We start from the raw sequence: 72089 nt of genomic DNA, 5'->3' as shown, positions 1-72089 counted from the left end.
TGGAGATCCCCATCTATGAGGAGGGAGGCTGCCCACCTCAACACTACAGGATATGGGCTGCATGGAAGTGCACATGAGAGAGGAAGTTGGCACTGGCTGACGGCACTACCATACTTGGGTTGGAGGGGGCGTGGGACTGGCTGTGCTATTTGCAGTCATTGTTGCAATTTCCTGTAATAGACTGTCAGTCTGGGAAATGCTGGTTCACAGGGACATTTGTGTAAACATTTGGTGTATTATCGACAAAACAAAATACTGTCATACAAAATCATTCAAAGTTGTTCTGAACAGGGGGCCCCAAAAGTTGTTAGGATGCCACTGGTGGTGTGACCTGGCCAGAAGAACACCTGAAGAAAGGACTGTCCCGTAGGCAGGGCCAAGACTGACACACCTGCTCTCATCCCACATGTACCTACCTTGTGTTCATCGAGGGAAGAAGTCTGGAAGCAATACAGAACACTGAAATAACACTTTCACCTGAAGATGCTCACCCAAGAAAAGTGTTAAGATTTATTGCAATATTTTACATAAACTGCTGTGACTTGAACATTATACAAAGCGTAGTTACTGTTGTGATGTGCACACAAAAGTGAGTTTTGAGATTTTTACACTATACTAAAAGCACACAATATGGGATTATATCTGTGATGCGCACAAAAATTGACGTCCACACAGAAGACATTTAAATCTGTGATGCAAACACAAAATACACAGCATTGATGTTTTACTTGTACAAAAATAGTCTCTTTTATTGTTTCAAGTGTACATACAAATGACTTGCATCAACCATTTATTGTGGTGCTTTATTGTGCTGTAGTTGTTTTTATTTCATATAGTTGGTGTTGTTTGTGCACATTGTTCCATGTGTAAATGCTAAAATACAGCAGTTAAACAATGACAGGCATAAAAAGTGTAATACATCAACAATTAATATATGCAGTGAAAATATATATATATATATATATATATATATATATATGTAAATACATATATATATATGTGTGTGTATATACATAACATTTTATATATATACCCAGCCAAGCTAGATAATTAAGAATAAAAATGCATCACAATTGGGTTCACATCCATCATCATCCTTGCCAACTTCAAGCTGAGGAACCCTGGACAGCTGAGACAGGAGAACCTTCCCGACTGGATTGTGTCTTGGGCAGTGCGTCCACCCTCAAAATGAGTTCCTTCTGCCTCAGTGCCAAGCTCTCCTACCTTATATACCTTAAGAAACCCAAGAGGAAGGTTCTGGCAACCTTCCCCCTCCCTTTGAGAAAGTTATGTTCCTGCACAGTGCCTTGAGATGCCTGTGTACCCCCTGGGAATGTGTCATGGACTCCTGGGGGCCTGCAGACTATAAGTTGGGAACCGCTGATTAAAGAGACGTCTCAGCTTGGTTGAACAGCAATGCATTAAAATTCATTGGAGACAGAACTTAGATCCTTTTCTGTGCCTCAAGGAAACCTGCACATTCTGTACAGAGAGTCACTGGTAGTGTCAACAATGGTGTGCCAGCTAGGAGTGCAGCTCAACAGTAATCTCTCACTGCACGTTAAAAAAGACCTCTTCAGCCTTGCTGTGAACGCCTCATAAAATATTACTTTTTTGCCCCTACTAGGAAGGGCGTTGGTGGTACAAAGCACCATTTTCAGCAGACTACCACTGTAATGTGTCATATCCTGGCTTCCCTGCTTGCTTACTTGAACAATCGCTGCACATTCAAATGGCAGCCGCTAAACTGGCCCTGAACTAGCCCAGATCTTCCTCTTCAACACAGGCTTCTGCGCCGCTTCACCGCCTCCTTGTTCCTGAGAGAATCCAGAATTCCAAGCTTTATGCATTACCGTCAGAGCTGTGCACAAGAAGGGCCCCTTATTTCTGCTCCCTGTCCAGAACCGTGTGCTCCTCTAAAGCCTATCTTCTTGGTGTCCCTAAATTCAAGAAAGTCAGGCCTGGGGGTTAGGTCTTTTCGGTCAACAACACCCTCCTCTCTTTGAGATCATGTCAGGACTTGGTGCTATTAAGGAAAGCTTTGAAAATCTGACTCTTTCCGGTTTATTCCCTTTTCAGATGGAATTCCTCTGGATCAGGTTTATTTAGGGCACCAGCCCCAGGATGTCACTGTGGTTTTAGTCAAACTTTATAAATGACATTTTCAATTAATTTCAGAGCTTTGATAGAATTATACAAGTTAAATTTGATTTAAAAAAAAAAAAGGGCTCAGACGTGGTGTTCCACAAGTATCAGTCATTCCCCTTGTCCCGTTTAACCTCTAAATGACCACCCTCCCCAAAACACTCAGTTGATTGAAAAATTTGGGTGAACTGCACTGAGGTATGCTGAACATAAGCAAATATTGTTCGCTATAGATGGAGATCCACCGGCCAGGGCAACCAACCTACACAATTGTATGTCCAAAACTACAAATCCAAAATAGTGAAGACTGAAATTCTTGTGCATTATTTTGTTAAATGACAGAAAGGAGGCAGGCTTTCAGCCTCCGAGCCAACAATCTACACAAGTTCATAGAGCCGAAAACCTCGGAATAAAGTTCGACTCATGTTGAACAATGGAAGACCAGGTTTAAGATGGGACGAAGTAAGAAATTGTTTTTTAAATACTTTTTTAAAATTGTTTACAGCTAAAGTACAACAATACAGAAAGGTAACCCATAACTCCTGCCATTCCCCAACATTTGACACACATCGTGAAGGGTTTGTCGGTCCAGTTCCACATAAATGGAAAAAGAAAACAATGTTCTTGTCCCATAACTCTCACTTCATGGTACTGTAGGGTTAACATCATCGGTAACTGCATGTGCCAGGTCCTCCTCCTCAGCAGAAACCTCCCGAGAACCCCACACTTCTGTCCCAAAAACATATTCAGGAGTTTAGCCCAATTGCGTAGGTCCTCCTCCACTTTATCGTCATGTCTGCATTTCTAGGGGCTCACCCTCCTCTGCAATCGCACACTCACACATCTCTCACGTATCCATTCACACTAAGTCCATTTTTCCCCGTCCAAGTAATGGCGACTCTCCTCTTCGCCAGGAGTAGTGAAAGATGCAGAAAATTAAACTTCATTTTTTTCCCTTTACGTTTCTTAATATCTTCTAGCAGGCAAGCAATCGGACTCAGTGTAATTACATTACCAAGAGCCGTAACAACTTGTCTCACCTCCATTTCCCAAAAAGAGGTACCCGAGGGGCAGTTCCAAACAAGGTGCAGGGACAACGCTACAGGTGCCCAGGACCTATGGCAACTGCTAGTCTTACTAGAGTTTAACCTGTGTAGCAGCAGAGGGGTAACATACGTCCTCTGCAAGAAATTAAAGTGGACCAGCTTAAATCTTGCGTTTCAAGACACAGTCCGGACTATAGAACAGGGCATCATCCTGGGGTGCCTCCAACTCCTCCACCCAAGAGACCCTAGCCGAAGATGGGCTATGAGGCCTATCAGCAATGCAGGTGTGATACCAGATGACGGGAGCTTCCCAACTCCAACAATCCCCGTAACAAAGACGCATGGGGGGGCTGCTGGAAACGTAGGTCATATTTCTCTGGTTATGTCTGCTATACATGGTGTAAGTTAGATATTGTCCAGGCTCTTTTACAAAGGTCTTCTGAGCCACTTCAAAGGTAATAATGTTTTGATCAGTGTGCAAGTCCTTTAAGGTTTTGAATACACCTCCCTACTAGGCAGAATGGCCAGCAAGTCTCAGAACTGCAACTCCTGAGCAAAGGGAGCTGTCCCCAGTATTATCTTGACTGCACACTCCCAAAGAGACACAATTTTTTAAATAAGGGAAGCTACTGATGAAGCAGCTCGACCCCCCCCCACCCCTATAACAACAGCTGAGCGAGAGCATCGACATGTCTCATCTGCCAGGAGTGCTTCAACACTGCAGCATCGTCGCTGCCGGGCATTGAGCGCCACTATGACCACCCCCCAAGGAACACAATTGCTCAGTCTCCCATCCCAGAGGCAGATGGGGCAGAATGTCAGGGTCACCAGTCGCCACTGTCCCTAGTCAGAAAAGCAGTGACTTGCCCTGACTGACCCCAAGGGCTGCAAGTTCTCCAAATGTATCCAGGTAGCAGAGAAGCAGAGGCAAGGACTGCTGTTGAGCGGTAAGTAAAAAAAAAAAAAAAAGTATCTTCCACATAGAGATTAGGTGGGTCACATTACCCACTCAGATTCCCCCAGTCCACCATCTTTGTAGTATGCACTTGTAAATGCTTGTTTGTGTTCTTACTGTTGCGTTCTTTGTTCAGAACCTGCCTTCATTGGTGGTTGTCTCGACGTTCTGGAGTTCAGGCGATGACAGAAAGCAGGAAAACCGGAAATTAAGTGGTCTGAATGGCTGCGCATTTTTGAGAATTATCTTACTGCAATAGATGCTGTTGATTTTTCCCCTAATAGGAAGATGGCTCTGCTTTTTAATCATCTTGGAGTTGCAGGCCAAAAAGTTTTTGACAACTTACCGGTGATTTCGTCTCCTGGGGAAGGGGATATGTTGTGGAACTGCTACATTGAAGGGAAAGAACGAATGAGGAAGCATTATTCTGATGACTCTAGTGTTTTACTTGAAAGATTTAATTTCGCCATGTGTAAACAATTGAGTGATGAGACTGTCGAGGAATACGTAGCTAATTTAAGAGTTTTAGCTGCTAAGTGTGAATGTGGTTCTAATGTTGATGTTTACATACGTGATCAATTTGTTTTCTATTGTTTTCATAAACAAATACAAGAAAGACTTTTAGCATGCCGTAATACAACTTTGGAGGAAGTTATTGATTTGGCAAAGGGTATTGAAAGGTTGATAACTACTTCAAAAGTTTTAGCCAATCAAAGCAGTACTTTAGATTGTGTTGTCAATGATGGAGCAGTTTGCTCTGTGAATAGCAACCAAGAGAGAGTGGGTAAGCATACTCGTGGACGGTCAGGAAAATCTTCACGCTTGTGTTTCCGCTGTGGTTCAAAGTTTCATCTTAGAAACGATCCATCTTGGCAATTGGTGTAAAAAAAAAATATATATATATAACGTTTGCAGGAAGATGGGTCATTTTCAAAGCGTATGCCAATCTCTGAGTTTTAACAAAAACTCTTTTAACAAGGTGAAGATCAATAACGTAGATATCAATGAGGAGGTTGTACAATGCTTCAGTCAGTTTTCAAATGTTTTGTTGACAGTTGACTTTCCTGATTCCTCTTGTGGGAAATCCGAGAGTCATCAAGAGGGCTATTTGTGATGTGGTCATTCGCTCCGAAACCATTTCAGTTTTGTCTGATTCAGGGGCACCGATCACCATCTTAGTTGATCACACTTTCTTGTATTTGAGGCAAGACACCATAGTTTTACAGGTTCAGGATATTAGTCCTAAGGCTTATGGGGACCATGACATTGATTTATTAGGCTATTTTTGTTCTGATTTGCAGTGTTTAGTTAGATCCATGTTTACCAAAATTTATGTTGCGGTTAAAGGGCGCAATATTGTGGGTTGGAAAGATTTGGCACACCTTGGTATAATACTTTGACCGGGACATGAAGTTCCTGTGGTATTGGGCGAATTACCTAACTTAATCTTTTCTGATCCTGTTGCAAATTTAATATTGTAAGATAACATCACAGATCGCATGGTCAATTTGTTCCCGGGAGTTTTTAGAGATCAGGTGGGAACTGTTCATGGTTATGAACACTGCATTAAATTGAAGAAAAATAAAAATGCAGTTCCTGTAGTGCACAAGGTTAGACCTGTTCCTCTAAGTGTAAGATCAGATTTGAAGTCTTTGTTACAGAAATTACAATGTGAAGGCATTATTACTCCGACAGACTCTTCAAAGTGGGTTACGGCAGTTGTGATCATGAAGAAAAAAAATGGAGAACTTAGGTTATGTGTGGACTTTAGATCGTTAACCAGGATATCATGGTGGACTGTCATCCTCTTCCTCATATTCAGGAAATGATCACAAATGTGGGTGGTTCAAAAGCGTTATCAACCATAGATCTTCACTCTGCATAGGATCAAGTTCCATTGAGTGAAACAGAAACTGAAGGTGAGCATGAGGATATTTAAAAAAAAAAAAATTGTTTTGCTTATTCTCAAAAACAAGGTTATGATAGTGAAACCTAGTAAATGCAAGTTGATGGTGACGGAAGTGGAATATCTGGGTCATGTTATTTCAGGGGAAGGAATTAAACCTAAATTCACTAATGTGCATGCTGTGAGAAAGGCGTGTGCGCCAACTGATAAGGATGCTTTAAGATCTTTCTTAGGTCTTTGTGAGCATTATGCTAGATTTGTTCCAGGCTATGCTATGGAGGTACAGCCTATGAGATCTCTGCTTAAGTTAGGGGCCCAAATTTGTGTGGGCGGAAAAGTTGAATTTTGGTTTTGGAAGAATTAAGGATCTAGTTATAAATGCTCCAGCTTTACAAGCCTATAATTCTTCAGGAAAACCGTTCATTATGGTGGATGCCAGCTTGAGAGGCATTGGTGCTGTTTTTGGTCAGTGGGTTAATGGTTGTGAGAACACTTTCTTTTGTTTCCAGGATGTTGACTGAAGCTGAAACGCATTATAGTACTGTTGAAAGGGAAGCTTTGGCGTGTATGTGGGCTATTCAGAAGTTCAAAACGTACATTTGGGGCACCAGTTGTGCGTTATATACAGATCACAAACCACTTGTTTATCTGTTGAATGGGAATGGTTTAGGAAAGTGTCAGCACATTTAGTTTGTCTGCTATCCAAGTTGCAAGAATATCATTTAATTACGAAATACATTCAAGGTGGCAAGAATTTTCGTGCCGATTGTTTATCCCGCCTACCTTTGCCTTATGATTCTTCATTGGAATTGGATTCAGACCAAGAGTGTGCAGTAGCTTTGGCGGATGTTTTAGCTGTGTCCAGCAATCATATCCCTGAGCATGAGTGGGTGTCTTCCATGTCTGATGATGTTGTCTAAATTCTTAGAATTTCTGAAAACTAAATGGCCACCTGAAAAGAGCCTGTCTGGTGAGCTTAGAACATTTTGTCAATTGTCTAGTGACCTTTCATGTGAAAATGGAATTTGTTTTAGGGGGGAGGGGGATCTCATTGTTCCACCTCCTAATCTTAGAAACAAAATAATTGGTTTAGCTCACAAAGGTCATTTAGGTATTTCGGCTACTTCTAGGAAACTGAAGTTGTCGTACTGGTGGCCGGGATTGGACAAACAAGTAGCTTATTTTGTAAACAAGTGTCCAGAATGCACTGCCTCGGACAAGCACTGGAAAGCAGTCACTAAACCTTTATACCCGGTTACCTTGCCGGAAAAACCTTGGGAAAAAATAGCATTGGATTTTTCAGGGCCTTTTCAACTTTTACCAAGGCACATGAAGTATCTTTTGGTGGTGGTTGATTATTTTTCTAAGTGGGTTTATTATTCTTTTGCTTCTGATGCGGATTCTGATGTAGTCATCAGATTCTTAAGTAAGTTGTTTAGACTGGAAGGCCCAATTAGTACAGTGGTAACAGACAATGGTACCCATTTTGTGTCTAAGAAGATTTGTCACTTTATGATTTTGCATGATATCAAACATCTCAAAGTGGTTCTACACAGTCCATCTTCTAACGGTTTGGTAGAGAGGGTTAATCGCATTTTCAAAGAAGGTATCCAAACTGCTTTGGCGTCTAATTTTGATGTTACAGAATTTTTGCAAGAAAAAAATTGGGCATATTTAGCTACCCCTCATTCTACTACTGGATTTACTCCTTTTAGGCTACTTAGGGGGAGAGATCCCCAAACCAAACTTGTACCAAGACGGATGTTTGATGTTTTGCATGATAATTGTAAGTCACCTACTTCAGCTGTTGACAGTGCTTTGAGAAGTAGAGTTTTGGACAAACAGCTGAAGCAGAACAATTTTGATCAAAGGACTAATGCCAAACATATTGAATTGTCTGTGAATGATTGGGTTTTAATTAAGAAATCTTTTAGCGTGTGTAAAGGGGAATCAAAGTTTTCTTTTCCGCTAAAGCTTCTGTTTTGCTTGAAGGTAATGGATAGTGGAGCAAGAGCAGTGTTGTTCCTATTAATAGTGAACAACTTAACATTTTTAGAGACATGTATTGTTTGAAGAATTATGACGATTCAGTGCTATCTACGGATGTGAGTAGTTCTTTGCATGCAGGAGCTGATAGTGTTAATCAATCCTCTAGTGATGTGTCAGGTTCTTTGAGGTGTACAGATTCAGGTTCAAGGTGTACAATCTGATGCCAATAACTCAAGTCTTAATATTGACTCAAACCTCACTGAATCGGACACTAAATTAGCAACGACTCGCAGTTCTAGACATGTAAAATTGCCTTCTAAATTCCATGCTTTTGTCCTTGTTTAGAGGTGTTTTTTATTTTTTTATTTTTTATAAAGGAGGGAGGTTATGTGTATGTGTAAACGCTTGTTTGTGTTCTTACCGTTGCGTTCTTTGTTCAGAACCTGCCTTCATTGGTGGTTGTCTTGGCGTTCTGGAGTTCAGACGATGACTGTCATTTTGCCCTTACTTCAGGACACGGACGCTGCTCATGAGTGTGGGTCCTCTTTATCCAAGAATAAACCCAACTTGTTTCATCTTCTTCGAAGTCTGGATTTTTGTTTTTGTTGTCTGCAACCCCCTCTACAATCTTCCAACAAATCAGGATCACTAGTGGCTCAAGTGCTATGGCAAAGTAAAGGCGAGCGAGGGCAGCCCTGCCATGTTCCTCTACCTACCGGCCACAAGTCAGAACACAGCCGACCGACCTACCTTCACCCTCGCCATCGGTGCCATATACAATAAACGCACCCACCATTGATCCTGCACACCAAATCCCATTGCTTCCAGCATGGACAAAAGGTAATGCCAATTGACAGTGTTAAAGGTCTTAGCAATGTCAATGGAGTCCACTGCCCGTTTCTCTCACCTTCCCTCTGCCTCATGCATCACACCCGTTAAACTGCCTAAGATTCACGGTCATATTATGCCCTGGGAAATACTAGTGTAGTGAGTCAAATCAGCTTTATTCAGTTAATTAAAAACCATGCAAGTGACAACACAAAGAGTAGAAAAAAAAAAAAAAAAAGTAATTATATACAGAGCTAAAAACATGCACTTCCAAAATCATTAACATCTTAAGACATCATAAAACATCATAAAAAACAGCACATCTCCCCCCCCTCCCCTCCCACCCATTGCTAACCCAAGGATGGATCTTCTAACCCACCCTCTTGATTATCTTGGGGACCCGCCCTTCTACATCTCACCATGGTCACTAAAAAAAAAACTAGCAACCTGGACCATTTCTTGCACACGGCCCAACATTTGGAGGTAAATCAGGGCTGGTCTCGCCTGTATGAACCCCTTTCCCTTTAACAGGGGGATGATAAACCGTTGAAGAGGGGCCTGGTAATGTTCACACAATAACACAAAATGGAGAGTATCTTGAGCTGACTGCTTATCACACGAACAAGGGCCCTCCCCATCTCCTCCAGATCATAAATCCCCGGGGCCTTAGTACCAACCAATGCAGAATGTTTAGCCTCAATCTGGTCCAGAGAAATCTATGGTGAGGATTCCTAATTTCAAGCAAATAAGGCTTGATGGTGTGACAATTTAGAGCTTGGCTAACTCAATGGCTTCTATGTTGGCCATTAGTGTGAACTGTCTACGTGCCCATTTCCAGTCTTTTTTAGTGCCTGTGCTTGGAGATTCAAACACCTTTTGGGTGGCCCAATTTACAGGGCAATCTTTTTATGTGCTGAAACCAGCATATTCTGCTTCCTTTTTCCAAGGCCAAACAATCCCTGACAATCTTCTGGTTTCGTTTGAGCGCTGGGTTATACCAAATCCTAATCTAGAAAGCCAAGGTGGAATAAAACCACCTGATCTGATAGATACCCCCATCCTCAATTCTTCATGGACAATAAATGACGGTATGGATTATGGTAACGAAAGAAGCTTGCGCAAAAATTGCTTTCCACAATTTGAAGTGCCTTACAAGCTTTATATCCCCAAACCTCACTTCCATAACAAGCAATTGGGATACATTTTGCCTTGAATACTTTCAGAAGGGCCTGCACTGGCCTTGCCACCAACCTTTTAGCGAAGTGCAAGACTGCACCAGTACCTCTAGTCAGGGCAAGCCCTTAGGCTTTCCACAGGGGTACCCAAGATCAACTTACATCAGACAAGACCCCCAGGCAGGAAACATTTGAAACTCTCACAATCTCCTTGGTTTCCCCTCCGCCCCCTCCCCCCAAATGTAATTTTATTCTTGGTTCACCGACCCAAACCCAGTACCATCGTGTAGGATTTAACAAAATGTGTGCTCAAATCCATAAACTCTATGTAGCGACTCAATAACTGCTACAGCCAGACTGCTATCCTAGTCAACAGGACGGTGTCGCCTGCATTGAGGATCAATGGAATAAGCTGGTCCCCCACACGCAGGATGTCCCTACATACAACACTCAGTGCTGAGCCTAGGCCATTAATATAAGGAGTAAATAAAAAGGGGGCTAAAATACAGCCTTACCTCATGCCCCCACTGGACATTGATGACGAAGAACGGCTCTCAGTCTGAATATATATTACTGCAGTACACAAATCCACATGCAGGTCGTACAAAAATGTACTAAACAGGGCTCCATTCCCAAGGTTTCAAAAACGACCACAATTTCGATCTGTTGACTATCGAAAGCGGCTGTTAAGTCCATGAAGGACAATGTCTCACCCTTAACCACAATGTATTTAAAATTATATTGCATTGCTCTGCCCATTCACTTAATCTGGCTAAGATGACTCTCCCAAGCACCTTCACTGTCTAATCAATAAGGGAGATCGGCTTACAGCATTTTGGATCATCCCTTGCCCCTTTCTTTTAGATATAGATATATATATAAATAAAAATAAAAAAAGGCAAACTCAGCCTTACAAATAGCATTAGGAGTTAGAATTTATACCCATAGCGGAGGGTTGGATTTCTATAGATCTGCTGGGACCACATTAGGTCCTGGCGCTGTACTGCTAGACATAAATAGAATGGCTAAAAAGACTTCCTCTTCCCTAATTGTTACGTCTGCATAACCATGCTTTAAAGCCTTGGTATGAATAATCTGGACTGTTTCTGGGGGAGGTCATATATGCTCTTAAAGTAAGTGACCCAGATCTCAGCAGAGATAATAGAAGTGGGAGAGTTTGTCACCCAAGAAAAATATAGGCTAACAACTTTTCAAAATCGAGCGCTATTATTTAACACCTCCCTAAGTTCACTCCAGGCTTTCTCCTTCATTTCCTTTTTACGCTCCTCGATGGTAAGTTTAAAGATTTTCCATCTCTGTGCTACCAAATTTTTATCCTGTGGTTCTTGTTTCAAGACATCTAGCAACAATCTGTGGGCGGCCGAACATTCACTATCAAAACATCTTTCCCCTCCCATTGTGAGGCTTGCTGCTATGTGCTGACAAATTGTAAAACAATCATTGGCAAAGCCAATAGGTCTCACTCTTGTGTGTTTTTTTTTTTTTTTTTTTTTGGTGGTTATCTCTATTGTACTGTAGTTATGTGGATACTGTAGACTTTTTCTTTAGAAGTTCTTCATTTATTGATATTATAATGTTTCTTAAAGGAGTGTTTTTTTGTATAGTTTTAATGCATATAAATGTTTATTTGTACACAGCAAATTTACTGTACCTGAATTTCTTTAAATATTTTTTTTGATGCAACTCAATGTTGCTGTGTTTTGGTCCATTATGGTTTTTGTATTTAGAAGAAAAGTTTTAATCATTTAATAAAAATCACGTGTGCTGAGCGTTTTTCCAGACTGAAAGAAGGGTAATATAGGAGATCTAGGGCAATGTTTCATTCTATGTGGCCTTCAATTTGCATACAACTCCGTAAAGAAATTATGTACATTTAAAAATTCTCAACAGAAAGCGTAGATCGGAGTGAAGTCAGACTAAAGAATTTTGTGGTGCTATTGTATTCTAAGTCTGCCATTGAACGGATGTACCCCCACCATTCTCAATTTTGTGTTGCATTGAATCTATAAAGAGCAGATTAGGAACAGCATCCATTGCATTAAAGTGGTGGCGTACAAAAACATCTGAAAATTAAAAACATCATATATGTTCTTTGCAGTGTGCATATTTATTTTATGTTGGTAACAAAGTGAAGCGCATGGCACCTAGTAAGTTCAACTCGGAAATAACCCATACTATGTATTTGTCACAGATCTTGTAAATACTGCACGTTTAGGACATCAAAGAGACAACAAAGCTTTTGTATTACAAAGTGGCTGGTCCTTCCTTGAGAAAAGATCTTACCTTGTGCTGTAGAGGCTGCAAAAGTCTCACCAGTGAACAGGCTGTAAACAGTGTCAAATGCCCAAGATCACCACGTTTGGGTGACGCTAATACTGAAAAGCTATTTTTTTTAAATACTTTGAAACGTAATCACCATGTGCTTTCTCGTGTTAAACAAAACAAAAAAAATCTTCTCCAAACAGTTTACTAATCAAGGGACAATTCATGCAGTTCATAAAAATACAAAACAAAGCAGAATTAGAAAATGTAGATGTCAACAGTCTGAAACGTCTAAGTTCAAGACAGAACAATTACCAAGATTCCTATGTGAGGTGTGATGCTTTTTTAGTAACTTTTGAACCATTTGAGAAAGAAACACAATGATTTAGTCAAAAAATCTGCAGATTATGTGGGAAATTATTAATTATGTGGCTAAAGCGGCAAATGGCTTTAAGTAGGATGAAAAAACTGGGGCGGGGGAAGGCGATCTCTCAAAGGGGCGTAGCTGATGTAAATAGAGCGTGACTTAAAAGCATGTAAGCTAAAAATCTGTGCATAGCAGTGTGCTGCCCAACTGATATTTTGCTGTTTCTTCCGGTCATCGTATAAATGCTTCAGTTCTACAATGATGAGACTGTGAAAGAACTGTAACGAGTGTCTTTGAAGTGACGTCAAAGGTATGAAGGGTGGTACTGCTGCCAAGTTAAGATTTATTTTTTTCACACCCTGAGGGTGAGGGCAAAAATGGAGAGCCTGAAAGGGACCCATGTCGGCACCTGCTTTTTAGAACTGCCGGTGCTGAGCACCGGCAGGACCCAGCCCACTTATATCACTGCCAGCAAAGCTTTAACTATGCAAAAATCGCTGCAGATGCGTAATCCCATAATTACAGTGGCCTTGAATAAATGCCCCAACGCAAACTTTGAAAAAAGATTTTGTTTTTTAGGCTGACATTCCAACTCCATGCTTAGGTGGTGGAGGCGTGTTTTGTTTCAGTTAGCTTTCAGAGTTTGAAAGAAAAGTTTAAATCAATTTTACAAATCCCACATGGGAGAGTGTTTTTTTTTATGCATCTCATGTAGGAGATCCAGGGCAATACAAAAAATTGCCAACGAAAAAAGAAAACAATACAACAAAAACGATACAAAGTTAGATTCACATTACAAACAGACACATTTTAACCCCTTCGCTGCCAGGCCTTTTCCCCTCCAGGTTCCAGGCCTTTTTTGGGCTATCTGGGGCAATTTGCACTTAGGCCCTCATAACTTTTTGTCCACATAAACTACCCACGTCAAATTTGCGTCTATTTGTTTCCCAACATCCTAGAGATTCTAGAGGTACCCAGAATTTGTGGGTTCCCCTGGAGGAGATCAAGAAATTAGACAAAATACAGAGGAAATTTCATTTAAAAAAAGGAAATGGGGAAAAAAGGGCTGCAGAAGGAGGCTTGTGGTTTTTCCCCTGAAAATGGCATCAACAAAGGGTTTGCAGTGCTAAAATCACCATCTTCACAGCTTTCAGGAACAGGCAGACTTGAATCAGAAAATCACATTTTTCAACACAATTTTGGCATTTTACTGGGACATACCGCCCATTTGTACAATTTTTTGTGCCTTTAGGCTCCTTCCACTTAGTGACAGAAATGGGTGAGAAACCAGTGCTGGATTCCGGATACATTTCTGAAAAGTAGACAAAATTCTGCATTCAGCAAGGGGTCATTTGTGTAGATCCTAAAAAGGTTTTCCTATAGAAAATAACAGCTGAAATAAAAACAAATATTGACATTCACATTTTACTCTAACTTTTTCCTGCGATGCAAGGTTTTTGAAACTAATACACTGTTACGTCTGCTGGACTCTTCTGGTTGCGGGGATATATAGGGCTTGTAGGTTCATCAAGATCCCTAGGTACCCAGAGCCAATAAACGAGTTGCACCTAGCAATGGGTTTTCATTCTATACCGGGTATACAGAAATTCATTTGCTGAAATATAAAGAGTGAAAAATAGGTTTGAAGGAAATCTTTGTATTTTCCAAATGGGCACAAAATAAGGTGTTGAGAAGGAGTGGTTATTTGCACATCTCTGAATTCCGGGCTCCCCATATTTGCATGTGAACTACAGTGCCTTTCTCAAATAGACGTCTTTTACACAGTGTCTTACGTTTGGAAGGAAAAATTGTAGAGAAAGACAAGGGGCAATAACACTTGTTCTTCTATTCTGTGTTCCTCCAAGTCTCGCAATAAAAATGGTACCTCACTTGTGTGGGTAGGCCTAGTGCCTGCGACACATGGACACATGGACACATCACATTTTTACATTGAAATCTCACATGTTTTTTGCAAAGTGCCTGGCTGTGGATTTGGGCCTCTAGCTCAGCTGGCGCGCCTTGGGAAATGTACCAAACCTGTGCATTTTTTTAAGGTAGAGACCTAGGGGAATACAAGATGGGGTAACTTGTGGGGCTCTCACCAGGTTCCTTACTCAGAATCCTTTGCAAACCTCAAAATTTGGAGAAAAAAAAAAAAAAAAAAAAAAAACACTTCCTCCTCACATTTGGTAACAGAAAGTTCTGTAATCTTAGAGGAGCCGCAAATTTCCTTCCACCCAGCGTTCCCCCAAGTCTCCTGATAAAAATGGTACCTCACTTGTGTGGGTAGGCCTAGTGCCCGCGGCGCCAAAACACAACGTGGACACATTTTTCCAAAGAAAGCAGAGCTGTTTGTTCCAAAGTGCCTAGCAGTGGATTTTGGCCTCTAGCTCAGCCGGCACCTAGGGAAACATACCAAACCTGTGCATTTTGGAAAACTAGACACCTAGGGGAATCCAAGATGGGGTGACTTGTGGGTCTCTCACCAGGTTGTTACTCAGAATCCTCTGCAAACCTCAAAATATGGCCAAAAAAAGACTTTCCCTCACATTTTGGTGACAGAAAGTTCTGGAATATGAGAGGAGCCACAAATGTCCTTCCACCCAGTGTTCCCCTAAGTCTCCTGATAAAAATGGTACCCCACTTGCATGGGTAGATGTAGTGCCCGTGACAGGAAATGCCCCCAAAATGGCCTAAAATAAATTGTCCACCAGGGGAGCGACCCTTGCCTAAGGGGTCGCTTCCCACGTCTTAAAAAAAATAAAAAATAAAAGATCCCTGGTGCCTAGAGGTTCCTGACAACCCCGGGGGCAGATCGACCTAATTACAATAGACTGATCTGCCGCAAGGGAAGGGGGGGGGGGGGGGGGGGGGGGGAGCAGAAATGGCCTAAAACAAATTCCGCCCCCCTAGCAACCCTTGCCCAAGGGGGTCGCTCCCCTTGGTGAAATTGACCAAACAAATATCCCTGGTGTCTAGTGGTTTCTGCCCCACTTGGGGGAAGATTGGCCTAATAATAATAGGCCAATCTGCCCCCAAGGGGGGGGGGGGGGGGGGGAGGGGCAGAAATAGACTAAAGTCAATTTTGCTACCGGGGGAGCAACCCTTGCCTAAGGGGCCGCTCCCCACATCTAAAAAATAAAATAAAAAACAAAAAAATAATAATCCCTGGTGTCTAGCGGGGGGTGGGGTCTGGAGATGGGCAGGCGGGAGTGGAAGGGGAAGCGATTCCCCTTCCATCCCTACTCAGGGGAGGTGGGTGCTAGGCCCTTGGGGACCCAAAGCAGGATGAGCTGGCTCGTCATCGGCACACGGCGACCGTGGCCAAGGGCGAGACCAGCTTGTCCAGGGCACTTGAGGGGTTAAAAGATAGCATTGTGTGCACACACACACAACACAGTACTAAATGTGTTTTTAAACTGCCGTAATTCTGATTGGATAAAAATACAACATAGAACATAATAGTGAATGCCCCAATGCAAACAGTGATAAAGGTTTTTTTTTTTTTTTGGTAGGGGCTTTGATTCCATCTCCATGCTCCTGTCGTGGATGCGTGTTTTGGTCAGATTTGATTTACGACAAAATTTAGTTTGATTCAGTTTCACACAACCCGCGTAGGGGGAGCGATTTTCCTTATTGAAAGCACTCATATGGGAGATTCAGGGTAATAAAATAATATATACAACGAAGCAAAAACAAAATGCAACAAAAACGTTATGAAGTTGGATTTACATTAAAAAGAAACACGTTTTGAAAGTTAGTGTCGTGTACGCGCCCAACACACTAATAAAGATGTTTTCAAATTGCATTATTTATGAAAAGAAAAATAAATAGAACAAAGAACATAATAAATGCCCCAACACAAATTTTAAAAAAGGTTACATTTTTAAGTTGAGATTCCAAATCCATGCTTATGACGTGGATGCGTGTTTTGGTCCTATTTGCATTCCAACTTTTAAAGTGATGTTTTATTCACTTACACCAAACATGCGTAGGGGGAGTGCTTTTTAGGGTCAAGCCTGCGTTGCATGCGCATGCGTATCGCAGCGAGACGCTTTTGTATTTAGAAAAGGGCTCGGAGCACTGTCAACTTCACGTCAGTGTTTTTTATTGGTTCGTGGGCTTGCCTAATAAAATCTGCTTGCTTTCATTAGTCGAAGGCAAGCATACGTCATGCCTTTTCCGGTGGCTAGCCCTCCTCGAGCGCAGCGACCAAGTACAGAAAACATGCGAGGCTCGCTGTTTTTCATCGGGCTTGTGGACTTCTTTTTCTCTAATTTACGAGCGCGATCTCGCTTGGCAGAAGTCGAGCGCTTTACATAGTTAATTTCACTTTTTCGGGTTGTGTACATAAATGCACTTTTGCCCGATAGGTGAAAAGTCGGGTTAGGAGTTTAGAACGCGATCAGCTCTAACATGAGCAAACGCAAGACCCGTTGCATTGGAAATGCTTGTTCTTCTTGAAAGCAAGATCCAGGGCAATGTTTCAAATACTGAAAATGTAGTATAGGAAACCGGGACCTGCTCGCAGTAAGATATTTATGCATTAATTATTTAAAATAACTTTCCATGGCCCTCTATTCATGTCCGTCAGAGGAATAAAACAACGTAAATAAGTGTGGCATATGTTAAACCTCACAACAGAAAGATGTTTAAAGGCTATTGGAGACGCTTGCTAATAGGAGTGGAGTGGGACTGCACCTTACCTGTCATAAACTACAATCTTACCATGATTTTTGTACTGTTACTGTAAAATAAATCCGCCACTGAAAGGAAGTACTCCTACCATTCTCAATTTTGTGTTGCACTGAATATATAATATAAAGAGCACATTAGGAACAGCGTCTCTTGCATTAAAGTGGTAGCTACCAAAAAATTAACAACATATGTTCATTGCAGTGTGCATTTATCTTCAAACTCACCATATTATTTATTTTATTTTGGTAACAATCGGAAGCGAATGGCACCTAGGAAGTTCGACACGGAAATAAGCCATACAGTGTATTTGTCGCAGATTTTGCAAATACTGCATATGTTTAGGGCAGCAAAGGGGGCAAAACAAGCTTTGGGCAAGAGTGTTACAACGTGGCTGGTTCTTCCTTGGGAAATATCTTATACTGTGCTCTAGAGGTTGCAAAGTTCCTACCAGTTTACAGGCTGTAAACAGTGTCAATTGCCCAAGATCACCGTATGTTAGGGTGATGCCACCACAGAAAAGCATTTTTTTTTTTATAGTCTGGAATGTAATCACCATGTGCTTTCTTTGGCAAAAAAAAAGAATCCCCAAATAGTTTACTAACCATGGAACAATCAATTTAGTTCATTCAAAAAGCAGAAATAGAAACTGAAGATGGCAACAGCCTAAAACGTCTGGGAAGTTCAAGACAGAACAATTACCGAGATTCAAATCGCTGCTGGCAACAATAAGAGTACGGAGTGAGGTGTGCTGGTGGGTTTTAAAGTAAACACAAGGAGACTCCCAAAAAACAGACAGACAGGGGCTTAAGATAGCAAGCATGTAGTAGTATAAAAATGCATGAACTCTTTAATAACTCTCCAAAGCCATCTACCTACGTTCACAAAGATATAAAACAAAGTAAATGAAGTTTGCTTATTTTAAACTTCACAACAGAAAGATGTTTAAAGCGTATAGGAGACACTTGCTTAAAGAACTGGAGTAGAGTCGGACTGCACGTACCTGGTAATAAACTGCAATATTCCAAGGAATATTGTGCTGCTACTGTAAAGACAGTATGCAATTTTGGGAAGGGTGCAACAATTTTAGGACGCATTGAATATATAAAGAAAAGAAAAGGGACTGTGACCCTTGCATTAAGTGGTAGGGTACAGACATGAACATTTAAAATATTATAAGTATTTAATGCAGTGTGCATATTTCTCCAAACTCACTGTATTATATTTTTTATTTAGTAACAAACTGAAGTGCATAGCACCTAGAAGCGTACATAATCCACACAGAGTATCTGACTCTGAACTCAGAAATGGTACATGTACAGTAGTCTCTCCCAAACAGTTTGCTACCCAGCGAACAATCAAGGCAGTTCAATTAAGAAATGCCCATAAAAAATAAAAAAAAGGACGGCAACAGCCTGAAAGATCTAGGATGATCGAATCACACATTCACCAGACATTACTGTTCAGACTCCGATGCTAGGGCAGATGCTCAAGTAGAGAAAGCGTCCCTCAGGAATTTCTTTGCTTAGTCTGTTTGTTCCCTCCTCAGTTCTTTCCACTGTGTGTTTGGAGATAAGCTTGCTATTCTATTCTATTCAAAAGAATATGGCCATCAACGGAGATCCCCCTACAAGACATATAACAGTTTCTGACCTTTACCTTCAGTTCTCTCATAGGGAATTCTCAGTTGAAGTCATAAGCAACCCTCTCTCCTCCCCAAGGGACAGAACAGAGAATAGTATTAGACGGACCTATCTCTAGTGCTTATCGTCAATAGTAACTGAAGCAACTGTCATCTCTGACCATGATGGGATGCTGGTGATTTCTGAAGCCTTAAAGGCACAGTCATTATTTTCCACTCACATTATAGCAGCCTAAGAGGTTACACTGCTTTCCTATTCTTCATCTCTACTTTGTCAGGAAAAAAAGGTTTGTGAAGGCGATTTAAAGTTTAGTGTAAAATATTTACCTGAAATTATACATGTTAAGAGTATTTTAACCCTGTTTCCTAAGTACAATCTGAAGAATTGCACCACTGTAGCTTGTTTACCTAGGCTGCACATTATGTTCTTTCTTAAGTGTCTCTCCAAGCCTAAGTAAGGTGAACGTCTACACTTAAGAATAGACTATGCGAAGAAGTGCTCCAGGATACCACACGTGGACGGAACTATTCAAATGCTTATGACTATCAACTGAGATCCCCTACGAGAGAAGCACAATTGTATTTTGTTAAAACATGCAGATTATGGGAGGGGGGGGGGGGGGGGTGGGGGTGAATGATGAATTATGTGGTTAATGCAGCAAAACTATAACCAAGCGAAAATAGCAGTGGACGCATAATCAGACAATTCCAGTGGCCCTGAATAAATGCCCCGGTGCAAACTTTGTAAAAGATTTATTTTTAGGCTGACATTCCAACTCCATGATTAGGTGGTGGTGGCATGTTTTGTTCCAATTTGCTATCCGAGTTTGAAAGAAAAGTTTTAATTAAGTTCACAGATCTCATGTAGGGTGAGCGATTTTCCTTCTAGAAAGCACAGGTGAGAGTGCTCATATAGAAGATCCAGGGCAATATGAAGAAAAAAAAAACCACAATTCAGCAAAATGTTACGAGATTAGATTCACATCAAAAAGAAAAACATTTTGAAAGATAGCATAGTGTACACGCCCAACACACAATTAAAGATGTTTTCAAATTAACTATTTCTAAATAAAACAAAGATCATAATAAATGCCCTGTGGTAGGCTACTTTAGGTACAGAGGACGCCACTACGGTGATATGGTAAGTGGGTTTTATTTACAATAGTTTTAGACTGTTGAAATGTGAGGACATTCAAATAATAAGGTTACATGGGATACGTTCACAAAAGTGCGGATTGTTGTCGTCTTCTCTGCCCTGTTGTCCGCTGTCTCTTCCTTCTTTCTCTGGCTTTTGGTATGGTGGTTGACCGTGGGTCTTGTTCCCGAGTATACCGGAAAGGGAAAAGAAATGGTATGACAGATAAGTCAACTGGGTTTCTCCGGGGTTGTTTGGTGTTAGTTACATGCAAGGGGAACAATATACGGGTTATGGGGAAGTTAAGGTTGGGAGTGCGCAGTGATGCAGGGTTTGGGTCACCAGTGCAATCTCTTCAGTGGTATTCTCTTTTCTCTGGCTTATAGACCCCGTGCCGATATAGTGTGACCCGTGTCCTTCCCCTTGCTCCCCTCCCTGGCCTTCTCCCTGTCCCCTGTTTCCCCTTCCCGTTTCTCTGCTTTAGACTAGAATCTCGGTAGTCCTATCAAGGACCGTACCTTGTAAAGCCACGACCCTCCAGGGTCGTGGCTGGGCTCCTCTGCGGTGGTTCGGGTGTCCTGTGTGTCTGCTCCAACTCGTTTCTCCGCTCCGGTGTTCCGCTCGTCTTTCAGGTCGCGCGTTCCTCCCTCTGTGATCGGTGTCCCCTTCTTTTGGCTCTCCGCGTCCTCCTGATCCCGGCATTCCGCCCCCTCTGAATAGTCAGTCGTTCCTTTTTTAGGTCAGACCCGGAAGTCCGGGTCAGATACGTCTTTCAGCGTTCCCATGTCGTCATGGGAACGCGCTCGTCTTTTCGGAAGGAGGGGCAATGTCTGCCAGCTCCGGGTAGTGAGAGACGCGGTCGAAGAGACCCGTCTACATGCCCCAACGCAAAATGTAATAAAAGTAATATTTTTAAGCACAGATTGCAACTCCATGCTCATAACAAGAATGCATGTTTTCGTCTGATTTGCTTTCCGACTTTCGAAGTTTCCTTCTTGAAAGTGCTCATATAAAAGATTCTTGGCAATGTTTCAAACAGTGAAAACCTACATACCAAAAAAGTTTAAAACACGAAAAAGGAGACCAGACAACAGCAGTGGCCAAAAAAAGAAAGTTGTGCGCAAACACAAACTCACATGCAGCAAAGCGAACGAATCCAAGAAATAGGACCATGCTCCCTGGAGGGGGCTGAAAAGCCAAAGGAGGGTCAACAAATACACATCACCCACAGAAAAGACAGATTTTCAGAAGGACACGCAACACAACAAATAAAACAGAGGACAGAGTAAAAAGCCACAGAGTGGAAACAGCATGTCTCGAAGAGACAGCGCATGCACTATGTAGGTGAGACCTAAAAAGCACCCAAATGCACTGACTCAGGGGAGTCTTCATCCTAACAGACAGATACTTCTTTGCTACATGTCATAAAAAGTTTCTTAAGTAGCTGGTCCAGCACAATCTTACCCCACTTTAACCTACGGATTTGGGCTTTCGGGGTAATGTCTGAGTTTGAAGGTCCTACATCTGGATTATCCTGTAGTTCCTCTAACCCCATAAGGGACAAATGTAAAGGGATGTGATTGCTGTCCCACTAAATCTCAAAACGAGGGCAATGCCCTTTCAAAGATGCCAAAATAAAAATATAATCATTTGTGTTGTTAGCCCCACTCCCCACATAAGTTGGAATACCACTGGTTGACCTTCCTCTAACTGCCCCCCCACATCCGCCACCCAGAGAATCAGGTTGAATTCCACTGAGATTTCTTCTAGTAACATCCCCTGTGGCGAACGTTCAAAATGCCCACCTCCCTGGCTAGCCAAATCCAAAATCATCATACACAATACACCCACTGTAACAAAGCATACTGAAGTCCCCCAAAAGGACAATCCAGCAGAGAGAATTTTGAGTTCCCCCGAATGATCCCAAGTATGAATTAAGAGACAGCAAATGCTCCGTGGGGCTGTCCTTCTCAAATGAATTTTAGAAATTCAAAATCAGTATATCCGAAGCAATGAAAAATACCAACAACACAGCGAGGAGATTAACCAACCCAGTGACCAGCTTATGAGGAACACAGGGGAGTTTTGAAGAAACAAGTGAAAGCAAACCCCCTTCCCTTTGCCCCTACCCGCCAGTGATGGTTGAGTTGGTTCATCAAAAGAGGCGTACCCATCCAGAAAAAGGGTAGATTTAACTTGCCATGTCTCTTACAGACCTATGATGTGCTGATCCCGCAGCACAGTAACCTAACTGGGATCCTCCCGATCCCTCCCTACACCAGTGTTCCAACTAAGCACTTTTAGGTCAATTAGTTTACCAGGAAGTAATAATATCATTTTTAGACTGGGGAGGCGCATTGGTACTTCTATTCAGCAGTGGGAAGCCTACCCACTAGTATAGTGATACATGGGTATCGGCTGCGTGATCACCGGCTGCAGTTGAAGGGCAAGTACTTTGAATAATACAGACACAAAAGGTATTATGTACTGTAAGCGGGCGGTAGGCTGCCGGATCAGAAGCATCCGCAGCCGCCCACCCCCGGCTTCAACACCATGGAAATATAACCCACCCGCTTAGATGGAGGCAGGACACCATTTTCTCAAGCCTCGGAATACACCTCTAGCAATCTGTGTGTGAGATCCAGTGTAAAGGCATGGTAAAATTCAGCCGGGAAGCCATTACCTGCCCTGTCCCCCCACCCCCCCCCCCCCACCCACCCCCCCCACCCCACACCCCACCCCACCCTGCCAACCACAGGCATGCAAGGTTCACCCTGATCTCCTCAACTGGGAGTTATGCATCCAAATCCTGAGCTGCCACCTCCCCCAAACAAGGTATGAGCAGACTAGTCATAAAATCAGTAATGCGTGAATGGTCAGCGCAACCTGAGCAGGTGTAGACCTGTACCATATACTCCTTAAAAGTTGCCACAATATCACCCTACTTGTGTACATCCCACCCTTGTGTGGTCCTCAGTTACAAAATGAGGCACGCTGTGTGGGAGCACCCTGCCAACCCCAGGCATGCAAGGTTCACCCTGATCTCCTCAACTGGACGTTATGCATCCAAATCCTGAGCTGCCACCTCCCCCAAACAAGGTATGAGCAGACTGGTCATAAAATCAGTAATGCGTGAATGGTCAGCGCAACCTGAGCAGGTGTAGACCTGTTCCATATACTCCTTAAAAGTTGCCACAATATCACCCTACTTGTATACATCCCACCCTTGTGTGGTCCTCAGTTACAAAATGAGGCACGCTGTGTGGGAGCACCCATGCCAGGAGCTGCCCAGAAGTGTCTCCCTCCCTAGATAGCAACTGTCGATAAGATTTCAGGGTATAACTCTCGAGTCGATTTCTCACCGAGGTAACTGGACGCTGAATTTCTACTTCATCCGGAGACCAGCCACATCGTCCGGTGGGACACTGTAACTCTGCTAAGGCTTACTCCTTCTGGAGGAGCTCTCATAACGGGGCGCACCCCACAGGATAATCCTACGCATTGTCCCTGCAGGGCTGCTTTCATCGCCTCCGATTCCAATGCCCGGCTTCGGTGGAGGCCCAGTTAATTTCAAATTGGTCAGTCAGGGCACCCGCAAGTGTATCCCTGCCTACAGGATCTTGTAATATTTCAGGAGGGAACCTCTATGTTCCATATTACAGTCCAAGATATCAGGACAGACGCGTCACATCCAGCAATTTGGGGGCAGGTCTGTAGCCAATAAGGCAAGATCAAGACTGCCTTAGGTACCATGCGTTAGTGAGAAGCATGTATACCCTCGCTTTGTCTGTGTGCTTCCCTCCAGGCTTCACATAGCCCCAGCTGTTCCCTAACCTTCCGTGGCTTGGACGTCATTATGGACTTGTGTGTGTGTGTGTGTCTGTGGTGGGAGACAGTCAAGCGCAGTATCCAGAACAGAATGCAGCTGAAGTTGCCTACCCCATATCAACCTTACCTCCACTGCCGGTGACAACACCCCCTACTATTGAATAAAAAGACTCATCATCCACATTGGGGCCTTAAGTATTCACAAAGGCCACATCCACACCATCCAACCTGCCCTGTAGTAATATATACTGCTCCTCAACATCTGCCTCTATATTGGTCAATGCGAAGGGTACCCCAGAGGCAATCAAGATCAGCATCTTGTGAGAATGACAAATAATTAGTGTAACATACCTGCCCAATCCATTTCCTTACTTTTTTCAAGGGCTCAGCATCAGTAAGGTGGATTTCCTAGAGGCATGCAATACCAACACTAAGGCGCTTAAGGTGAGACAACACGCTATATTGTTCCTTTTAGGACCCCCAATTCCTGCACATTCCAACAATGTACCCTTAAGCGGATTATACGCCTTTTCTAATTGAGAGGATTAGATTTCAAGCTCTGTATGGAGACAAATCTAGGTGGTTGTTTAAAAGATTTTCTTTCTATTCTCCAAATTTGTTTGCACTCAGAAAAAGCAGCCTTGGCAATTAGTCCAAGATTCTGCAGGATCACTTTGGGTAGAAGAGCCTGCAGCAGTGGTTAAATTAAGTAGCAGGTCCCCTTCCATTTACAAATCGGGAATCCCTTCCTGAAATTTAGGAAGCTTTTAAAGACCTGTTCGAGATGCAGCGTTTGATAGAGGGAATGTAACTCCTCAGCACCAACATCCCTATGGGTGAGCATCTGCGCTTTATAAGTATTTCAAATTTTGTAAGTAGCTTTCAAAACGTTTTACATGTTATTCATGTGGCCCTTTGGTAGTCTGAGGAACAGTGTTGCAGTGTGCAGCTGATCATTGGGCCATATACTACAACCAGGAGCCACAAAATTCTAGCCATGAAGTGAATACTAAGGTTGGGCACTTGAAAAATGACATTGAACCCGTGTTTATCTGTTGCCTCTTGGAGAGCTCACTGCTCATGGAGACTACTTTCTGAAAAGCAGTGACTATGGGTTTTGACACTATCAGGAAAATTTCTATCTTGGCTTTTAGCGGTTAGCAACTAGGGAACATGCATCTGTCTACCTGTGTACTAGCCTGCAGATTCACACTGATGATTCCATTACTTAAAATAAAAGTTGCTATCAACACAGAATTGCAAATCTATCCTACAGCTGAGACAGATGTCAAATCAACAAGGAGTGAATGATAAGGCTGAATTTGAAGGACTGCATTACGTGAAAACCACAATCTGGCAGATGGTCAATAATGAATATCCCGCATTACAGCTGATCACAATATCAACAGCCCCAATTTCTGCACATTTACCCCACATCCCTGCAAAAAAAAAAAAAAAAAAAAAAGTAAATGTGCTTTCAGGAAATGAACACACTTCAGCCGAAGGGACAATATAATTTCTTTTTATTTTCTTTTAACAAACTGCTGATAACTTCAAGTTGCCAGACAGCACGAGTCATTAGAGAACATTCCCCTCAAGCAAAACATCCCCGGAAAATTAAAAGCCAGCTACAAGTACCTGAAAAATTAAAAGTAACACACCCCAACCTATTCCTTCCATAAAAAAGGAACACATTTGATACACAAGAACATCGACCTTGTAAAAGCACATAACAGATGAGCTTGGTATCTTCACTCAATGCATGAAAGGTTCACTTCCTGTGCTACAAAGGAATGTGAAGCTTTCATGTGTTCATCTCCCTAGAACAGGGAAATCCTCCCTACACATTCACTGGTGAAATATGCATCCTACAAGTACCATAGGTTTGCAGTTCTGCAAAAGCATCTCATTTCATCACTAATGCCCAACAGCTGGGTCTCAGAGTGGCCTTAAAGGGGCACATAGAAGGCTCAGCTTTCTTTGAAGAAAAGGAAAAATATTATAATCTTTGGGATGAAAAACAAACCCAGTGTCCCTACAGTTCATGCTCACCTATAAACATTTTCTTAAGTGTTTCCGCAGTCAATAGGGCCAGACAAACAAACTAACTGGCTGGCTGTTATTGTCAGTCCCTTCATACATATCTACTCTATTTATCAACATCGCCTATCTCTCAAGACAGGGCTTCACTGTGCATCACTATTTATATGACAAGCTTCACCTTCAGACTGAAGAAATAGAGACGAGGAATAGAGAGTTTGTAAATGTTTCTTTCCTTCAAATAAAAGCACTTAAGTAAAAAAAAAAAACAAAGGTCAATAAAAAGGCAACAAAGCCAATCCAGTCAAAAAAAGAAAAATCAAAACAAACTTACCCCACTCAAATTCCACATCTCTCCCTTCCCCCTCAAAATAAATTATATGCAGCAAAGGCCCACATGGCAAGACTGAGTTAATACAAATGTATCTGTAAATCGTGCCCGCAAATGCAGATTTCACTTTGAATTGGTGTGAGCTCATTCTCAAACACACACACTGTCAAGCGCAATCGGGCTTCCAGAACAAAGCCATTAGCCCCCATGGGAGTACAGTGGAGATTGCCACTCCACTAAGTAAGAAGGGCTTGGAAACGTCTGAAGAGAAAAAAAAAAAAAAGGCCCATGAAAGTAGAAGCACATACTAGAAATTAAAACTTGTAAAAGAGGCCAAATGCTTGATACTTGTGCCTCTGGAATTCTGCCTGACCACCTTTCTTTCACACTAGCAGTCTTTGGTGAATGTAGATTTTCCAGGAATCGCAACAGAATGCATATGATCATGCCATGTTTAATATCCGACAAGCAAAGATAAAACTTACTGAACTGAGAAAGGCAGGACTAGACCACCAATTGTTTCATTTGAATGTTCATTATGAATTCAGGGGCAGCAATCATGAATGAAAAATAATGGTATTGTGCACATCATTAAAATCAGGTCTTGGGCTTCCCACTCTTTAACAGAACTTGAAAAAGTTGAACTCCACCCTACAATAAATCATACTAAAAACCACAGCTTATTTAGCATCTTACCCATTCATAATACAAATAATGGCATAGTTACCAAACAGGAAGATCACCCATTTGCAGAACAGAGTGCATAGATGGGTGCTGAATTCTTAACTCTGAAAGAAAAAGACTACTATTTGACATGAAACTCTGGCTTTAAAAATTAACTTTCTTACATAAGTCTTGAAAAAGCTTTAGGGCCAACCACGTGCGAGCAAAACACCCTGCTGGCTACCCAACATCTGTATTCATAATTGTCCGAGTAAAGATATTTTGAGAAAATTGGTTTGAATAACATTAAAACAACAACTATACAATAACTCGTACTTTTCAACAACTGGGACAACAGTGCTTAATGGAGAGCCCTAAACCAGAATGTTTTACATTCATATTTAAGTACAAGGGTTAGTCCCAGTAAAGTGATTGCACCTCCAATGGCATACAGGGCATTATTGAACTAATTGCCAGTTCCAGTCTACCTAACCACCTACTGACTCCACAAGTAAGTACCCATTCGATCAACCATGTTGTGATGACCTTAACTAGATTACAATGTAGGACCCACAAATCTGTCAACCAATCAGTGGGAGAGAAGGCTTCAATGTAGTAACAGGAGACATATACATATTTGTTGCAAAAGGTGGTACAAGAAGGGATTAATTGAAAGGATGAATACACTCAGAAGCCAGAGTAGGCAGAGACCCTGGGGATCTCATTCATGATTTGGGAGACAAGTAAAGACTGGAACTAAAAAGACGTGTGATCCAGACTGACAGGGGAAAAAAAAAAGAAACCAACAATAGGGGAAGAAAGAAATAACTGGTGGGAGATGCACTTCCAACACAACACAAGGATGACAGTTTGATCACTGAATGCCCATAATTCAGTTAAGGAGCACACTGACTAGTCATAAACATATGTGCATAATGCAAATACAGTGACAGGGAATTGATGGAGGTGGACAAGGTGGTGGGATGAGGCTCAACACTAGAGACATTACCTGACAAAAGGATGACAACAGAGGTTGCTTCTAACTGCTCAGGTTTATGAGGAGTGAAGGGGGGGGAACCTCCTATTCACCTCTAGAGGTGCCTTTTTTTAATACCTTAATGAAGATGCCACTTCCACTTATTCCCATTTGTTCCATAAATATCAACAGCTTTGAGACTTATAGCGGAGCATGTACAAAGGTTGCCATAAAGGGAACCAAAAAGGCAAAGAAAAAGTAAGGAAGATCCCACTGGAACCACACATGCCTTCAGCACAGCAAAGGCACATAGCAAAGTGTGGTAGGGGTTATTGTGGATGAATGGCAATACTGTGCTTACAGGATGCTCAGAGTAAAGGCAACATTGTGATAAGGGAACAGCATCCACAAAATAGATGACCACTGTTTCAGCACATTTTTGAAGGATCTGTAAACTAGGAGTATGATATTCACACAATCTATGGCAAGATCAAGGTCAAAGGGCAGGCATTTTTCCTCATTCCTGAACAGGCTGAGCTCAACAATTCCAGACCGAAAATCAACCTTCCAGCAAAGGGAAAACAAATGGGTGGCTATACAAAGGCCCCTTTACTCGTTACTTTACAAATGGCATTGTGAACAAAACAAGATCATTAGGAGTGGCACAAAAATGCAAATGGAGTGGTTCTATTATTGCTGACAGGTACTGAGAAAACAGCATTTGGCAGATTCCTGGAGGCACTGTGATAACCCCATTAACCAACACACAAGGGATAAACTGCTCAGCTAAATAAACAAATCTGATATTGAGTCCAAAAAGACTCATGCAAGAGGATCAACTCTGCAGATGAGTCTCACCCTTGCACTGTTCCCATGTAGCCCAAAAAGTGAAGGGGAACCTGGTGGAAGTTGTTTTGCCAGTAAGAAAAGTGAACAACTTGTATAGAAAAGATATCAGCACAAGCAGGCAGTGATTAGCAAAGGTTACCTTCACAATTACTCAGCACACGTCCATTCTTTGCCCCACTTCAATTACTAATGTATAGGAACAGTTGCCACCTCGTGCCCTAACCAGAAACAACTTCTGGGTAAGAGGCCACCTCGGAAGGGATTAGCTGGAGGGAGTAAGAGGATTAAGAGAAAAAGTGGTCTTACAGTACTGCCCATGCATGTCCCTCACTAAAGTGGCCAGCCCCACACTGCCAAGGCAAAACTTCCTCTGTTTATTTTTAACGCTAATCAATAACTACATGCAGAGGTGACGAAAGGTGGGTGTGGGGAATGGAAGCCAGTGAAACTGGTGCCATCCTACATAATTTTCCTTTATCCTAACCTCAGACTACCAGCAAAACGAAAGAACAAGCGCTAAGACTCTGGAAAGTGATGCAATGATCATGAAAAAGAACAGCTTAAATGGATGAAGCAAGAGCACTGGAGCTTACAAAGGGCATATCAAGTCTACAATTTTTCTTTGGAAAGCAATTTTTACATTGGCTCTAGTGGTATGTGCAAGAATACTTTTTGGAAGTCAAAGGCCGCTGACATTTGGCAACCAGAAATACTGCAGAGCACTATTTAAGAAACAGATGCCTAAGAAGTGTGCCTGTGTGGGATATTTGCATTACAAAGAATGGATAGGTTTTTAACATGACAATTTACCATTTCCATCCATATCAAATCCACAAGCCTTTCAACTGCAAGATCAAGCAAGGGTAACCTTTAGATGTAGATCACTTACTATTTACTTACTGGGATGATACTTAGACCTGTACAACATATTATGAAATTCATTTTGCGATGTCACAAGTGAAAATTTAACACAAAGGCATTCCTCGCTTTCAAACCCAAGATACCATTAAAGGATTGCTTCTAAGGGAAAAGGTCTCATGCAAGAGATTTTCTGCTCCAGTCAGTCTCCTGAAGAACAAAGTTGTGCAAACACGAATAACTCTTTGAACAGGTTTATGGTGTGTGTCATCGACACTGTGAAAAACACTTAAGGGTCCAACTGAGAGGGCCTGATGCTCACAGATATTTGCGGGCAGTAATACTGCCCATTAAGAACATTACTTTCCAGAGGTGCAAGTTCCCTCAGAGGCTACAATGGTTGGATACTTTGCTTGCTAAACAGCCTAATTTGAAAATCTGGCAGACTTCAGCCATCATGGAGAAAAACTACTTCATAGCCTGGATCTGACAAAAAGAAACTGCCTGGCACGTTAATTTCCAAATGCGTTAAATATAGTTTTGGAAGAGTACAAAGTAAAACCTCAAAAGCAAAATTACATAGTTCTAGGAATATGTTCCTAGCACCATTCATGTATCTGTTGGACAGAGACCATTTCATTCACGTGGAAAAAGGTAACCCACACAGAAACAAGTCTTATGCTCAAGGGCTATCTGGAGGTCTGTCTACTGTCAGAAGCACTGGAGCAGAGATCAATTGCCAGCTTGGGTCTATGGGAATTAGAGAACTTGCAGACAAACATTCCTAGAATATAGCAAACAAGAAGCCCTAGATGAGGAGTGTTAATGTGTCAATTGATTGGAAAGACATCCTCCATAAAGCCTCAAACTATGCGCCTAATAGTAAAATTAGGAGCAGTTGCCATTTCTTTTGTTGGGCAAGAAGTTGATTTCTGGCAAACTGATTTGTTTGTGTTAAAGTGAACATTTCTTTGAGACGAGAAATAAGACGAGAAATAATCAGAGTGAACAGTGCCAAAAGATGAAACAAAAACAGACCTGAACACACCAAGCAGCAGAGCATTAAGCAGGAGGAAAGGCAGTATGGGAGTCTATGACCACTGTGTTTATGATCAACATCATTGTTCTTGGCTTTGTACCAGAGTTAGATGCTGAAAGAAGAGGAATTTACAAAGACTGTGGGAACAGACATCTGAAAACCAAATTCAATGCCTGAACTATGGGTTTGTTGAAGTAAAATGATCACAAGAAAAAAAAAATCTGGTTTGGTTTGCTCCCTTAAGCGTTTAGTCCTTTTAGAATCACATGCAAGGTCCCATATTTCTCCTTTAGTAGACTGAGGCTCCAGTTCAATACTGAAAACATTAAGGTGGTGTTTAACATCAACAGCTGCAACAAGGGGGTTCTGGGGAGCAGAGATGCTTGGAAACCTTCACTTTGTTCTTTCAGTCTTTTAAGACGATGATTGGGAAAACAGTTGAGTTAATGGAGTGGTCAGTCCAAGAGGCAACTAAAACAGAAGATACCAGGATGGAAACAAAGCTTTCATAATTCTATTATCTTACTCAAAATTGAGAGAAATGACGCATCTGAGAGCGATTGAAAACACGATCATGCAGAAAACAGAGGCATTAGGAACCAAGACTATGGAGACAGCAGAGCTTGGCTGATGGCTGAAGCATCAGCATACGATGCAAACTGTAGTTTAGTATTCTTTTCAAATACCACCAGAAGTAGACAGTGCACCAAGGGTAATGATGCGATCCTGCATCAGTAAGTTTAACAGAGTGACTTTGAGACCCATGCAAAGACCGTAAACAGGTGAAGCAGCACTTCATAGCATACCTTTGTGAGGATATATAAAACTAAACAAAAAAAGCAGTTTTACTTTGGGCCAGAAATATGAGGCTACCTATGCTCTGAGGCATAGAAACCACACAAACAAATAGTAGCTCAGCAAAGCTGGTTTTAATTCCTAATAGGTCAACGAAAGATAAGTGACAGAAGGAGGCATATAGTCAAAGCATAGGCAGTGTTAGAGGCCAGCCATGTCAAGGGGTGCACATGTGCAGTACTAGACACAGTTTCTTGTCTGCAACTGGAAGAAGCAGCTCTTGGAGCTACAAAAAGAGAGAAGGCCAATCCCACACATCAGAAAAGTACCAGAAGTGAGAGCACTGTAGAGCACACACATGAAATTTCTTTAAAACAAAACCCATCATAAAAAAAACAAATGTTTCTATGTTTACAAGTATCAAAATAATTACTTGTCCTTCAAACAAACAAATCAGAACCTGGGAACAGCAGGTCTGACACACCAGAGCAGACTGTTTCACAGGTGCATCTGTACAAGGTTGGCCTTTACCCCAGAAGAGAGAGAACAAAATGTTCACTAGAAAGGCTGATTTACTGAATTCGGAGAATCTTCTGATGGTGCCCCTAATGTGCATGAATGTTCTTCCTTAAAAGTCACATATAGAGACCAAATGATGCTGCCAGACTTGGGTTTTCTGTACGACCTAGCATATAAGAGATTACCATCACACTGTTTCTCCACTAAGCAAAGAAATCATTAGCTGCAACAAGTACCCTGTGTGTATGCTACTCCTTCCCATGCCTGCTCCACTGGACTGCTAGCACATAGATCGCAGATCAAAATCCGTTTGCTGTAACGTCCTCAGCCTTGCACCAGGAGGGAAGGGTCTGTGTCCAGTGTGCCAGACAAGAACTCTGCAGCTTGAGGGGACTGAAGGCTAAGAATCACCAACAGAGGCTACCGACTCCTACCTGCACCTCGTACCTCTATACACCCTTTCCACTGCCCAAGGGTTACTTTTCTCGTTCATAAATAACGAAAATATAAGGAATTCAAAACCAAATCTGATTGATTCTACTTTTCACATCCCTTGGGCCGCCCCTCAGGCTGATGAGCAGTGCTGGGAAGGCCATCCTCACAATCGACAGAGGCAGAAGAGTGTAGGTATGAAGACTCCAAAGGCCACCAGGATTGGAAACATGAGGCTGCTGTTGTCCGAAGCATAGGGATTTGGGGTGCGGGGGCCAGACTGCACCCGGTTCCTATTAACCTGCTTCTTTGAGCTGGAGCCATCCTCATATTCTTCTTCTTCTTCTTCCTCTTCCTTCTTCTCCAGGCCAGGGTGAGGTAGCAACTTTGGCACCTCTGTAAAGCAATTACAGCAAAGACAGGGTAAAACAGATATCTAACACACATTATTCACAAAGGCGGGGAAGAGGAGATTAATGGTAAAAGTGTATAAAGACATGAAAAGCATTTATGAAAGAAGCGGTGGGGGGGCAGGAAGAAATGCTTTGGCAGAGAGAGGATGAACTACGGGACAGGGGATATGGAGAGAGCTGTATAGGTGCAGGGAGTGGAACATAATAGCAGTGTAATTAGAAGCGAGGGGTGGGAAAGGCAGGTTACATAGAAAATAAGGGTAGAGGCATTTAAGGGGGGTCAAAGAGCGTAACATTACATCAGGAGTGCATTATGTGCAATATAGCAAGGCAAGAGATACATGAACAAAAGCAGAACTCATATGGCAGCAAACGGGAAAACCAGAGCCAACTAATGAGATTCTCTGTATAGTAGAGTGTTAATTTACACCAGGAGCGGTGGCACTGTCAATGTTTCCATGACATGAAGTTCATGTTAATACAATAAAATCTTCCTGAACCTTGAGTTGTCCAGCCCGTGCCAACAGTCTACATCTTTCTGTTTTGTGTTTAGAAGAGGTGAAATGATGATTCTTGTGTACCACACTATAATGTATAGATGTTATGAATTCTATCAGAGTTAGTTGGTTCATGTTGTTGTTACCTGCATGTCTGTTTTAAATATAAACAGATTGGTCTGCATGTCTAAGCTCGAATGAACAAGAATTTATAAACCACATCGCTGTGCAGGAACAGGCTGACCCAGCACTAACAAGCACCGCAGATGGGTAAAGTGATAACCTACGGGCCAGAAGCTAGGTAGGTTTTCAGAAATTTGCGGAAGGAATTGTCAGGGATCCCAGTGATAAAGGAAAAAAATCCACTGCTTAGCAGTATTCACAGGAAAAGCATGGCCTCCTATTAGAACAAGTCTAATTTTTGGAATAGCCATCAGACTGGCATTCGTGGAGTAAGGACAGCAATCAGGATTGGGAACAGTAAAACTTGTTTACAAATAAAACAAGCATTTTCATGAAGTGACAGACAGAGCATTAAAGTGGCAGTGTTTCTGAACTGGTAGGAAGGGTAATGATTTCCTCTTAGGGGGCAGATAGGCCATTTTTTACGCACACAGCTTTAGCATTGATGCTGGCTTCCTGAATTAGCATGGCTAAAAGTCCTTTAAGACTGAAAATTCTGGGGCCTTCAAGCAACTTGGAAAAGACAGCCGTGTTTGAGACAGGGCTTTCAATATTTTGTCCAAGTCATATAAAAATGTAGACATGTGTTGGTCTCAAAGGACATGATACATGCATTAAAAACACTAGCTAAATAGCACGGTAAATTCATATGGGCTTGACACTTAACTATTAGGAATCGACAGTGTAGCCATTTTACATTTCCACTGACCTGGGACCTTCTACATTCAAGACCCAACAACAGGAGCCCCAGGGTTTCACAATATTGCTTTCTGAGTTAGGTATCTAGTGTGTCTCTTTTGTAGAGAGCCAGATACAACTGCGTTAAGACCCTTGGCTTATCCCTAAGCATATTTAGTCACATTCTATAATAAAAGAACTCCACAAGGTTCCTCATTTCTTATGTTTTAGGTTTATAGGTAAACACCTGGCTGCTTTCTTCCCTTTCTCAAGTTAGACACTCTTGAGTGAATTGTTCACCTACATGCCTACACTGAGCTTCCTTCTTGCTATTGTACATCCTTATTAAATCAAGATTCTTCATGTTTCTTTTCTAAAGCTAGAATTCTGACCACTAAGTAATCTTGGTGGTTTCTTCCACTTTATATAGTACAAAGTCGACTGCCATATAGTACACACCGACGACCACTCCAGCTGTTCCCATGCACTTTTCAAACTGGTATAGAAAGAGGGTTGAACAACAAAGATTGGTAATTGTATCAGAAAGCCAATCTTTTAATGGAGTTACACCACACTGCTAGAGCCTCTCTAGTTTTTGTATGGGGAGGATATAATAATTCTTATAATTTGATTTTAGGAATAAAAAGTTATGCCTGTGTACCATACAATTTACGACTTACCAAATACCTCAGTTACCCATTTTATAAGATCAAAGATGCCAGTATTCTTTAATATCTGAATTTGTATTTTGGTGCATTTAAAAAAAAAAAAAAAAAACATGTTTTGAGCATTCACCTTAAATTCAGTTAGCAGTGTAAAGACCTCTAGTTTTTAGTAGGACTCTCGTAGATGATACTTGCCCTTAAAACATATGATCTAAGTGAGTCAATTAGTGGTAATAATTTTAGCCAAGAAGAATGGTTATATAGCTGAGACTCACCCCTGGTAGAACATATGTAAACAGGAAAAAAAGTAATTGCTTCCTTTAACAGAAATGTTTCTGATCTATGAAAGTTTAATCTCAAAGTTCTTGGAATAATGCCTTTGTGTGAATAGATAACTCAAAGTTAGAATTATACACAGGATACTTTAGTGTAGTATTTAAATCACCAAAAATAATTTCTCTTTTGCAAGCAAACAACCTCCCTTAAATCTTGCTTTGCCTAGTTGGGAGGAGGGAGTAATGAGTCATGAATCTCCACCCACCTTTAATCCAAGTGAGGAAAAAGAAGCATCAAAAAGGGTAGTTGCCACACTGGTATAGTCATACAAGAGCATTAGGTCCACATCACTTATCCACCTGCTTTCAGTAAATGCACCTTTGAGAGCAGAGCTGCAGCGGTGTTTCTAATTGTGCATCTTTCTGAATGTAGCTTGCTATCTGGAGTAGAGTTTATTATCCATGCATGTCAAAGTAATCCATTTTAAAGGATGACACTTTGTGGTTGAAAACTGTGTTCAAGTTCAGTACAAAATTTGCCCTGTCGTGCTACAAGAACACCATTACCTGTTTCAATTTGAGTGGATATAAATGAGGACAATGGACCATCTACCATTAATTGCAAATATGCCTCGTCAAACGAGTTAACTGCACATTGTGCCTTTCCTTTTCTCAAACTTTGGACTGCCATCACTTCCACTTAAGAGCAATTTCCCCTAAGGCCACCTCTAAAACAACACTTTTTTCAAGGAATGAAAAACATACACCTAACATTCAGTGGATCGGTCACCATCTAAGCACTACAGCCCTTTAACTACATGCACTTCAGTTCAAATGTCACAGCTGATCTGTGTGGGTTTCCATTATTAATTACTTTAATTGAGCCTCACTACCCTACCACCCTCCTAACTAATGTACTGGATCCCCAAATAAAAAAATAAAAAACAGAGAAAATGGCCGAAATGTGCATTAGTGAGTTCAAAAAGGATAGAACAGTGATAAAGCATTGGCAAAACAGTAGAATTCACGGGTTAATCACTCGAGTTCTGCTCTTATCCCTTAGCTTTTTGAATCTACATCAGTCAACTGCATTTCCTTAGCTTGGACAGTTTGTGAAGGGCCGAACAAGGCACTCATCTTGTGCCAGTCCTCCCTTAACATTTCACTGAATGCTAAATGAATAGGATTTTGACAGTTTCCATGGATGACGCAGCAACAGACATCCTGTACACTTCATTAACAATTTAGACATGTTTTGTTAGCCCTGCAACCACCTGTTCTAGTGGACACACCCTGAGACAATAGGATATAAGCTTCTTAGAAAGTTAACCCGTTTCAAATCCTTTCCTTTAAATGAAATCCGGAAAAACACATTCAGGTACAGTATTTTCTTCTTCATGAAGAGTAAGGGTGAAAACTAAAAATATTTTCAAAACTGAATCCTCTTCCAGAAGTTACAGTAACACAGTCCTAAATAATCTTTTAATGTACTGTTGATGGAATGATGCTATCTCAGTAGGGTTGATTTTCTGTATTATCTTGGTTGGTCAATATTCGCTGTCAAGGATCATGCATCTTTTGCACATAGTGCGCTTGTTTTACTTGTTAGCTGCTGCAGCCTTAAGGTCAGTTGCATTTTTTTGCACAGGGCCCATTCGTTTTCCTTGTTTGCTACTGCAGCTTCAAGGACAGGTACACCTTGATGGCATCACAAAATTATTACTGGTTATGTCCGCCATTGTCTGTTTCAATGTAGTGCCCACAACCGCGAGGACAAGCTTAAACAACATTTTTAAATGCCCTTGCGCTGAAAGAGTACTTTTTTGTCAGAGTTCTTCTCTTTTAGCTTCCAGATTTCTTTGCAAAGGCTTGGGATGAAAGCAAGATATGACTGTACTTTCACCATTGGTATTATCAAGTCGCTTTTTGTGTTCGCTACATCTTTGTTTCCAGCAGATTCAGGACCCCTAAGTTCCCTGGGGGCATCGCTCTACAGATCAGACTGTTGAGTGCCTCTGCTGTGAAACTTAAGGACAACAGAAACACCACACACTGTCAATTCCAAGTAGAATGTAAGAGGAACGCTTCTGTTAATTGCTATCAATAAGGTACCAGTTTTTTTCTCAAAGTTTTACACTAGTAAGCCCTTCAGGAGGACCCGTGTAGTGTGTCACTCTGCCTCCCAGCTAGCTCGGCTGCATTTATCTCTAGTCCCACTTTATCAGCCTAACAACCTCTGCTATTCCATTCAGAGCCAACTTATAGCATGGCACTAAAGAAAATATTATTGTTTTAAGATTGGCTCTACTCTCCTTCATATCTTGCAGTTCCCAGTTAAGGTATCCTCATCACGATAAGCTTAATATTTTTGAACCAATAAGAATAACGCACTGGACTACTTTTTTTTTTTAACCATCAAATCAAATTCATTAAACTGGAGTGGGGCAATGCCACCTTTAAGGTAACCAGCAGTGGCTTCAGCCAACTTTCTTCAGTTCTATTTTTCTATTCAGCCAGAGAGGATCCTAGGAACATATGAGCATGCATTTTATGGAAAAACGATTTTCCCACTCCATCAGGATTTTTTTTTTCCACTAGCTCCTGTACATTTTTCAAGCTGTAAGCATGCCTGCTAAAGAAAATGTGGTATCACGAACAAAAAAGGTGCCTCTGTCCAGCTCTTTATGATCTGGAGAGGCGTAAACATGGTAAGGCTATGAACTTCAAATCCCTATATAAGAGTAAAAAGGCCCACCACCCCAACAAAAAGAAAACAAATAGCCCTAAGGTGATGTTTAAGACCTCTCATATTATCAGGCTACTAAAGGAATGCATAGCAAAAGAAAAATTCAGAATGCTGTCACACAATTCTTTTGTTTATCTGAAGGGGTGGAGAACTGAAAGCGTACAACAGGGCTCCAAGATGCTTACTTGCATATTTCTACTCATCTATTCTAGTCATCATCATTCATACAGGAAGATCTTCATATTTCAAATAGGGTGAAGAGGCCTAATGTTTCATGGTGCTGCGGTTTGAGTTTAAGCCAGTGTCTAGATTGAACACCCAAAGTGCACACCGGTGTTTGCAGCACTTCTCAGGAAGCAGATCATTTTCATATACACTTACTTGGTAACTGTTTGATAAAGTCCTGAACTTCAGAAGGAGCGTGTAAGTATTAGTGGATTACAACAGGACAGTCTCAGTCCATAACAAGAAGAGGGTCAGCACTGAAGTATCAAGGGTATCTTTTCTCAGAGGTGTGATCAAAAGAAGGTGGGGTTGAAGAGTTTCCATCATAGGAGAAATTGTCTTCCCTGATTCAGATACCTTGCTTCTCCGGAAGATACAATACCTGATAGTAAGAAAAGTGTTGGCAATGTTGGGGTGGGTGGTGCCCTGTAACTTGCTGGTCAAAATGCCAGTTTCCATGTGAGCCCCCACCTCACAAATGTTTTGATGTCCTTAGACTTTGCAAAATAGCACATTAAGTGTCCGATCAGGCAAGGAGCTTAAGAGTCTATGGTGTGCTTTAGAAGCAAGAGTTCCACTGCGATAGGTGCTTTGCCCTTAACTTGTGGGGGCTTCTCCAGTGAAGATGTCAGAGCAAGGCGGGAAGCCTAGACATTGTGGAATTGTGATGGTAAATCAGAACTGAAATCCTGCCAGCAGTGCAGCTTTCAGAATTTCAAAACACAACAGCATATGCATTAAGGAGAGTGCTTTGGAAGGAGCATAAGTGGCTGTTGCAGGTGTAATGAAACACATTTAGAGCACATTTATACCTTGATCTGTTTATCATACTAAAAAACAATATGGCTAGGCTTCGCAGCCAGGTTCAGGAAGCAAGAATCACTAGGAGAATGCACCTTTGATACCATTGTTTAGGACATTGTACAACGTTCCCCTGAACCTCAGATCATCCAGAGAGTAAAGACTTTGAGCCATCAATGATCAAGATAGTGTTTGCCTATGCTCACTGATGGCAGTACTCAAATGTAATTTCAGTCATTTGGAAGCGCAAGCTGGATATTATGCAACTGGCAAGACAGGCCTTTAACAATATCCTCCACATGTCAATTACTCTTCTACTGTGGCATATGGAAAGAATCTTTACAAAGGGCATTATTTGCTAACCGAGCGTACACATTTTCCTTGAAGGTGAAGTGTGATTAACATGTTCCACCCATGAAGAATGTCATGTGGAAATGAAATGTAGTCTTGCTCAAATTACTGGCCTCGCCATTTGAGCCTACGCATAAATCAAAACTGAAATAAATTGAATGAGTTGGCCCTGGATAGCCATAACGTCTTCACAGGAGGTACAATGATTTTTCATATATGTGGTTTTGAGCATATCTTTTTCCTCCTCAGATGGTGTCATAGACTTTCATCTGAATCCGTTTGTCACCCTGCATGTCTTAGTCACAAATCTAGTGCGTTCTGCGGAGCAGGAGCTACATTATTAGGTGAAACAGGACACTGATGTATTATCTGGACATGACTGAAAGTTTGGGGAAAATGAAACAAAAACCTGATACGCTACTCCTGGGGCAGGAGCTACAATTTCTTAACAGTCTTTTGCTAAGTAGACAGCCCTTGTGTAAATCTTCATGCACATGAAATTCCTGTTAACCAATGTCCAGGGCACTGGGGTCAATGACTGGAATTTTTAAGCCTACTGTCAACTGGACAAGTAGGTCCAACCCCCTAAATCGAAAACTACTAGTTTACAGCACCATCATGTCTGTGCAGTTAAGAGAACTGTTGGCACGATAAGCATCCATGTAAATAAGATTTGAACAGTATACAGTGTTCCTTAATGCAAATCCTAGCTACTAACTATGAAAGCACTCTAAGAAAATATAGTGAGCTGGATGCTCAGCCTGCATTTCTAAAAGCATGTCTGTTTGCTGCGACATTTAACAATTTGTATCTATCTGTAAAGTTCCAGAATGCTTCTTTATTATATACAAATACAAAGAGAAGAAAGGTTGGTGCTTGTTTTCAAAATAAAATGTATCCAAATAATATATGTAACTGGAAAACAAATACCCACAAACCCAATAGGGCTGGCTTGAAAGTGCCAGCAGACTGCATTTGTTGCATGTCTGAGTTTTCATGTGCTAGCCCAGTAAAGCCAGACCAACTGTTTTTTTCCCAAAAAACTGCTAATATTTGTACAGTTAAGGAATTAACACAGAGGTTGTGTTACATCATTAGGCTACAGTTTACATCCCTCCTCTTTTTTCCAATCCAAATTCAAAAAACATTTTTCTGGGAAATTCCACTTAACATCAGCCCAACTACCTTGCTACTTCTGACGCAGTTTGGTGTGCACCATCCTTTGCTACTCATTCCTGTTTCATTTTAGAAAATATATAAAAGGGGTGAAGATCTTTCTCTTTAGACAGACATTCAGACTAGAGACAACCTTGTCCATCCACTGGTTAGTTTCAAAGACTATTGTATTTCAGTCTCTGAGCTCCCAGAAGCAATCTTGGGCTAGAGCAAAATTATTAAAATAAATAAATAAATTTAAAAAAAAACACATGGGAAAGCATAGTTGTCCAATACTACCTGTTTTTTGTTTTTTTTTTAAATACATCCTCTGCACATGTCCACAAAGCTTGGCTTTGAAAGCCACAATTCGGTTTTAATCGCTTGTGAGACTCCAACTGGAGGTGGAAGCAAGATGCACCAACAAACCTGGATAAGTGCACTTTCTTTCTCTACTTTCAAAAAAATGCCTTATACCTGCCTGTTATTTTAACAAACATGAAAACATAACACTAGATCACTGTCATAAAATGTAAAAAAAGCTTCTGATGCAATGAGCCTCGGTGCCAGAGAAACAAGCGATGCACAGATGATGGCACACCAGAGGCAATGGAACTGGTAAGCATACTTGCACAACTTCTGCCTAATCAGTGGCTGTACTCAACATGTGAGTGGAGCCCGAAGCCTCTCCCAGTAGTATTTTTTGATCCCATGAGGTAAAGCTAGAACTGTGCTGATAAGCCAGACATAAAAAGGGTGAAGGCTACAGGCAGTACACTATTACACACTATTTAAAGGATAACTTTAAATACTGTGTCTTTTAAGTCATCATTTAATAAGTGATAGATGCACACCAGTAGTTTTAGAAACATAGTTATGGGGAATTGGTGTAAACCACGAATGCAAAAAAAAGAAAAAAAGAAAAAAAAGAAGAAAAAAAAACCACAAAACAAAAGGGCCTATTCTTGAAGAAAGTCATAAATGTGCACCAGCAGTCCTAGGACTTCACACTAGTACTGATTTGCCACTTTCAGAAAATCACAAGACTTCACAATACTACAGCAGTAAGCCCAGAAACCATACTCTACTTTTCTGAATGCCATGTTTGCATGAGCAAATACACCAATGCATATTTGTGCATGCTTTACAGCAAGATTCTTTTATCTTGAGTAGAAAATATTTTCCCACATGAGGAAATTACTTTCCTTACACAATCTACTTTTTATTGGAGGGGGGCCTCATCCCAGTTTGGACAAAGTTTACCCCTGTCCTTGTCAGGGGTAGCTTTCTGTCTTTTTCCAGGGTGGGAGTGAGTTGTAGAGGAGTTGGCCAATACCACTGAAAATGTAAATTTGTGAAAATGTAAATTTGTAGTGGAGTACAAACAAACATGGCATTCCAGCCCTCGAATCACAGTTTCCAGTCTGCTTCCAACCCTGTAGAAATAGATTTGCTCCAATGAGAATTTTCCTATGAGTAAATCCTTTTGGGAATGTAAAACAAAGATTTGCACGTCAGCCAAATTTGCATTTATAAATAGATATGCAAATAGGATCCAGAACATTTTGATTCTACAAGACCTTCCCAAGTTCACAACTATAGTAAGCATGAAAAATAGGGCCCAATGAAATGAAGCTATTTGTCCAAGACTTACAAAATATGATTAAGTAGAGGAGGTCAGCATTTGAGCTGTATGATTAATCGTCATTTAGCAATGTAGGTACTGTCCCACAAATTTTAATTTGAGCATAGATTTGCAGCAACATTTTGCAAAATCCAGTGAACACATAAAAGTCAATTTGCTAGAGCAATTCACTTGATGCTTCACCAGAAATTAAAGTAATAGTACAACCAGGACTATTGCATATCCTGAACTTGATTATCAAAGCTCTGGCACAGTGAAAGGATTAACATATCCATACCCTTACTGGAACGAAGAGAATAGCCTCAGCCAAGTATATTAACAAACAGAGCCTCTGACTATTCAAAGATTTTACATAATAGGAACCCTGGTATGTTCACAGCCCAGTACAATTAGAAATGTGGAATAATTAGAGCCTTGCCAGAAGCCAGGTGCAACATAACATGAGGGTATTATCAGAGCTCTGATGTAATGCTGGTATGTCAGCTTAACTTAATGCATGGCACCAAATGGGACAAGGGTTTTTTACGCAGGACAAGCGGATTTCTGCAGCATCCCGCACACAGGTTATGAAGTTATTTTATAAAAATTCACAACCTGAACTTATCACCAGCACTGCCATTTAAAGCTAGAGGTCATCACCTAAACAACAAGGCAGCCACAACAGCTTTGCTTACAAATGTACTTATTGTTGATATTTGTAAAGCTGCCACTCTGAGGTCCGTTGGATTGCTTGCCAAGTATTACTGTTTGGATTCTAATCATAGGTTGAAAGTGAAGGTTGGGCAAGCTGCCTTGAAGAAAGTGTTCTGTTGGTAGATGATCATTTTCTTTTGTCCCTATCAATCTCCGAATTTCGTTTTTTGGTCCTTATTTTATTCTGAAGGTTATGATATGATGAGGGTCCATTAAGTTTACTGCCTGCAAAGGTGGTTATGGTAATCCTGAATTTTGATAACATACCTATCTATTTATTAATTTCTAAGGAGAAATTTTGGTGTCGCAAGTCTTAAAACGTAGACACAGCTGGTTGGCTGGTGTGGGGTATGATGGCTGCTGCGGGGTATGATGGCTGCTGCTGAGCTGGGAGAGACCTTAATTATGTGCATGCAGTTAAAATCAAGTTTCTCTTATTGGCAGTTTTGTATTTCTATAACAGATTGACTGCTTTCTGACATTTAATGATCATGCTGGGCATATAGGAGTTATTGAACGTTTATTAATGAGGAGGGCCACCCCATCTGATGGTCCCACTGAGAACTAATTAGAAATGTTTAGTTTCACACCATGAAGCTTCATCAGCTCAGAAAGGCCTTGCTGTACCTTCCTGGATGGTATTTCATCACTGCCTGGAAGTAGGGCCTCGGAGGAAAGTCTTTAATGCTACCTGCATCTGTCTTTTACTCAGGAAGCATTTGCCTTGATTGAGCATTTGCCTTGACTGAACATTCTACACACTATCCTTGCCACCGCCATGAGCGTTGGTGTGTCCTCACAGAAGGACTTAACTTCAGTTATGGAATGTAGAAGGTATAAACATAGCAGGAATAGCAGGCTACAAGCAATAGTATTGCTAGTTATGTTATTAACTAGTTGTTATCATATGGGGATGGCTGCAGTAAGAACAACCAATCTCCTTTAAAAGGATGCTGAGCCTTTACCCACCAAGGACTGATTTTAGGACTGAGGTTGGTTCCTGGCCATTTCCCGAGCTCTCTGGAGTATGTTATTGGCCAACAGTGGGGGCTGCCAGTATTATGGAGAGTAAGTTATTACCAGGTCTGGAAAGATCAATGATGATATTGCTATCTTATTACCGCCAACATTTAAAAGTAGTTTGGGGACAAAAAGGGGGAAAAGGTGTTCAAATGCCTTAGAACAGATTAAAACAGTTTCACAAAACTCCTTTCTGGTTTATTTAATAATATCTTGTTTGAGTAGCGGCAAATGTCAGACAGCTGTTCCTGGGTCTAGTTTCATTATTACAGTTCATTCCATACGTCATTAAGGCCTTTTAAAGTAATGTGACATTATTTTAGTTGCCGCTCACTTTCAACTGATTGTGCTTCTATTTATTTATACATATAAGGACTTTTCAAATGCGCTGAAAAGCATAATCCCAAGCATAGTGAGGCACTTTCAGAAACACACAAGGAAATAACTACTATGATCATGTTACTACATCTACAGATCGGTATACTTTAAAAGTTAATTTTAAGCCTTCTTCCCCTTTTTGTCCCATATCCTATTTCACAGTTTGGAGGTAATATTAGTAATATCACAGACCTTTCCCACCAAATCAGTAACTTACACTCCAGAAGACCTGGAGCCACCATTGTTGACCACGGACAGGCTCCAAAGACCTCTAGAATCGATCGGGAGCCATTCCCGCGCAGTCCTAAAGCAGGCAATGGGGGCTGAGGAAGGCGGCTGATGACGTAGCATGTAACCTTAGTGGGTGAGCTGCAAAAAAGGAAACTGGCTGTTCGCCTCTCACCAATACCCACCCGTTAATAGCTCTAACATAAATCAGTAAATAACAAGTATCAAGAACAGTACTTCTAAGCCTGCTATTCCTGCAGCCGGGAGACTGAATAACTGGCCCGATCTCCCACTCCTTTTTAGTCGGTATACTAATGCTACAGGGCCACATTATCTTGCTGGACGTTATGCCACAGAGTCAAAGCAAATCTCAGATGAAACCATAAGTTCCTTTCAGATTCCAACACCTTTAGAATCTCACTCACCCCTTTTGAAGCAAATGAGGTAATGCACCCTGATTCGGTTGTTGGAATCCCAAAGGATGGGGTGTAGGCATCTCACACTGATCCGAACACCACTGTGAGGATACAGCACCACCTTGATGACCCTATGTTTCCAGACTGACTCCTGCTTTTCTGGTTAATCTTTAGAGACATCAAGTTTTATGCACTACAGTTTGCATCTCCTTGCGGGGTGGAACTGAAGTAGTTCGCCAGATCTCACAAAAAGTGCCCTCCTTCACTTTCCCAATGGAAGAGGGCTAGGTTTGTTGGCGAGAGGCCTTTTAATGGGGACACAGGCCAGTCAGTGGAAACTGGGCAGTTTCCTGTGTCCACGTCGTAATTCACAACTGGTTCTATAGGACCACAATACCACTAGTAATTGGAGTACAATGCACTCCACTTACAGGACAGAGTTTATCCCTTTGGGCACTTGACAGTGTTGCAAGGTCAAGCAGTCCACGTTTAGGTTGTGAAGTTGACCGAAACCTCCTTGCTGTTTAACAGCGCATAACAATCAATAACATCAATGCACAGTCAGTGCATTACTTTACAAAGAGAAAAACATCCTCTGGGGCGGAGATAGAACACCAAACCTTATCATTTAGTTTTTGTGAGAATCCCACAAAAAGGTCGGGAAGATAAACTCTGGTCCTGGGTTCGCACAGGGAACCAAACTGGTACAAAGGCAAGAAAAAAAAGTGTTACCCTTCAAAATAAGTACTCAACAAAACCCATTTCCAAAGCAACAAAGGCCGCACCCAGTAAAGTCACTGGTGTTCCCTCCGACAGCATACAGCGGTGCCCACAGGAGTCACCGGTCCAATCAGGACCTCCTTTTTCGGGGTAAGTCTCAGATAAGTATTAGTGTTTATATTTCCAGACCAGCTTCCACATCCCAGCCAGCACAAACCTATGCTGGGGTGCAGAAGAGGAGACCATCTCCTCGTCATCTGGGGCTGCAGGAAGAGACTCCGGCAGTCTGCAGTCAACTGGAAAGGTAGTCTATAGTGCAGTCTCACCACTTGGAATGTTGTTTGAGGTGAATCTAGCTTCACAGTGACTTTTGTTCCTTGGCTACTTTTGGGTAGCTGTGCTCAGGAGACCTTGAGGTTCTTGTATGAATACAATTCAAGACATCCAGAAGCAGGTCTTCCAGTCAGCTGGGGATTGGTGCATATTTACATGTCAATAAGGTTGGCTCCTCCTAGCAAGCACAGTTGTGCTGTTCATGCACAAAAAGTTGGCTCTCCTGCCCGGAGGTCAAAGCAGGAAAGCAACCCTAGTGTTTCCAGAATGAGGCCACACCTAGCTGGACATGGATTCCATTCCTGCTATGGCTGTCTGACATACACTACTGTGAATGATTCCTTAGTGCCATAATGAGAAACAAACCCAGCGCTTGTTGAGATGTCTGGTACTTATGTTTCTCTGGTAGTCATTGGCAACCTCGGTCAAACATGTTGTCAGTCATATTCACAAGTATTTGGACTCTTCCAGTTTTGGAGAAGCATCCTATCCGGAATGATGTCTAGACACTGTGGGCTTCTGAGCATAGGTTCTCCATTCAGGCCAGTTCTGGAATGGCCATGGGTCGGCTAGAAAGAGCTTCAGACTAAACTATGCACCTGTCCGTATTGTGAAGTGAGATGATCACAATGCAGGAAACAGGTGACGAGCGATTTTAACTCGGATCATGGGAATCTACTCTGAACAAAGAGAATAGGCTGTTGACAACTCCCCACTGTCCCACTCCTAATGATCAGGTATACCAGTTTCAAGAAGATGAACAGGGCATGGCATATGTGCAGAATGATTTATCTTAGAAGAACACAGCCGGCTTGGCTTACACAAAGTAACATTCCTGTGCATCAAGCATACAGGACCTAAAGAGACCTAACTATCCACCAAGCCCATGAATAAGCATCCCACATAAAAGTGTGCTTGCGACGATCAAGTCCAGTGGGAGAACAACACAACTTACTCCAGAGCACCATTACAGAGGCTGGATGGTGCAGATTTACCAAGCCTTGTGGAGATCTTCTGTTCCTATAGCAGGTAGACAGAATAATTATAGAACCTGGCTTTGGGTGGCTAGATGCGTTTCACTTTCTTTGAGGCAAATAGGAGAATGTATGTTGTCTTTGAAAACATCCTCGTTGTGACAAACGGGAGGTCAAACTAAGTGGGAGAATTCTCGCAGCAAATATAAGAACAGGATGTGAGTAAGCAAATGTTCTGCTGCAAACATATGCATTGCCAAAGTCTGAGACCCTTCACATAATGGCACTAAAGGGTGGCAAGACTGGAGATGACATCTGCAAGTCAAAAAGTAAGAAAAAAGTTCCAGGCTCATTACCTCTGCTGTCATCCTAGGGTTGCAGAAGACAAACTGCCTTGCTTGTCAAAGCACCGAACAGGAAATGGGTGCAGAACTTAACTTGCAAGATGAGCTAGGCCAGAACCCAATCTAGACTTTTTAAAGAATTGCCCTAAAAAGACCTTGAGTAAAGGTTTAAAGATGGAATTACTGGATGTAAAGAAAGATCATTGTTGGGGCGTGGATGGGATCAGTGTGCAACATGACTATTGGTCACAAGATATCAAACTTCTACTGGGCCTTTGTGCTTCTGAATTGCAAACTCTCAATAAAGTGGATGAGAACTTGGTAAGCTTAAAAACTGCACTTGCAAGGAGTGGTATGTCACTAGGCTCAGTCTCACCAAGTTTACAATGCATCTGATCAATGTGGATTTTCCCATGGTGACCAATCTGTACCATACTAGACAACTGTTTTTACCGGGTCATATTTTTCAATTTTGAATATTGTTTCTACCACTCTGTATCCACTGCACAGTTTTCTAATCACATATTTGTGGTTGAATGCTTTTCAAACTTCTTTCGTGTGTCGTTTTCTTTTTCACGCTTTCTCTTATCCTCTTCCCATTTTAGAGTTCAGAATTGATACACATACTTGGAATAAAGAATACCATTTAAACTTGGAGCATAGGTGGAAGCATTTTCAGCTAAGAACCATAGTTGGCAGTAGTTACGTTCAATAAGACTTTCTATTTTTTCCAAAAGCGTGTGTCATTAAGTTAAAATTATTCAACAATGTAAATATCTGTGGCATTCTACTGCAGCATGTAGCACAATATAATCAAAATTAACATAACTACACTTCACAGAGACAAGAGGCAGCAATCCCAATCCGACCTCAAACAAAAATATATCACATTTTCAGGAAACAAATATGCCTCAAACACCCTACTGAAGAATTAAAATGAAGAAAAGAACATATAGGCTCAAAATAATAAACACCCTTCTAACCAACAAATCCACCCCTCCCATTCCCAGATTAAGCCTTAGCTCCAAACTTACCATCTGGCATGCCTTTCATAATGAGTATGGCACAGACTTTAGGGTTATCATAGTATCCCTGCAAATGAGACAAAAAAACAGAGGCGCGGACATTAATACAAAGTGACAAGAAGTGTGCATCTATAGTCAATGTGGGGTTTTGCAACTGCTTTTTTAAGGAGAATTTACACCCCTGGTCTGTATAACGAGGGCAAAAGTTTCAATTAATCATCACATCCTGTGTAAAAGAGGAGCACTTGCATGCCAATAAATGCACATCAAACAGGCTACCCAGTATGTGCTGTGTAATCACTGTCAGTGTGGGAAACAAGGCCTACAAACAGAAAAAACAGTTACAGTGAAGCAGAACCTATGACAAACATCTATGTTGTTATCTACTAAATCACATCTCTTTGCATTGTGTTAAATTTAAACTGCATGTAGAGTACAGACTAGTTCAGTTTTACATTTACCTCGGTAAGTCTGTTTGTGTGTTTATGCCTATGGAGGGATTGAGGTGCTACCTCAATGTTACGATTACACATGGTGTCAGCTGCAAATAGATAGTCTCATCATTTAACACTATTACAGGATCACCATGTGTTAAACTACTCCTGTACAAGTAGATTGCTTGATTATGTGGCACTGCAGTTCTAAGGCATTGCTGTGTGTAAAACTACACAATTCAGGTAGTTCCGTTTTAGTCTTGAGAATAGTAGGCAATTTTAAGCAGGGGCACAGACAGTGGTGACTGTTCCTCTTCTGAGGGGAAAGGAAGTGAGCTCTTGGTCCAGGCCTCACAGAGACGTGCCTACGTTCAAAGGGTGGGGTTGGTTTGTGTGTTGGTGGGCAGGTTGGAGTTGTTCTTGTTTAGGTTTGTTAAGTATTTTGCATGCCCTGCTTATGAATGTAGCAGTTGCATTATCTTAATGTCAGTGCATCCTTTGCCACTGAAAGACAGTGTTGCAATGGCGCTCTACAATTATTTTAGGCTATGCAGAGTTGGAATCCACTTTGGCCGGGCAGGATGTTATAAATGACCTAAATAATGGGCATAATCAGAGAGGGGGTCCGCTACTTCTCTCTGCGGGTTCAGTTTATCAGCTCCTATTTTGGCCTCTGCTGTCTGAATGGTTGTCACAGTGCAGGTGATGTCCTGGAAATTCAGGGAACTTAAACTGCATAAGGACAGGAATGTTATCTCCTATGCTAGATGGCATGGAACAAATGCCACAATGCTACAAGAAATGTTTGGCACCATTGTCTGCTGATCTACCTGTGAGCCAGGCCCTCATTTTATTCTGTGTTCTCTACATACTCTGAATACCAGCAATTTTAATCTAGGCTTTCATCTAATGTGTCAAAGAGCATATGAAGAGGCCAGGCTTGTCTACGCAGCCGGTATGATAACTGGCCTTAAAACTTTATTAACAGTTATGGCCATAATACTGACCATGCTGAGTACCTGGACACTGGTCAGTTAGTAAACCCAAATCCATATTATACTATTAAAATGGTGGTGATTTTAATTCAATTCTAGAAGGTGTGGTTGGCAGCGTTGGTGTGGTGGACCAACCTGTATCCAAGGTGGCTCAACCTGTATCCAAGGTGGCTTTTGAAAATATGTGAAACAAAAGTGTTATGAACTGGTGGACGCATAGTGTCACTGTAATCCTGGGACTATACATTTTACTTCTCTGTGCATGATATGCATTAATGGTTTGGTCTTCCACTTATCTCAGTGGAGACTCCCTAGCACGACGTGCAGGAGAAAATCTGAGGGACTGGAACTTCTCAGAGGAGTGTTCTAGAGGGAAGGGCAGCCTGATTGGCTGAAACCTAGGTTTGATCTATTTTCTCATATTGACAAGGATAGTCTACTAAAGTGGGAGGCCTTAGGCCTTCATACGCTATAGTTATCATTGCATTGCTACTGTAATGTAATGGGGGACTCCCATCTCGATGACGGGTAATAATTTAAGGATGTGAATCTATGAAAGTTCCAATACTGGAATAACCTTAGTGCTACAATCAAATTCAAAATTAACAAACAAGTTATCAAATCAATAGAAGTATACGTGTTTCCAAAGTACATGTTTGAGCGGACATAGCTGGACTAGGTAGTAAAAGCCAAACTAGGCTTGACAGTAACATACAAAACAAGGAACAAACTCAGTAATTCAAAAAGCTAATTCTTATTGGCTTCCTGAAGGGCAGAGTTCAGCTATCATGGTTTAGAAAGTTCCGAATTCAATTAAGTAGCAGTACCTGGCCTTTTAATCAAATACAAAAACACAAATCTTTTTGTGAAGACATTTCACAACGTGAGACATTTAACACTGAAGACAGTGAAGAAAAAAAAGAAAAAAACACACCTGTTCTAGGGTTGAATTCCTGCTTTGGTTCAAAACACCTATTTACTTATAAAAGTGTTTTTGCCCCAAAATAAGTAACTGATTTAATAGGAGCAGAAAATCATACGTGTTATAACATATCTGGTGACTATTGAGATGGGAATGTCTACTGCATGATGCTCCCTGCATGCATACCTGCCCTGAGATACCCAAATGCAAGTGTGCTGTCTTTCTGACTTTCTGGCCTGAGCACAAAAGAACATTATGCATGTTTATGTGAAGGTTTGCTAAACACAATATGTGACCCCCCAAGTACAGTTCTGTTGTCTAGTGGGGTACACAATGCATGTCGTTATTAGAAACTCCACATGCGCTTAGTGGTGGCGGCAGAATATGATTTTGAAGTATGATTGCAGGGCAGTCCATTTCCCTTTCCTCTGCACTAGGGCAAATGCCCTTTCAGCCTTATTTCTAAAGTTTGCCTTTTCACAGTGGTTCTTAACCTTTTGACTTCTTTGGACCACCACTGAATCATTAGTGAAATCTAACTATATTGTTGTCTGGATACCTAATGCTGATTTTCTTTCACATGCAAACATGGATCATGTGTGCGCGCCATGCAATATGCCTGTCTCGTGGATTGCTGTCTTGTTGGACAAGGAGGGGTGCCAAAAGCACTGCCCTCATAGAGGTGGGAGGATACAGACTTCACCAGGAGTGAAGCAGCACAAGCACAGTGGTGGCAGCATTTCGTGTAGTGATCAGTAGTAAAGAACAGATCATTTTTAACCACTGTCACTGGAGTAAGGCCTACAGGGTCACTCACCTTTTTAGAAGTTATATTGCTGTGTGCTTAACACACCTATGGCCCACACATCAGATTGATATGGAGGTGTGTGCGCACCAGAAACATATGCTGAGTGCATGTGTGCTTGCAAGAAATACACTACACGCAGGGTGAAGTGTGGCACAGTGCGCACATGGGGAGTGTGTGCTGGCAGTGTGTTTTTTTTAAACAACACACTCTGGTGCAGTACAGAGAGACCAGTACTGACCAGTGTGCGCAGACTGAATGCAAGTGCTGCATGTGGGTATGCTGGTAGTGGCATAATACATGAGCAAAACAGTGCTGGGCAGCAAGTGTGCTGTGGATGTACCCGAGTGCAGAAGTGGTTGCACTAGTACTACTACATGGAGCACCTTGGGCCTGGTGAAAACATGAGTAGTAGAGGAATCCCTCCAGACAGATTTGTTCATTTTTGTAAGCTGAGTGGGATATACACTGGAGGATGGTAGAGCCATGCTCTACCTGTGCATTTCAAAGGGCTCTTTGATTCAGTGATAGATTACAAGGAAGGGGCCTGGACACATCTTAAGAAGAGAGAGATGGGGCTGGTCGGGCTGAGGGTCCAGGATCAACATTTGGACGCACATATCACAGTGGCTGACATCCAGGTGTGAACTCTGGTCACTCCCATGAATCTTACTGGGGGTGGGAGGAGGTTAATCAGCCTCAGAGCTCTGCCTGCTGTGACAGACATCCTTCAGGAGCAAGAAGAAAGGGGACAGATGTCCATTTCAAAGAAGCAGAACCCCAACATAAAACCTCTAAGACCCAGAGACTAAATTAGATTTTTGTCTGGACAAGGACTATAAGTAGGGGAATCTGAGACCCCAAAGCTTGTCATCTGCCGAACAACCAGATGGGCTGTATGAGGAGGAAAAGCTCTGCAAAACTTCTGCCTGTGACCAGGACTAGGGGCCCAAGCCTGCTAGTCTCCCTGTTGAGGCATGATCAAAATATAGGGGGAAACATATGTACAAGCCCTTTGAGAAACCTATTTAAATAGGGGATTTGAACACAGGGTTGATCCAGCAGCCGCAGAAAGGCGGACGCCGCAGAAAGATAGCCCCTACAGAGTGCCCAGAGTGGAACCCTGTTGGGCAAGAGAAAGAATGAAAAGAAGGATATCAGGCAGAGGATCTATTGGCTTCTCTATACAATATTTGACAAATCTTAGCCAACGGAAGGCGTATACCATTTTTGTGGAGGCATGCCTGGCTGTCAAGATAACATTACAGACTTCGTGAGGAAGGTCAAAAGCTGTCAACTGTCGCCGCTTAATCACTACGCATGAAGGTGCAGTTGACAGGTTCGGGTGGAGAACCCTCCCCTGCTGCTGCAACAGAAGATCCTTCCAAAGGGGCAGCCTGATCGGAGGATCAGTGCTCATTTTCAGAAGCTTGGGACACCATACTCTAAGCCCAGTGCAGAGCCACAAGGATTACTTGGGCCCGGTCGTTCTTTAACTTCTTGAGAACTGCGGGCAGGAGTTGTATGGGCGGAAAGGCGTACAGGAGGCCTGAGCTCCCCATATGACAAAAAGCGCTGCCTAGTGATTGCTGCCTTGGAAACTCCAACGTGCAATACTGCTGACACTGTGCGTTCTCTTCAGAGGCAAATAGAGCGAACCAAGGCTCTCCCCACTGATGAAAGAGACCTTGCACCACCTCCGAATGGAGATGCCACACATGATCCGCTAGACATTGACGGCTGAGTTAATCCACCTGGCGTACAGAGAACCAGCCAGGTGTTGAACCACCAGGGTTATGTATTGCTGTTCCAGCCATGTCCAGAGATACAGGGACTCCTGAAAAAAGGTCCACGACCCTACTCTGCCCTACTTGTTGCAGTATCAAAAGGAAGTAGTGTTGGGCATGAATGCCTGCACTAGCCTCTCCTTGACAAAGGAGAAAAAATGCTTTCAATGTTAGTCGGATTGCCCGGTACTCCAACAGGTTTATGTGGAGCCTGGATTCTGCCAGAGACTAGAGACCTCCAATTTCCGCCTCTCCCAGATGGCCGTCCCATCCCAGGAGTGACGCATTTGTCACTACTGTAAGGTCTGCTTGGGGAAGGGAGAGGAGTCTGCCTCTGACCCAATCGCAGTTCGTAATCCACCACTGCAGGTACTTTGCAGTTCCCTCTGAGATTTGGACAAATGCAGGAGAGGTTTCCCTGATGCTGTGCCCACTGGAACTTCAGGTCCCACTGCAGAGCCAGCATATGCCATCTGGCAGGTTTTACCAGCAGGATGCAGGAGGCCATAAGGCCCAGCAGCCTCAGAGTCAGCCTCACCAAAACCCAGGATAGAGACCGAAACATCTGTATCCTAGCCTGGATTCACTGCTTGGGAGGATAAGCCCAAAAATGCACTGTGTCCAGAACAGCTCCGATGAAAGAGTGTCTTAAGAGGGAGTCAGGTGTGACTTTGGCACGTTTACAGTGAACCCCAGGGAATGCAGAAGGTTCACCATAGTCTGAAGGTGGGAGATGCCTGCCTGGGGTGAGCTCGCCTTCAGCAGCCAGTCGTCAAGGTAGGGGAAGACTGAAACCCCTAACCTGCACAGATGAGTTGTGACAACCGCCGTCACCTTGGTGAACACCCGGGGGCACTGGTAAGACCAAATGGCAGCACGGTTTGTGGGGGGGCAGGATGGGAAGAAGAACATATGCATCCTGTAAATCCACTGGAACCAACCAGTCTTCTAGGTCTAGGGCAGACAAGACCCAAGCCAACCTGAGCATCTTGAACTTCTCCTTGAGAAGAGATTTTCGGTCTGTAGGTCTAGACCAGGGTGAACATCCTTGTTTTTTTTGGGTATCAGAAAGTAGCGGGAATAACAACCACTGCCTACTTCTGATATTGGGACCCTTTCTATGGCTCTCTTGGCCAAGAGAGCCGTAACTTCCTCTCAGAATAGGAACAGATGATCCTCCACCAGCCGTTCAACTGTTGGCAGAATGGGGGAAAGAAAGGATTGAAAAGATAGGGCATAGCCCTTCCTGATGATCTGCAGTACCCAAGCATCTGATGTTATAGATTTCCAGTGGAGGAGATGATGGTGTATTCTCTCTCCAACTGGGCCAGCATGCTCCTACAGATCCAAATTAGGAGGGCTTTGAGGCTGCAGCTGCCGGGGGTTGTGGCCGATGACTTCTGGCCTGCAGACCCTCTAGGTCTGAAGGCACTGCGACCACATCCTCTTGTAACCTGGGTAGAACGGTGGCTGGCATAGGGCTGGCGTGGTGCTGTGCCCCTTCCATAGCCACAAAACAGGTGAAAGGCAGACTGTGGGCAACTGCTATGCTTAGCGAGTTAGTCGTATCTAAGACGCACCAAATTGTGAACTTAGCTGTGTCTCTCCTGTCTTTCACTGCTTGGGAGAGTACGGCCCTGGACTCCTCCAGGACCTGAGGCAGCACTTGAGCAACCGTATCCCAAATGGTATGCGAGAAACAGCCCAATAAGCACAAGGTGTTCACCGACATCAGTGCTAGGCTGGTGGAAGAAAAAATCCTCTTCCCAAGATGGTCCAGCCTCTTGGATTCCCTGTCCGGAGGAGCAAAAGGAAATGCGCCATGGGAAGTAAAGCCTTGGACTACCAAGCTCTCAGGGGTGGGGTGTTGGTTGAGGAAGCTAAGAGTGCTCGGTGCTGGGCGACAGCGACCGTCCTATTTACAGGAGCCCCTGTATTGAGCTTGGACCAAGTATCCAGCAGGACGTCTGTAAGTGCTTCGTTAAAGGGCAGAAGGGGTTCTGATGTAGAAGCCCCAGGCTAAAACAATTCCATCAAGATGTTAGTCTTGACAGCCACTGAGGGCAATTTGAGGATCTCCACTGCCCTAAGCGCCACCATAGCGCAGGAAGCTCCCTCCTCTATAGCCACAGTAGGAGGGCGAGAGCAAACCAGTATCTGGAGTGGTGTCCAGATCACTGGCCTCTCCTAGCTCCTCATACCAGTCCAAAGTACCTTCCCTATCTGGTGTTCTGAAGGGTCCAGTGATACCTCCCACTCTTCTCCCATGTTCTGGCTGAATAAAATAATGCTCAGGCAATGATCTGGAACCTGTTGGCACTGGATTTGGTGCTGTACAACACTGTTCTGGGTCATCGGGAATCAGGATAGGGCTGGTGCTGCTGGTGGGCACCAGAGAAGGTCGCCTGGGTACAACTGGCACCAGTCCAGATCCAGAACTGGATCCATGAGACTCCCTCGAAGCCAAGGCCAAAGCCACCGGTGTGGAACACCTGGGCCCTCCTGATCTGAGGGGGTGTGGATCCATTTCCCAGAAAAGAAGGGAGCTGTGGAGGTGAACTAAACAGCGGCTCTGCAGAACCGTGCTGGGAACGCTGATACTCCCCACTCGTCGTATTGTTGGCCGAGGTGAAGTTGAAGTCCTTTTGGACTTCTTCTTATGCTTCTTTCACTAGTGTACTGAGGACCTTGAATGGCAAGAAGAGGACTTGATGCTCTGGGTGCAGTCCTGCGACCTCTTTCTTGACTGGGGCCGAGTCCTCTGCGGAGTCACGTATGCCCGTGTTGCCGACTGCCAGGCCGGAAGCAGCTTCAGGGACCACTCCCCCAAAGCCTTCGTTACCAAAGCCTAGCAGTCGGAGCACGGACTTGGAGTCGTGGTCACGTTCGAGGTACCAGAAGCAAACAAGATGGGGGTCCGTAACCGTCATGGCGCGGTGACAGGCACCACATGGTCAGCCTTTCTCAATTACATCCCTTGAGACATGAAAAAAAAAAAAACTCTACATAAAAGTTGAAAAAAGGCCTGTCAAAAAAAGGACCAAGGGGTAGCTCCCTCCGGATCTGCGCTAACTGGCACAGAAAAAAAAAAAAAAGAAGTGAAGCCTGCGTGCCTTGTGGTGCATGTATAGGCCACTGCGACGTCACATCCGGCACCAAATACGCCATGCGGACACAAATGGAGCCAGCAGGCGGCACGCGCAATGGTATTCCTCAGGAAAAGTTTCTGGATTCAGTCTGACGCCTGGGGAATATTCATAGGTAAGGAATCTGCAGATAGAAGTCTCTATCAGATTGGCGTTTACCTCTACATGTATAGAGTTCTAATTAAAATACTTCTTTATATAAAAAGACAAGTTGAATGGACATTGATTTATTGTTCGCGCTGCTTGAACATTTAGTTATGAATTGTGCTCACTGATCTGTATCTGCACTCACCACCTGAAGGAACCTGGACTGCTTGTCCTCCACTACCCAACCGAGTCAGGTGCAGAAGGGGGTGACTGGCCCAACTGAGCGGGATCCTTAGTAGGGCAGGCCCTGGGACATCAGGAGTAAAGGCCCTCAACCACCAAGGTTGGACTCAGAAACTCAGGCTTGCCCTGTGGCCCTCTGAACAGCGTCTGATAACTAAACTTTGAAGAGTGGGGAGGAAGGAGATGGTGCTTCCTTTAGAAGGGCAGAAGGGACTGTTTGCTGCAACCCGCCTTTTGTTCCTTTACGAAAGCACTTCCATTAGATTAGAGGACGGCATGGGAAGTCTGGAGATAGTCTCCTTAGCCTTTGTTAAAGCCAGTCTCTTTTAGCGCTTAAAGGTGTTTTGTCTAGTGGCTTCTTTCCTTTTTGAGCACGTTGTGGGATTATCCCTGGAGACGCATAGGTTAATCTCCTAATATCTGCTATCAGCGGCCTAGAAATCATTACATGACAGCACATGAGGAATATACTTACCATGTCTCAGAAAGGAGTGCAAGAAAGGGACTGAAACTGGCACTCACTGTGCCAGAATATCCAACATAGCCAGCATCCCACAAGGTATTGCGTAACTATTCTGAGATCTAGGGCTGGAGTCTTTGGCAGTCAGCTTCCTAGAAGTGAAGAGACTTCACCTGAAGGGGTCTGCAACAATCTGCAGAAGGAAGTGTGGATCTGCTGGGCAAGGATTCTGCTAGCCTTCTAAGACAGGAGTGCTGGAGGTATTCCTGCATGGATATGGCTGGCCATAGCTGTTTGGAGTGGAGCTGCCCAGAGAAACTACACTGAGTGAACCACCTTGAAAACACCACATCCAAGTGCTGTCTAAAGTATAAACTAAACTAAACTGACTGGAGTATAAACTAAACTGAATTATAGTGCCACTGGTTGCACCATAAGGTCTTGAAGAGTACCCCGGCGACCTCTTGGCCTGGCAGTGATCAGTGGGGCTGACTAGGAAGCTCTAACGGCACAACGAGTAAGACACATAAGAGAGTCCAATGTGCATCCCATGATTATAGCTGTGCCAGTGGTTGTGGGACAGGCATCCGGCATGCAGAGCTATAGGAAACAAAACCACATTCTGTGGTTGGGAAGAAGTGAGCTGTGTGTGTATCGCGGGCCTGAGCACCAAGAGACTGACTGATATGGTGCTGTTGAGACTCACGATCTGTCACATCACCCAGGGTTTCTAAGGCGCTGCTTCTAGGCTCAGCTATACTCTCCTTTCACACTTCTCCTTATGTTTTTTGGTGGTGATGAAAGCAGGGGAGGGGGCAAAGGGAGAACAGAGTGTTTGCCTGGTGCCTGAGAAACACCTATACCACTGCCCATTTGAAATGTCAGATGTCCCCCAAGAGGAGGCAGGGAAGGGGCACAGCGCAAACTGAATCCATATCTAAGCTTCACATTACAACGACCGAAAGTAAAACGAGCTTGCGCACAACATGAGCCCTTAAAAGGGCAAGAGCAAACATCAACAACTTGATTAGTGAACCAATGAGCAATATGCACATTATAGACACTGATCTTTGGTTCAATTAACTTGCAGCTGCCGCCTTCACATTCCCTGAGCAGCAGCTATCTAGGGCATCTGTAGTGCATATTTTGTTAAGTCCTAGATAAGAGCATACTAATAGTATCTGTTCATTACAAACTTCCAGATCTTTGTGTAATATTAAGTAAAGGTACATTAAAGAACTTTTTCTTTTCATCTATATATTGTGTGCACACTGCATAACTGAATGGTATTGGGTGCACAGTTAAACTCTGAGTCTTCTTGATCGGATACAACTTCCAGAGCAAGCTTTGGACTGCTTCCATCACTACCCTGACAGTCAGGCGCTAAACAATGGTACCTGGTGCTCAGTTATCAGGATCCACAGTATGTCTGTCCCTTAGACATCAATGGGGAACCAACTCAATCACTTCAGTTGAGGCCTAGTCACCCCTTTGTGCCTCGGGACCACTGAACAGGTTTCTCACAGTGAAAATGCAGCTTCATGCAGGGAGCAGGTTATTACCTTCACAAATTCTATGTGGAGCTTCCCGGTGAATGTGGACACTTCACCCTGAACACTCAGCTTCCCCTTCTTTACACTGACAGGGATGATCTCATCGTGGGCTGTGCTGTGTCCCACTCGGTCAAAAATGTCCAAGTCTTTAACCACAACATGGCCATTCAAACGTACATCAAACACCTAAAGAGAAGGGTGGGGGAGAACGTTAATTTGTAAGCAAGGCACACATAAAGGCAAACTATGAGAAAAAGGCACAATCACCCATAAGTTATAAAAGATCTGTACATTGGATATGCAGCAGTAGTGTGCTGTCCAAGATTTGAACGGTGTAGAGTTTTCCCAATTTGATGGCACAAGAGCAACTTGAGAATAAATGCCTACTTTTAGATGGCAAGCAGCACATTTCTAAAACCTAGACTTGTAAGGATAGTTTGTGCTTTAAAGAGTTAACGTGTCTAATCAGTTCAATCAATAAGCAGCGAGGATAATCCATAGCATGCACATGTTATTACTGCCTGTAGCTACACAAAAATAAGTGATATTCACTGCTGACCAGAGAGAATTAAAATAGAAATTTTGAAGCAATTTATTGTAATACTCATTTTCACAAAGCCCCATTAGCTTGAAGTTAGTTACTGACTCACCTTCTGCTGAGATTGTGCAAAATAAACTTCAGCAAACTTGACCACCACAACGTAGTCACCTTCTTCCTTGATGGGGACCTCGTAGCCAAAAGTCTCCTCATTGTACCGTTCAGTCTGGTAGAGGACCTGATCTTCAGGATTGGAGCGCAAAATGGGAAGTTTTAGCCCATAGTCCGAGGCTGCATTAAAGTAGAGAAAGAGCATTTTAGTCAGTGTTCGGTGATGTCACATGGATCAGCGCTGCAACAGCTGGAAAGGTCACAAATAAGCCCAACCAACCTCCTGCTCAGTCCCACGTTTCACACCTTTAGCTGAATCCAGGGGGCATTCTGGGGTGACCATGTAACTCATCCTACCCCCCTCTCACCAAGGTGGCATTCATTACTGGAAATGCACACGGTCATGCACAATGCAAAAATCTTGGGAAAACATCACACAAAGACAACAGAAGAAAGAGTTTTGCCCCCTGACAGACAGGGCCAACGCAGGCACCTCCTCCTGCACCAATGAAGTTTAGAGATTAGCTGTCTAGCGGAGGTTGCAGACAAAAGGCTTTTCAGGGTGTGAAAGTAATAGGTTCCAACAGGGAGTCTAAAATTTCTGCCCAGAGGGAACCCAGGGGCCGATAACACAGAAATATATCCAGGAGAGCAGGGTACACTCCCCTTGAAGTCGGTCAATGTTATGAATATTTTATCTTTATACAAATCACCCCAACACCAATAGCCTCGCTTGGGCAGCTAAGAGATTGCTTTTGACTCCTGCGTTATAGGGTGCAGTGGCTGATGGACGAGTGGTAGATTAGTAGAGTACATAATGCCTAATCCCACCCTCTCCCACAGCTATTCCACATCCTAGAGGGACGGCCGTATTTAATGTATATTAGGAAGGGGAAGAGCCCATCAGAGACTGAAGTGGAACAGTGGCAAACACACCCGACTGAACAGCAAAAAGAGGCAAATAAGGAGTTCGGTGAAACCAATAGAAGACAATGTGATCCTGTGCACCTAGGTAACAAAACTCGAGGTCAAAGGCTTTACAGCTCCAGTGGAGAAAAGGCAATGCAAGTATTTCCCATTTTATCCTGGGCAGCTTGCAGGCTCAAGTCAAATCAGATCAGTTGCATGTGGAGCAGAAGGAAAAAAAAGAACCCGTAATTGGCAGAGGTATATTTACAAACAGAAATAGCAATTTAGGGAAGATTACCATTTTCATGAGACCTATCTGTCCAGGCAAGAGAAAGTGGGAGGGATATCCACCAAGTATGTTTTATCTGCAAATACAGGGCATGTCAATGGGCAGCACATTCACTCCCAGTTTGGCCAGGCTCTATATGCATTATTTTGAAACAGTATGGAAACATTACATCAATGATATAATGATACTATGGCAAGGCTCCGAGGAGGCAGTATAGGTCTTTGTGACATGGAATAATGACCTGGATCCTTACTTAACCCCCACGGTGCCTTGGGCGAACTGGTCTTGTCCCGAGACCAGCTTGTCCCGCACCGGGCCCACAGGGGGAGCGATAGCAGTCCCTCATGGGCCTCCCTCCCACACTCTCCAATAGGGGATGGAAGGGGAATCGCTTCCCTTCCACCCCCGCAATCTGATCACGTCAGCACGCCAACGTCAACAAATGCTACTGAGGATGCACTGTAAGCCATTTGCTTTCAGCGCAAGTGCAGAGAGGACCTGAAACAGGTGAGTCCTTCTTCTGGAGGGTTTGTAGGGGGGGAATACAGACACAGAAGGAAAGGAAAGAGTTTTCCTTTCCCCGTGCCTGTTTTGGGTGGATTCCTGCTCCACGATCGCAAGCGAGGCCAGCGATCGTGGAGCAGGCATCTACCCTCTAGACACCAGGGGTTGTTTTAGGTTTATTTTGGGGAGCGACCCCCTGGGTCTATTTTTTTTTTGCCCATCTGCCCCCAATGGGGACAGAAGCCACCAAGATGCCAGGGAATATTCCCCCCACCCCTTTTTTGTGCTGGGGCACAGAACTGTTGGCCATGGGGACAGATTGGCATATTTTTTCAGGTCCACCTGCCCCAAAGGGGGCCAGAATCCTCTTACGCACCAGGGAGGGCGAGTGTGTGTGTTTTGTGGGGGGACAGCCCCTTTGGCAAGGGTCGCCCCCCCAAAGGGGGGCACATTACTGATGGCCGGGTCTACATTGGTAGGGATTCCAGTATTAACCCCCCCCCCCTGTTGTCTGCACACTTTTGGAGTTAGCGAGAAAATTGTGTGGGAACTTGGTAGACGACTGTTTACCAAAGGTCACCCTTTGTATGTAGATAATATCTACACTGGAGTGCAGTTGTTCACAGAGGTGTTCAGAGTAGACACTGTTGCTTGTGGCACAATACGTTCTAACCGGAAAGGCTATCCATGGGAGCTTGTCTGTAAAAAAAATACTTGAGGGGACAGTGCAGTGCCTTGCGGAATGATGAGCTGCCGAAGTGCGCAAACCTGCGTGCATTTTGGACTACAATAAGCACATGGGTGGTGCTGATAGAGTAGATCAGAGGTTGGAACCGTACACTGCTCTCCGTAAGTCTTACGTGTGGTATAAAAAGTTAGCCATACATTTATTTTATTTGGCAACTTTTAACGCTTTTATTGTGTTCAAGGATTGTTCTCTCGAGTCAAGGATGAAATTTGTTAGATTTCAGGAGTCAGTGATAGCCTTATTGTGATGGAACAGGCAAGAGTTCCTAGAGTAGCAGTGGTGGAGGATGTGGCTAGATTGAAAGATCGCCACTTTCCTGATCACATTCCTCCCACTTCCAAAAAAGACTTTCCCTCTAAGAAATGTAAAGTCTGTGCCCGAAGAGGTATCCAGAGGGAGATCCGGATGTACTGCCCCAATTGCCCTTCAAACCCTGGGCTGTGGGTGGCCGGCTGTTTGAGAGTTAGCACACCAACAAAAAATTCTGGGAAATACCGTGAGCGAAAACTGCCTGTTTTATATTTTCATATGTTCAGTTTCACGGGTGGCATTTCTGACATGTATTCAGTTAGAGCTTTTGTGTTTGTAGTTTTGTACTTATTTATAATTAGTTAGTGGTTTCTTTGTTGTTTAAAAACCAAAACAAAGTGATGGTGGTGTGCATGGAGTGGCGCTTGGCTGGCGGGGTGCGTGGAGTGGCGCTTGGCTGGCGGGGTGCGTGGAGTGGCGCTTGGCTGGCAGTGTGCACGGGGTGGCGCTTGGCTGGCAGTGTGCACGGGGTGATTTCCTGTCAGGGGCACTAGGCCTACCCACACACGTGAGGTACAATTTTTATTGGGATACTTGGGGGAACGCTGGGTGGAAGGAAATTTGTTGCTCCTCTCAGATTCCAGAACTTTCTGTCATCGAAATCCACAGCTAGGCACTTTCCAAAAAAATACACCAGTTTTCAATGTAAAAATGTTATGTGTCCATGTTGCATTTCCTGTCGCAGGCATTAGGCCTACCCACACAAGTGAGGTACCATTTTTATCGGGAGACTTGGGGAAACACAAAATAGCAGAACAAGTGTTATTGACCCGTCTTTCTCTGCATTTTTTCCTTCCAAATGTAAGACAGTGTGTAAAAAAGACGTCTATTTGAAAAACGCCCTGTAATTCACATGCTAATATGGGTAATTCAGAGATGTGCAAATAAGCATTGCTTCTCAACACCTTATCTTGTGCCCATTTTGGATATACAAAGTTTTCCTTGATACCTACTTTTCAGTCTTTATATTTCACCAAATGAATTGCTGTATACCTGGTATACAATGAAAACCCATTGCAAGGTGCAGCTCATTTACTGGCTCTGGGTACCTAGGGTTCTTGATGAACCTACAAGCCCTATATATCCCGCAACCAGGAGAGTCCAGCAGAAGTAACGGTATATTGCTTTAAAAAATCTGACATTGCAGGAAAAAGTTACAGAGTAAAATGTAGAGAAAAATGGCTGTTTTTTTCACCTCAATTTCAATATGTTTTTTATTTCAGCCTTTTCTTCCTGTAGGAACACCTTGTAGGATCTACACAAATTACCCCTTGGTAAATTCGGAATTTTGTCTACTTTTCAGAAATGTTTAGCTTTCCGGGATCCAGCATTGGTTTCACACCCATTTCTGTCACTAACTGGAAGGAGGCTAAAAGCACACAAAAAAAATAATAATAATAAAAAAAAAAAAAATTGTGTGTGTCCAAGTAAAATGCCAAAATAGTGTTGAAAATGTAGTTTTCTGATTCAAATCTACCTGTTCCTGAAAGCTGATGATTTTACCATTGCAAACCCTTTGTTGATGCTATTTTCAGGGGGAAAACCCACAAGCCTTCTTCTGCAGCCCTTTTTCCCCATTTTGTTTTAAAAACCCAAACTTTTTGCTGCATTTTGGCTAATTTCTTGGTGTCCTTCAGGGGAACCCACAAAGGCTGGGTACCTCTAGAATCCCTAGGATATTGGGGGAAAAAAGGACTGAAATTTGGCGTGGGTAGAATATGTGGACAACAAGTTATGAGGGCTTAAGCGCAAACTGCCCCATATAGCCAAAAAAAAGGCCTGCCACCGGAGGGGGAAATGCCGGACAGAGAAGGGGCTAAGGTTCACATCGACAACCTTTAAAGAGAGTACTGCATTCCTCGATTTGGTGATTGCTATAAAATGATGGGAACGGTATTACTAAGACATAACAAACCCCCAGATCGTAATGGCCTACCACACAATCAGACAGCTAGCATCCCCAAGCGCTACAGGAAAATCTTCCTTATGGGCAATTTCTACTCATCTGGAGAAATTAAAACACTTAAGACTATGAACCACAAGCACAATACCTCACGAAAAACTACAGACAAAGAGATACCCTGATAAAAGTCATAGATGGAGCAATCCGGAGAGAAGCTCCTGTGGAACTCTCGAACTACGAGAAATTAGAAAGACTGTCTTGTGTACAGTCAGACGAGCGTCCACTCATAAGAAAAAAGAGCATTCAGGCGAACTGGCATATTCTGAATACTGGAAACCTATCCATGGAAAAACCTATTTTTGCTTTGAAAAGATCCCAAAACGTAAGAGATAGATTGATCCACACTGGACACAAAAAGGTCAAACCAGAGTCCCTGACGAATAGTTGGGGGCCTTCCATTTCCCCCTGCAGAAATGTCAACAGGAAACTAAGGGTGTCGACTTGGGGTTAGGAAAACCCCGAGGGTTACAGAACCACACAAACTAACTCAAAACAACTGTGTGTATTTGATCACGTGTGCATGAGAATTAAGGTATGTCAAATGATTACCAGACCAGCTAGAGTGAGAAGGAACCAAAATAAGAATACAACCCAGTATAGACGCTGTATACTAGACGCTGTAGTACAAAACATATGGCACGTTTTCTGAAATTGTACCTAGAACTGAATAACATGAAGTAGATCGTATTAGAAAGAGTACCAGTATGTCACAACTCTACAGCACAACTTTTACTAAAGAAGCAGCAGTGGGTGCTTAAACTGGATGCATCTAGGGTGGGACTCAATGATGAGATGCAATGGAGTCAGTTGTGGAAATAGAGAACCACCAAAGAAACATGTTATGTGCATACAAATTAACCATGATATTTTTCTATGTATAACCACAGAAAGGGGTCCAGGTACTCAATCATTACATTGTATTGCATCACTGTTACACTGAGTGAACATACACTGTCAGATAAAGTCACCCACTAAGATTCCTGTAAATTATAGCACACGAGAATACCTTCTGAATTATATGCCAGTGTGATATGACCATTCCCACATATGTAGGATACAAGGAGAGGTGAAATATGTAATAAACGTGCCAAGCAGCTTATTTCAAACACGAACTGGGCTGACATTCATAATTCATGTTACTTCCTTGACAGTCAAAAATATGAGTATCTATATCTTTGTATATTGCAACTGATTCAATACGATGTACATCACAAAATAGCGGCCATATTCTACGTGTGGAGTCCAATGACTCGGCTCAAGCTGTCAGAAGATATTAGCACCTGGTCATAAGTAAATTTTCCATTGAGACTGATCAAAAGAAATACTGTGTTCCTAATCTTGGTCAGTTTCATGACTGTTATGAAACATTATCCACAGTTTGTCCCAGCAGGTGACTAAGTCTACCATTCAGGACCAGACAGTGTAGGTAGGACACCGGCAGGCAAACCATACTGTACAAGTATGTTAATGGTTATGCCGAGATGCTCAGTTCTAGCTGACTGCTGCAGCTGGGTTTTGACTTCATAATAATAAAGAAGCATTTGCTTTAAAACAAAAATACTGCTGATTAAAAAAATACTTTCCGCCTGTCCTTTTTGGGGGGGGGGGGGGGGTCACTCATGTTTTTTAGTGCCAGCTCATCTGTGCCCCAAAGGGGAAGACTGTTCTCACATAAGGGGTAAGACTGGGGGGTTGGTTACATATCAGACTCAAAATTGCTTTGCTGAGATCACAAGTAAATTGCATGTGTCTGCTCACAGCTGCATGATTTTGAAATACGTAGAATTTTCCTCATATATAAAAGAGAGAAAGTTCTTCATATCAATAGCAAGTTTAAATGGGTGCTGTTATATTTTTATTCCCCAACAGGTGCATCACTTGGACCACGTGAGACACAAAGTATGAAGGATTTGTCTGGTAAGACACATACAGTACCGTGTGCATCTGAATAATCACATCACTAGAGGGTGGGGCACAAATTGTATGTAGTAAGGTTTACTCAAAAGGTCCTGAATAAACACCACTGACCATAAGGCAATAGTGTGAAACACATCGCCCATTGGAGAGGGACCTCAGAACACCTCAGATTCAAATTGTCCTCTTTGTAATCTTTCCGTACATCCCCAGTTCACATAAATAAATGTCTGAAGTCCTATGAGGAGCTATAGTCAATTTTAATTCTCTAATCCATCTCACACTACACCTACCACTATTACTGACCCTTAAGCAGTTAACATGGGCAGTGAAAAGATCCTGACTAAAGAGCAGCCATTGAGGGGCCGGCTTGGCACTGCACCTCCCGCCTAGAATACTATGTGGAAGCATGCCACGGGGTGGGGTGGGATTAGTGCCCCTTAAAGAATTTCTTTATTACTTTATCGCCACCAATAACAATGTAGATCATAGTATATAAATTTGGTGTATTGAACTAATATGCTCTGTTCCCTCCAGAATGTCACATTTTACGATTTCACATCCACTGAGTAACGTGTTTGGTTACCCTCTTCATAGTAATCCCTTATTTATCCCTAAGAACAGTGTCCATGTCTTGGCCAATCGAATACTTGGATATTTAGGGGATCCAGTGCACTATTCCACTGTCTGCCACTCCTCTGTACCTTAATTATTTCTATGCCACTCCACTGTGCCCCATTCCATTATATGCTATTGCACCACACTCCAATCCATGCCACTCCACTCTATGCTGTCGCAATCTACCCTTGTGTACGCCACTCCAGTGTATGCCGCTCCAGTCTATGCTATTTCCCTGTAAGGCAGTCCACTGTACGCTATTACACAGTATGGCATTCCTCTGTATGATATTCCACTGTTTGCCACTCCTGTGTAGCTTACTCCAGTCTATGCCACTTCAGTGGCAGCCACTACACTGTCCCCCACTCCACTTTATGCTTCTGCACCACACTCCAATCCATGCCACTCTACTCTAAGTTATCACACTCTACACTACTGTACGTCACTCCACTCTATGGTATTCCATGGTACTGCACTATACGCCAGTCCAGTCTATGCTATTTCACTGTATTGCAGTCCACAGTATGGCATTCATTGTATGCCACTCCACTCTATTCTAAGGTACTGCTCTATACTCCACTCCACTGTACGCTATTCCACTGTATGGCATTCCTCTGTACACTAGTCTGCTTTACCCCACTCCACTGTCTGCCAATCCAGTCCAGGACACTTGCTATACACCACTCCACGCTACTCTATTCTATGCTATTCCACTATAAGCAACACCACTCTGCACCATTCCACGGGACGCCACTCGACTCTACACTATTCCACTGTATGCCAAACCAATGTATGCAGCTCCACTCAACACCACACAACTGTAGCACACTATACCACACTCTAGTCTACTCTACCTCACTAAATAACCATGTACTCTACGCCACTCCATGAGTTTCTCACACTCTACAACACAGCTTACTAAATGACTGTATGACACGCCATTCCACTCTCTGCTAGGCCACTACATTGTACTCCACTGTGCTGTACTATATGAGACGCCACGAAAGTATATGACACATCAGCCCACTCTATGCCACTCTGACATGTCATTCCACTCTAGCAACACTACTCTATAAAAGTGCAGTCTACAACACTTTACCACTGGACAACACTGTAGTCTCTACACTCCACAACACAACTCCATTCTATGCCATTCAGCAACACTCTACTCAACTCTCTGCCATTCCTCTACAGTTGACGATACACCACTCCACTGCACTCACCTGTACTGTACAACACCACTCCATGATACTACACTCAACGACTCCACTGTATAACACTTTACTCCAGTACATGCAACACCATTCTACCCTACAATACAAGACAATAAGGCACTTCACTGTATGACGCTGTTTTACTAGTTTACACCACTATGCTTTTTTAAACTTGTTTTTATTAGCATTTTCTGTTCAAAATATCAATAAAATTAAACATAATAGATACAAAGATTGACTCAAAATCATAATGCACATGGGATGGCCCGCAGAGCACCCTGCCGGGTGAGACACTCATCCCTACAATATCTCTACCATGCACTGTGTTCAGAGAAATTATGTAATTTCAGATATCATAAGTATTATGACTGCTATGATTTCATATGAAATATGTTATACAATATGCAAGATTATAACCAGTGCACAGAGAAAGGACGAGTTATAGTTAATGTAGTGTGGCGACTGATGCGAGAAAAAATTGTATGTGAATGCATGACGTACAGTAAATGGAAGGGGATGCATATAGGCAGAGTGTCCCAAAGCTTGGGAGCAAGATAGGTATAAGACCAACCTCTGCTCCTAGCTCTTGATTCTGGGGGCAACGAGCAGCTCAAGACTGTTTGACCTCAGGTCCCTATTGGCACAGTAGTGGGGTAGCCAAACGCTGAAGAGCAGATGGATCTGAGTTGTGCTTTGTCCAATGTAAGATACATAATGCCTTACATTTTACTCTGCAGCGTATAGAAAGCCAGTGAAGCATTTTGATCACAGCACCTACCGATTGTGTTTTTGGAATGCCCAGCCATTCTGGGAAACAGCATTTTTATCACAGCCTTTGGACTACCTAAATAAAGGGCACTGCCATAGTCCAGACGAAAAAGGATCAAACCATGAATCAAAATCCTACGTGATAGATATATATATATATATTGTATTATTATTATAATACATATATACACACACACACACACACACACACAAATAAGCTGGCTGTTTCAACCACCAGCTGCACGAGCCACCCATGCAGGCAAACTGCTAAGATAGTAACTTATTAATAATTTGCGCCTTGCACTGCTCGGGCAGCAAAACTTTGAAGGTTGTCTAATCCTTGCGTCTGAAACAAATGGGGTCGGAGTTCGACCGGAATGAGCATGGATTAGATTGCTGGGTAATGGCACTGAGCAAGCCGGGTTGGAGTCTAATGTGCTCAATGACACAGTCGGCGCTGCTCAACTCACCACTTCCTTTTTGAGAAGAAATGTCTACCTCTAGTTTACCCGTCGATACGCTTTCTTCTTCCCAAATGCAGCACATTGGTGCTTTCACAAAGTACACTACTTTCTGAGTCACCAACACAATAAAAACACCGAACCGTATGCTTTTAAAATGCATGCCCACCCCTCTCGCCCAGTCATCTCACAAAGCAGACTGTTTAAAAGCCAAAAAAAATGAAATCAACATTCAAGATCCTTAAACGAAAGCACCACAAACCACTGTTCATTCTGAAATATGAGTCCATTCAACTTAAACCTCAAGTCTAACAGTAGGGCTGCAAGACCTCTTTAAAGCACAACTCGAACAATTTTAGAAGTTCAACTTCTAAAATACATATTGCAGCGTTCAAAGCCAAAAGATACACTGCAGTACTCAATTTTAGGAAGAGACAACAGTTAAAAACTGTGTTTGTAACTCGGTGGAATGCCTACATTCGTACACAACTGCTCAAACAAAGGTCCTATAAAATCATCACCGTATGCTACTGTAGAAATGACATGTCGCAGTAAGAATCAGGCAAAAAAAAACAGCAAAGAAACAACCAGAGAAGAAATGTAACTCTACTGGCTCCCATAGACCATCCACACGGCTAGAGAACGATAAATGAGGAAACAGGGCTTTTAAAATAAACTCGAATTTGAACGAAGCAGCACTTAAGTTCCTCAGAACTTGATTGGACTTTGCTCACACTTTCCCTTTAATCCTCAACAAACCCAGCACAAATTTCTCCACTTTGCACCATTCTCGAACACCGCCACTGTACTATGTTGCCACTCTTATCCACATGCCTCAGCACCTCGTGTTGCCTATGCTTTCCATCACCAACGGAACCCCTCTTTTCAACAACTATACCTTCGGAAATAACAGGCTCTACTCTCGGGTAATGGCAGCTTATCAACCGCTGTCAACTAAGCTGATGGTCTAAAAGAAACTGGCACCGTACACTCAACTCCTTTTATCAGCAAGATCTCGCAGTTTTTCGTCGCCAGCTGGTAATATCTCCACCACCCTGCCCTCAGCAACTGGCACACTCGCCACACCGCTCACTCCTCGGCAAATGGCACTCCCTTCGCCCCCGGGCCCTCCTTTCAGCAACTAGGACTATTTCTTTCACCGCACAACACCTGACACTCTCTCCTCGCCTGGTATCCCCTTACAACTGGCACCCCCACCTCCAGTGACCCGTCAGCAACTGACATCTCTCCTGCAGGGACCTCATGTGAGCAACCTGCACTCTTCTGGACTCCGCTCCACTGCACAGCTGACACTTCGCCCTCAATCAATGCCCAGCCAGTAACCTGTACCCTTTCCTCCACTCTTACCTCTCAGTGGCTGGTACCTCCTTAATGCAGCCTCAGCAACTAACACCTTTCCTCCTCGAGATCCTGCCCCCTGCCAAACTAACTGGCTTCACTCACGCCTGACCCAGTCCTTTCCCAGTCTTTGCAGTTCACGTATTACCATATTTGCCTCTCACCACACAGCTGGCCCTTGGGTCCCTGCCCACCTAGTCATTCATCACAAACTCCCTTACTGTGCCCCGCAGCCCTTACCCCTCACCTCTTCCCACTCGGCCCTCCAGCGGGTCCTTCTTGTAGTGGATCCCGTGCACGTCCACGTGTGCCTCCCCACCGGCGTTAATGGCCCAAACCACCTTGTCCGCCAATCCACTGCTTGCAGTCCCCGAGCTGGCCCCAATGAGTAATAAGAGTCCAAGGAGTGGGGCCTGAAACGGAGCCATGTCCAAGGCTCAGCGGCTTCAGTGGTCCCGTGATGGCACCATGCCGCGCTCCACCATCTCCCCCTCAGGGCTCATTCACTCTTCGCTGGCACTCAGTTTCACCGAAGCAGTGAAGCCTAACCCTGAGGCTTCCGCCGATAGCCAATAACATTCTGCCCCGGCCATCAGCTCATGAATAATTCACACCCCACCAGGCCGGGGGCGTGACATCACCAGTGCGACGACCATTAGTGTGTCGACACTGGTCGACGGGGCGTGGCTGGACCAAGGTTGGGTGAGGCTTAGTCTGTACTGGTGGAACTGGTCGGTTCGGGTTGCAGTGGCGGTTGGATGCGGAAGTACACGACAGGCGCACGCACACGGGAAGGGGCGGGGAAAGTCCTCTATACAGTGTCAGAAGTGCGGCGCAGGCGCGCTACACCCACCATCCTATCCTATGCACATTGACCTCTGCATTGCAGTTTACAGACGAACGTCCCTGTTTCCGACCGGCGGACATGTTGAGAGGAGCAATCTCGTCCAAGCACTACAGAGATACTACTGGAGTTATGGTTTCGCTCTCTTCTTTACGTTTAACAACATTTAACATGTCTCCGTGGTTACGTTTTCGGGCTATTCCGTTCGAAACACTGACGTCGACCTTTCCTCTCGAGCGCTGCCACGGATGTGAAATGTGCTCCAATCAAATAGGTCCAGCGCGGCGCATCATAGAGCATTCTGGGAAGACCGTACTTGCCCCACCCCCTCCGCTTTGCTTCAGGCGTCTAAGCAAGTTGGTGTATGCTACTATTGTTTTTTCTGTGCACGTGTCTGACAAGTAGAGTTGCCAGTGCCGCCTGGCGGGTTTTGGACCAGCAGGACCGGTATTTTAACTTCTCTTCCGTTACAAAATTAGGAAAATCGCCTAAAGCTGGTACATTTTCCTCCTATCAGTGCATACTCTAAACAACCAATAGAAGAAGAAAACGCTTTAAAATTATTACAGCCGATTTAATGTTCCCTGACTGGTGAATAAAGTAAAGCAAGACAGAAAGGCATTGTTAAACATGGATACAAACCATTTCGTATAAAGTTCTATTTAAGAAGAATGTCACAGACTGTAACATTTTCTGGCATTCGCAACAAGAATTTTCAATTCTTTTAAGGACCTGGAGATGAGCTTCTCTTTCTGTGCTTATTTATTTTCAGCAGCCAATAAGATTGAAGTTTTTTGCAAATACTACATTTCCGATCAAACCATAGTAACCACATGAATAGAGCATG

General features: G+C 43.0%; 1 protein-coding gene across 1 annotated transcript; it reads right to left on the bottom strand.

The window, feature by feature from the left end:
• Positions 1-25500: 25500 nt before the first annotated feature.
• On the bottom strand, positions 25501-70965 carry MLEC (malectin). Its single transcript, XM_069215053.1, has 5 exons — positions 70646-70965; positions 59344-59522; positions 58703-58879; positions 48271-48328; positions 25501-32892 (listed from the first exon to the last, which is right to left on the bottom strand). Exons 1-5 carry the CDS (start codon positions 70824-70826, stop codon positions 32663-32665), a joined length of 825 nt encoding a protein of 274 aa, XP_069071154.1. The 5' UTR covers positions 70827-70965; the 3' UTR covers positions 25501-32662.
• Positions 70966-72089: the final 1124 nt, after the last annotated feature.

Source organism: Pleurodeles waltl, chromosome 11, assembly GCF_031143425.1.
Source record: "Pleurodeles waltl isolate 20211129_DDA chromosome 11, aPleWal1.hap1.20221129, whole genome shotgun sequence".
NCBI classification, from domain to species: domain Eukaryota; kingdom Metazoa; phylum Chordata; class Amphibia; order Caudata; family Salamandridae; genus Pleurodeles; species Pleurodeles waltl.
This window is presented reverse-complemented; position numbering and strand designations above follow the sequence as displayed.

Excerpts from the sequence above, each read along its gene's own strand:
- MLEC (XM_069215053.1), bottom strand. The coding sequence starts at position 70,826 with ATGGCTCCGTTTCAGGCCCCACTCCTTGGACTCTTATTACTCATTGGG. Across the intron at positions 59,523-70,645 it reads GGAGGGCCGAGTGGGAAGAG|CCTCGGACTATGGGCTAAAA; the intron begins GTGAGGGGTAAG and ends ACTTTAATGCAG. Across the intron at positions 58,880-59,343 it reads TTGCACAATCTCAGCAGAAG|GTGTTTGATGTACGTTTGAA; the intron begins GTGAGTCAGTAA and ends CCTTCTCTTTAG.